Here is a 72,089-nt window from a genome sequence, read left to right on the forward strand (position 1 = left end):
ACTTATGGCCTGCCATAATCATTATGGCGCATTTAAATGATTTGCCTTTGATTTGACAATGCGAGGGATAAGTTTCACTTCATTTGATCATATTCCAACTATTGGGTACAATTCCATGATTGTTCCTAACAAGAACATTGGTTTAGAAATGGTCTAGCAAAGTTTTGACATTAATACATGCCATAAATTGGATCGTGTTCATACTTTCCTATTTTGGATGACTGAACTTTTTGAGTAGCCGAGCTATCCTTTAACACTTGAAGACTTTTGAGTATTACATTTAGTTTTTTTGGGGAGTATATGTAGGAAGTATGTCTTCTTTGCAGAATTTAATAAAATCATCATTGCATTGAGGGCCAACATGGTTTCTTTCGAAAATAGTGAAATGATATATATTGGGAATATCAATCTTTGGAACTAATAACTTGAGGATGCACATGTTTTCTTTTCTCCAGTGTAAATGTATGTGATGTTTATGTGTCATTTGCAATAACATCATTTCTGGAAGCTTTGTAAATGGGTGTACTATTTGGCTTCTAACATTGAATTATAAATTTGCATTAGATACCATTCTCTAATTAAAGTAGTGGCTACAAACAAATTACAGGCTAACAATCTGTGCAAATTGATTATCACATACCCCCACCAAAAGATATACATAAAATATTTTTTTAAAACATTGATAGAAAACCTATGTTCCTGGACTACGACTTCAAACCTAATGACTTACGCTTCTAAGAAAATGAGAGATAGATACCACCTAAGCAACACAGCTGGTTTTCCAAATGTTAGTTGTTATTGCGAATTGTTAGATTATTTAGTTGATATTGAACTTCTTTTTGACAAGTATAATTAACAAGGCACCTGTATACAACTAAAGAGAAGGAACAACATAAAAGGCTCCTGTACAAAATTTGCATCCTCAAGAGTCTCTACAAAATAAAACAAAAAATAGTTTAGTGAAGGGAACTAATTAATCCATAAAATGGCCTACAAAATACAAAATCATTGATATTGAAATTTTTGCTGCCAAACCTTTGGGAAGCTAAGACAGTAAGACTGCTTCAGAATAATCAATTGAACTGACTCATAATGTGAGTTATAGGATCTACTGTTTTCAAAGGTTCAAATGTGATTTTAATCACATTGCAATAAATTAGTGTTTGTTATGTCAATTAAATTCAAAGGGGCATCTAGCACTGCTTATCTATGTCCCAAGTTTTACATATAAATAAATAGATAGGGATTCTAAGATAGTAGGTTACTACTTTATGTTCTTTCATGCTGGCTTTCATGTTCAACAGGAATAATTTGTGTTGGAGTATTCCTAAAGGAAAACCTAAGGTATATTTCGAAAAAAAAAAAATTGGTATATGAAGTCTGTCCTTTTGAGCTAAGTTTTGTAATGCCTAAAATTAGTGAATTCATACAAACTTTTCTGCTCAAATTGATTTAGTGGATTTGTTTACATTTATGACATTAAATGTGCTTCCCATCTCTGTTTCACTTGTTCACAGTTTTTGTAAAATATAACTGATAGTTAAGTTGAGATATTATGGAATTCAAGCCACATTCTCATACAAATATTTCTTTCTTTTAAGTTATGTCATTGTTTTGAAATTTTTTTGTGTAGTTGTCAAGTATACATTTGCTTGGACTCTATTATTTTTAAACAATTTGTGCATGAATGCATATGTATTTCTTTATTCACTTCTTTAATCCTAATTGTGAGTTTACTTTCATGTTGTTTTATTTATTTGTTTGCCCGGATTGATCGGCACGCACCGTTATCACCCACAATAGCCTTAAATCTTTTCAAATTTCATTACTACAGGGTCAAGGTGATAACCTTTTGGATTCACCAAGTTGCATCCGTTTTCTGATTAAATTGTTGAAACCTGTCACCTATGATGTTAATAAAGACAAGACATCGACTATCGGTTCTAAGCTTCTAGCACTACGCAAGGATTTTGATATCTTACAAGATAACAGTACAGGAGTAGATTCCACCTCCACTGCAATTATGCTCAAAGTTCAGGAAATTCTTGTAAGTTGTAAGGAATTGAAGTCAAGCAATGCAAATGATAATGCAACGAAGAAGCCACAATTGAGCCCAAAGTGGCTAGCTTTGTTGACAATGGAGAAAGCTTGCTTATCTACCATTGCTCTTGAAGGTAGTTCTCCTGTGTCCTGTATATGAAGTAAATTTTTTATTTTGGTTGTCGTTTATTGATATTTTTATTATTATTGTCTTGAAGAATTGATCAAATTGTATATAGATAAGTACCATGGTTGTTAAAATCGCGATCCGGATCGTAGGATCGTACGATCCTACGATCTTACTTTGCCAAAACGATCCAGATCGTTGTAAGATCGATGTTATAACAGGATCGCAAGTAGGATCGCATGGGATCGTGTAGGATCGTATGGGATCGTATAGGATCGTAGGTAGGATCGCAAGTAGGATCGTAGATTTTATGAATTTTCACCTTATTTTTAGTATGTATCATTTTAATTTTAATTTTTATCTTTTTTTTAATAGAAAGTAGGATCTTACGATCCTCGATCCGATCCTACGATCCGATCCACCAGACCCTCTCACCGATCTTACTTAGGATCCCGATTTTAACAACCTTGATAAGTACTTTGGTCATGGATGCATTTTCATCATCTAATGGTGTAAAATTGAGAGAATTTTGATTGTCAAGCAAGACCACCTAGATCGCAACTTCAATATCTTTTCTTGCTTGTCAAAGTACAAGTCTTACCAACCAAAATTTTCCTACAAATTACACATGTTAAGAGTGTTTCTTTTCTTCTTTATGTTGTTTGACCATCCATTGTTCTCTTGTGGCATTTTGTGATTTCGGCAGGATACTTCCTCAATGGATATAATAATTGTGACATTGCAACTTGTTTTATATAATAATTGTGCTAGACCAACATATTAACTCCTTGTTTGATCCAATTAAATTTTTTTTATCTGGTCTATTCCAACCACTATATCTTGCATAAACTCGGCTCAACAAGAAAACCATAAGAGTTCAGCAGTTCAAGCAATCCAAATTACAGGAAATTCGTATTTATGAAACTAGAAAATCCTTTGTGTTTTGACTGAATTAATGTGGGTTGTTTATCTTTGATGATTCCTATATTGCCATTCCATCTTGTGTCCTTTTCTGATTGTGTTATGGTGTGGTCTTTCTTGTGGTTTGCATTTGTTCAGACACCTCTGGTACTGTAAGGAAGACAGGAGGCAACTTCAAGGAAAAGTTACGAGAGCTTGGAGGACTTGATGCAGTTTTTGAGGTCTCCCGGAATTGTCATTCTGTTATGGAGGTGGTAGCCTGTATGTTTATTGGATCTCATTTACTGTGCTTTAATGTCAGAATTGAAACAACTTAAATGAATGATTGGAACTTGGATATGATGAAACATTAACTTACAGAAAAGGTTGAATGATTTTCAATTTTTTCTCTAGTTAATATATGTTGAAAATTATGTTTTGGGACAAAAACAACAACCTTTCTATCAACGATTCTAATAATGCGGGGTGTTTTGGTAATTTGTTGGTCAGTGGGACTTCACGGGTTATAAGAAAAGGGATGAGACTTGGGCCATGTTTGTTTTCCAGGCTAAGTGGTAGGATTGTATTAGTATATGGTTCCCACGGATTGCATGTTTTGGTTGGCCAACACTGAACCGGATTGGTACTGTGGATTGTTCCCATGTATTACTGCTTTAAAGACTTTTTTGACCCTGTGAAATGTTACCCTCATCAATGCAGATGCTCTGCATTTTGTTTCTCCAAACCGAAAGTAGATTGACACAATATCCTCTGTGTTATTTAGTAGTAGCAACTAAATGAAAAAGATTAGATATAATGGAGGGGGGTTTTCTTTAGGTGGTTTCATAGATTTTATCCCAACAAATCAATACCACCACACTAGTGCACAAACAAACACAATTTATCATTCATCTTCAATCTAATACCACCACCCTAGTAATCCCATTACTCAATAGCACCGTACTCATAATCCCAATCAACTTAATCTGGCAATCTAACATGACCTTTATTGTATTAGTCCCATATTTAGGACCTCCAATTCAAAATCCCAAAATAATAAATGATAATTTGCTTATATTTTGAGTGATGAGATTGCCTAGCTAATGCTCCTTTCTATTAGTTATAATTTCCAGAACTCACCAAGGTGGTGCTAGTGTCACTGTATAACTGCGTGTAAACCTGCATCATGTGCTTAAGGCGTATGATTCCTAAATTATTTGTTTACTCTCATACAAACATCTGTTGTTTTGGTATCTAGAAGTTCATTCTTCAATAACTTACGAAAAGAGTTAGCTATGTAGCCTTTATGAGCCATAGTCTTATCTATAGTTGAATCTTGTTTCTGATATATGTTTTCCATGATTATGCATGAATCTACTAACAAACAAATACACCATGATTCAGATGCTGGCTTTATTAGATGGAATTTATACTTTTTTGGTTGTTGACTGGTTTTGCAGAGTTGGTTAGAACAAAGTTCCTTAATGCAGAAGTCAAATGACAATGGGGATCTAGAAAGTTTGGTGCTGCTTTTAAAATGTTTGAAAATTATGGAAAATGCCACATTCCTAAGTATGGACAATCAGGTAAACTGAATATGCTTCCCTCATAGCCCCCCCAAAACAAAAAAACAAAAAAAAAGAAGAAAGAAAACACACGCACATATAGAGATTAAGTCATGGTTAAGTAAACTTGCTGTTAATTTTTGCATTATCATTTGTTTTACTTTTGGCAATTATTTTTGTGCAGAGTCATTTGCTTGAAATGAAAGGGAACCTCAACCATCAAGGTTCTCCCCGGACTTTCACAAAACTCATTATAAGTGTCATCAACATACTCTCAGGTATCTAATAGTGCTGGATGTTAACTTTTTCAATTTGTTCTTGGGTTGGTCTCCTATGTCAGTAATGTCACATACATCAATTCATATTTTGTTTAATCTAGTTTACGTTCTGATGAATTGTGATATTGATGTCCAGGTCTTTCTTTATCTAGAAATTCTTCGGGCAATTTGGATAGTGAAAAGTTCTGTAATCTTCCTAATGGGACTGATCAAGCTTCTGAAATGCCTTTATTGGCAGGCCATAAAGGTACACTATGACATCTCAATGTACTCCCTCTCTTCGTGGCATTATTCTTTAAAGAATATGTAGTACAAACTACTTTAAAAAAAAGCAAAAATAATAAAATAATAATAAAAAAGGAAAGTATTATAACAATTGCAAGGAGATGATTTACAGCAACATTAGCTTTTCAGGATGCAGTCATGAACAGGCTTGGACAGGAAGGTCTGATGTAACTTGCAGGTTGCAGCACCATGTCATTGTAATTGATGTATCTTATCTGTAGTGGGTCGAGATAAATTTCAATGGAATAAAATGGCCATTACCTAAACAAATGAAAAAAAAGAAAAAGAAAAAAAAGGGATGCCTTGTTAAGTGCCGCAGAGGTCTCTAATCATGTAGCTGAAACCTTCATTTGTGGAAGGCCGTTGCATATTATGTAAACCATCTGTTGAAATTGAAATTCTAACTTGAAGTAGTTTATGTTTATTTGAACACAATTGTAGCTACCATTTAACAGAAAATGTCATGACTCGCTAATCTTGAATAGAATTGTATTGAGTTAGGTTTATGATTTTCTTTCTAAATCTTCAGTGGACAGTGATGGGATTATATCCATATGTTCTTCTATAAGGTGCTCTGGCACAGATTCTCAGAAGAGTTTCAGTATATCTCAGAATAGTCAATGGTTGTCTGCCGGCCGCTCAGGAATTTCTAAGTCAACTTCTAAAAGTACCACTGCATCTGCAGCTGATACTTGCTTGTTGAAAATGAGAGTCAATTCTTCTACTTTCGGTTCATGCAGTGGAACATCAAGGAGTTCATATAGTGGATCACCTATCAATAGTAATGTTTCAGCGATGGAATTTGGTCTAGGAAAAAGATGTAAGGTTGCTGAAGATCCAAGCTTTGAACTTCTTGAAGATAGTCAGGATCCTTTTGCTTTTCAAGATGATGAATTTGAACCCTCTAAGTGGGATTTACTGTCTGGGAGAAAGAAAGCTTCTGAAAGTCGAAGCAGCAGGACAATGCTTAGAAAACATGAAGATAGGTGTCAACCCCAATTGATGTTGAGCCAAGAAGAATCGAGTAATCCAGAAAATCATCATTCTGATGTCTCTTGTTCATCTGCTCTTGATGAAGAAAAATCCAACCTTCTAGCAGACTGCCTGCTTACAGCTGTCAAGGTATTTGACATAATTTAAAGTTTGTCATTGCAATATATTAATGTACTGTTTTCTTCTAAACTTGCAATCCGTCTAAAATTAGTTTGCAATGGAGTGCAGGTGGGGTTTGTCTAATCCCTTATCTTGTTGATACCCTAGTTTTTACTTTTGATTCATGTTTAGATGCTACCTACCAAACAGTAGCCAAAAGGTCCATTTCTTGCATTATTAGATTTCTAAGCTCCCTACTGTCCAAGTGGTGGTCTGGTAGACAAGTGTCTTATGAGGTTTCAGCTGTAATATAATTGTTTCGGTTCCCCAATTCCAGTGATTGTTTATTTGGTTTGTACGAGGGAAGTATGATATTACATAAACCATTAAGTTCTTTAATCTGGTGTCTGGTTTTCTCTCTGATCGAGGGTATATGTTTTATTGAGAATCTGTTTGACGCGGATGTGATGCATGTGATGATTGTCAACACTTATACTATCCTCCTTGTTGCAGGTCCTGATGAACTTAACAAATGACAACCCTGTGGGCTGTCAGCAAATTGCTGCCTGTGGAGGACTGGAAACCTTGTCGTCATTAATTGCTGGCCACTTTCCATCATTCAGTTCATCTTTGCCTCCCTTCAGTGGTGTAAGAAATGATACCATGTCATCCAAGTCTAGTCTTGAGGTTGACCATCAGAATGACGGCCTTCTCTCTGATCAAGAATTAGATTTTCTTGTTGCTATTTTGGGCTTGCTTGTAAACCTGGTAGAGAAAGATGGCCACAACAGGTAAAATTTTCTTTTCATTAAATTCACCAACTTACATTTTATCGTAAATTGAAGCTGTTAGTACAGAAATTAGTGATATGTTTATCTGATTTTATCTTGCATGCCCTTCAATTTTATGCTATAAAGCTATTTATCTATATAAAAACATGAGTTATTTGCCAATTTCATTGTTTGAATGACAGATTCTTGGATCATTTCACTACCACTTCAATTACTTGATTCCCATAAAATGTGGATGCTAATTTCTCCAGCATCTTTAGTTTTTGAAAAATTTCTTGAAAATTTGATTGTGAAGGTATGCAAGTTTAAACTCATCCTTATTTAAAAAAAAAAAAAAAAATATGAGTAGACATTTTTGAAGCTTCTCCTGTTCTGTTTGTCTGACCTGAGAGTAGACAAAGGCACAGCCCGCCATGGCTGCTTTGCCAACTCGACAGTGCCCCCCCAGCAATCTGTGTACATTAACTAATGCACCCGAAAAAGGGTTAATAGCAAGGTTTTAAAAAGCGGCCGCAACCGTTACGTAACGCCGTTTACGTAACGGTTTTGGCGGTTATCGCCACCCGTTACGGCCGCTTTTGCAATGTGATTGAGATTCACAGGTGTGTCGGCCGTAGCGGCTGCCATAGCGGGTCGTAACGGTGCCGTAACAGCCGTAACGGCCTGTTACGCACCGTTACGTAACGGTTCCAAACTGTTTCTTTCGAAAAAATACACAAAAAAAAAGAGCTGAAAATGGGGGAAGAGGGATAGAGAGAAGAGGGAAGATAAAGAAAGAAAATAGAGGGGCAAGAGATAGAGAGAAAGAGAGAAGAGGGAATATGAAGAACATGTTATTGATTTGTTGAAACTATAAGACCTATCCTATTCTATTCAGCTGCTATCACTAAACCATTTTGTTTGTCTGTGTCTATCTATATATTGTTTGAAAATAATAATAATAATAAGTGTGATCATTATCTATTTGGCTTGGTTAAAATATGTATATATATATATATATATATATTTAGGCTCTTATTTATTCTCTTACTTTTGTCATTATTTATCTTATATATAATAGTTAGTGATTATTTTTTTGTAAAATATAAAGTCATTAATTATTAAAATAAAATGTAAAAAACTTAGTTTATAGTGATTTAAAAATATGAAATATATTAGATCATACTTAAAAATTTACAAAAATTGATCAATATTTATTTTTAACCCAATAAATATGATCATGGAAAAAAAAATATGCGTATCGGTAAGTTTTTTTTAAAATTGTGCGAAAAATAAAAAAATTCACGGTTCCGGTTACCGCAACCGTTACACTACGGCCTTTACACCCCACAACCGCAACCGCGTCACCGCCACCGTTACGGTGACCGCAACCGCTTTTCAAAACCTTGGTTAATAGTATTCTGCAATGCTCTATAGCAACAGTAGTATAGTGCGGTATTAGGTGATTGACAAACTCTTATGTTTTCTTAACATAAAATGCTTGTTGGTAAGAATCATACCCCTTTTCACTCAGCAGTCAATGGTCAACATTGCTTTTGCTGCTGACCATGTATAAAAGGAAAACACGAAGCAACTTTAGCAGGCACCCTAGCATGCTAAATGCCTATGTAAGGAAAACTTGTAGTACCCTTGCTAGACAGCACCTTGTAGAATGACCTCACCTCAAACTTCTGGATGGCCCTCACCTCGGGGCATTGTGTCAAGGGTTGCCTTGCAAAGGCCAACTCCGTGATGTGGTGGTGTGGCCATTTGATTGCTCAAGAGTAGCCGTTGGAAGTGCCTCAACGTGGCCCAACATTGGCCCCAAGCAGTCCAAGGCATGCAGTCCACTAGCAGCCAGCAGTAGCAAGGCCACAGCCCATGCCAACAGCCAGTGCTAGCTGCCAGCAGCCAGCAGCCAGTGTGCCAGCAACAGCAGGCAGCAGCTGCAGCAGGCAGCCAGCAGCGGCAGCAGCCAGAAACAGCAGCCAACAGTGCAGATTTTGGTGCGTTGTTTGGGCATCCAAATGAAGGAGTTTCGAGTTGAATTTTTACTGGAAAGAGGTCTTGGGGGAAGTGTTTTCCCGACCAAGTTTCGTGATTTTTCTCGACTTGTGGAATTTATGAAAAATCATCATTACTCCTCGGACATATTGATGTTTCCTCTTGCCAGAGGACTAATGGCTTAACAAGTATATATAAGGGGGCAAGGCGTGCTAGCTACCTACCTCCCGGCCCAAACTGGGCTTCAAGTGAGCAACCTTGGGGCAACTCAAGGGTAGGCTCTAGGCATCCAGAGGTGTGTCTAGAGTCTCCACGTGGGTTTGGGAGCCCCGTGGACAGTGCAATAATGTAGGCCTTGCGCTTGCTTCCCGAGGGAGAGGTTCACCACGATGTTTCCATTAGGCCACGCAATATGGCATCTCTGGGACTCGTTTTGGACCGAATGGGCTATCGAGGCACCACGAAAGGCCTCGTGTGTCAACTCAAGTGCTTGGTTTGGATTCAACCTTGCACGAGGGGATCCCGTGCCTTAAGCTAGGTGGTTGGAAGGCAACACCGCATATGTGGGCTATTAAATGAAGGCATCAAGCTATGAATTGACTAAGTCCATTGAGGGACTATATTATGTTACAAGCGAGCTATGGATTGAGACGTTGCCTTACTCATGCTACACGTTGGTGCAACGCTAAGGTGCGCAATGGCTTTAGGTGGAATCTAACACACGTGTTGGCACGAGGATTACGCTGTGGGCAAGAGATTGACCCTCGGTGGCTTGTGGGCTTTGCATGACCGTTTGGCCATCCGATATGCATCGATTGAGGCATGCTAGACCCTATGGCACTTCGAGATGCTATCAAAGACCCAACATGCAATGTTGGCTTGTCTTCTAAGTTGAGGGCCTTCGTTAGTACATTGTTGCGTGTCTAGGCACCTTGATGACATGAACCTAAGTTGGGCGAGCACCTTGCTTGAGGTAAGCTTGGCTCTATGAAGCGACTTATGTCGTACTTGGTGTACTTGGGGCGTCAGGCCTACTTGTGGCATTCGGGTGAAGACGGAGCTTCCTTGTGAAGTTGTTTTGCTTGACAAAGCATTGGGCGCTAATGTTCAAACGGGTGAGATTATTAACACTTGATTTGTCAACGAGCTTATGGCGGGCTTAAACTTGGTGGAGTTTGAGCGCCACATGGGCGCAAAATTGATCCGTTGCGCCTCTAAAGGAGTCGGCCCGTGACACATTGGCACTCTTTGAAGTGATCTAAGAAGCACGGACACTTCTAAGAAGGTGATGTGTCCTTGTCAGACATCGACAATTCTGCACACGTGTCCGACACTTGTCAAAATGTGTCCTATTTTTTAATTTTTTTTAAAGACTTAGGCACTTGGAAGATACAAGCGTCTATCGCTTAAACATACATCTCTATTGATTAGACACGTGTCAAAATGATTATAAGTTTGAACAAAATAACTTGAGATACAATAATAAAAAAAAAAAACCAAATAAATTTATAAGAATTAGTGTCATATTGCATTTTTTATTATTTTTGAATGATATATTCACACATATATATATGATTGATAATAAATATATAAAATTATATATTTCATATGTCTCCTGCGTGTCGTGTCTTGTATTTTTGTGAAAATTAGTGTGTCGGTGTGTCCGTATCATGTCACGTGTTTGTGTCCATGCTTCTTAGGAAGTGATTAAACTACCCGTGAGGATAACACAACAAATCATTCACGGGAAAGTAATTTTAATCTTCCATCATTGCATCCTTGTCAACGACAATGTGAGACAAAGCTGACTTCAAAGCAGCTTCCCAACACCAATGTTCATGCCAAGAGCTCACCATCTAACCATTCCCAATCCAAAAACCATTAACTTCAAAAAATCCACCCATCCTTTTAGAATGCTATTCCACAACCCCATCCTTGAAAAGTCTTAACCTCGTTAGAGGGAAAGTGATGAAGATTGAAGTTCTTCTGGTTTTTGGGAATTTTATTTTCTTCTGCAATTAGAGTTTATTTATGATTCTATTTTTCAAATTTGATTTTGCTTGTATTTCTTAATTTTTATTTATAGGGCTGATGTAATCACCTTGATTAGGTCAAATTTAGAATGGGATTGATCACAAAGAATTTTTGCTACCTAGAGTCTCTCTTTGACAGTCCTTGCTTCTCTCTTGTTTTCTTCTCTCGTCTTTTCTTCCTCTTCTATGCCCCCCTCCCCCTCCCCCTCCCCCTCCCCCTCCCCCTTTTCTATTCTCTCTCTGTTATCCCCTTCTCGACAGATCATTACTATTATAGCATCCCCTATTTACTTCATCCACTATCCCTCTTTTTGGTGCTTCATTAAATTGAAAGTGATATGATTTGAGTGTTTCCTGTATGAAATCCCTGTGACAATGAATTTCAATATGCTTCTGCATGTTTGCAGTGAGAACTGTATGTACGGGAGAGGTGGTTGAGTCTTCTACACTGTAATGTTTTCACTCACCAAATTAATAAATAAATGAATGTTTGACACGTTTACTACACTGAAAATTTCTTAATGGGGTGTTACTACCCTTGTCCCACCCACCTCCAAATAAAAAAACAAAAAAACAAAAAGGGGGGATAAAAGAAAGGGAAAAAAGTGGGGGGGAAAGTGAATGGTGCTACTTTCGAACATGCCATATTGAAGATTTTGCATTAGTGGTGAGTGATACCAGCAATCTATCTATTTTATTCCTTGACATGCTTCTAAGCCAGATAATTTTGTTAGTTTTAACATTTCCACAAAAGTCTAAACTATTGGCATGGTTTGCTATAGATCTCGGCTTGCAGGAACGAGTGTTTCATTGCCTAGTGTGGAAGGTCTAGAAGTGGAGAGGAGCAGAGATGTGATTCCATTGCTATGTTCCATCTTTTTGGCCAACCAAGGGGCAGGCGAGGCAGCTGGAGAAGAAAAGGTCCTGACTTGGGTAAGTAAATCGATCTTCATGTAATAAAATTTCAGTGTGATTCAACTTTCTTTTCTTTTCTTTTTTTATTAAAAGATTTTGTTAAGGTAGCTCATAAGTTAAAGGAAAAGAAAATGTTGTGAAAATCTAGGGTCTATTTCGTATAGTTTTTATTTTTTGTGCTTCCGTTTTTTTATATTTTAAAAAATGGTGAGTTCAAAAAATTTGTCATTTTCATTTTCATTTTCATTTTCATTTTCATTTTCACCCGATCTGACAACCCTTCAACGAAGATAAGGAAGGAGGAAGGGTGATTCATATAGCGATGAAGGATAGGAGAGAGATACAATGAGAGGAGAGAGGGATAGAGGGAGAGATAGCCATCAACATTTGCCTCAATTTCCAAACCACTAGTGGTAATGTTTCTCGGGTTTGCATCATTTCGGTTTTGCTGCTACTTTCTCATTCTCTCCCTCTCCCTCTCTAAGTTGTTTTTGTATGTATGTGTGCACATATTGTTAAAGGATTAGAATGAAGTGGTGGGGTGGAGGTATTGGTGTACTCATTTAAACAGGTTTAGATGGGTACTCATGTTCAACTAATTTAAACCCAATTTTAATTAGGTTTGCAAGATGCAATCCATTTAAACCCGTTTATGGATTTGGACGAGTTTAATCAGGTTTCAATTGGGTGTAATTGGGCAGATTCACAGGTCCGGGTTGAGTTTGCCACATCTAAGAAGTACTTTTTGGTGAATGATCTTTGCTTGTAAAATTTCGTTATAGAGAAATTCAACTGTTGGATAGGTGCATTTGTCAATTGGGTTTATTTCTGGCTAGTAAACTTCTACGTGCGTCAATTTAGCATTTTTGGGTACTTACTGTTTGAGCTGATGGCAATCTACGGAAATAAAGGGAAAATTGAGGATGGTAGGTTAAACAGAAAATTGTAAACTATATTGATTTATGTAAAAATGAGAAAGCTGCATGCATTAGTAATTTGGTTATACCAAATGTTTCTGAAAATCCCAATTATCTTGCATTTTGCAGGAAGATGAGGCAGCTGTGTTGCAGGAAGCGAAAGAGGCTGAGAAGATGATTGTAGAAGCTTATGCAGCTCTTCTTCTTGCATTCCTTTCAACTGAAAGGTTTGTGCACTCATAAAAGGATTTTTATTGCCCTAGATAATTTCTCTGTATATTTTCGGAATAAAATTCTCGTTTGCATCTTTGCAGCAAGATCATACGGGATGCTATTGCCAAATGTCTCCCGGGTTACAAACTCGCAATTCTTGTACCTGTGTTGGAGAGATTTGTGGTATGTATTTCTGTTGTGATGAGGAGGATTATAGTAGGTAAAACATGAAGATAGCAAATAACAATTCCTGCCCTCCTGTAGTGCCCTCCGAGCATCATTCATGTAAAAGTTCAAATTGATCGAACAATAATAGTCACTTGATCGGATTACTTGTCTTCAAACAAATGAATGGCAAGTGTAATTTTGACAATAGACTGTCCAATTTTTGAAAATAAATGTGATATGATCATATGGTTACTGCCATTCGATCAGCTTAATTTTTTGCACGGATGATTTGCTTGGAAAGGCTCTATGGGATGAATGGTTCAAATCATAAAATTAGAATGGTTCCCAATCGTATGGAAAATGATTCTCATAATGGATTTGACCAACCAGATGAAACAAAACATGAACCAAATGAACTTCACAGTTAAGGATCAATGTAGGAGATGCCATTGTTTAAAGGGGTTGTGCATTCCAATTACCTCTTATTGAATGACTACATTGATGCTTGTGATATTATGATTTTTTTCCCCTCACAGGAATTTCATTTGTCGCTAAACATGATCTCGCCCGAGACCCATTCAACTGTGCTTGAAGTAATCGAATCATGTAGGATGCATTGAGAAGCCTAAGGGAGTGGAGAATTTGTACAGCTTCAACCTTCCCTCAGATCAACTATTTGTCGTTACATGATAATACCCATGGGAGATGGGATTGTTGCTGCACGAGCTGCAAAACTAACCGTAGGCCTGCCTTATATAGTCTGATTGACTTTTTTTGTTTGTAATTTTTGCCCTTTTTTTTTAACATTATTTTTGGCGGGTACCAATTCACCGTATTTGGTGGAGGCTGAGATGCTTGTATACAGAAGTTATAGCAAAATATAGTTTCTCTCCGTGCTTTGTTAAATGTAATTTGTATTTGTTTTATAGTAGTAGTTTGCCACTGTTGTTTTAAACTTGTCTTGTTGCCTCTTGTGATCAGAAATGAATCAACTGAGAGTTCCCATCAGATGGGGTGTTCAGTGTTCTTTAAGATTTAGGGATCAATCAATCAATCTTATCAATCTTCTCTGGTGAACTTTTGACAGACCTAGAAAAGTGTTTGGCTGAGGAGCAAATGTCATCCCTTGGCATGTTCTAGATTTATAGCTCAAGAACCAACTCCCTCTGGGAATCAAACAGGTAAAATGTACAAAAAGAGCAGCCTGAATATTGGCTTCTTGGCATTTCTTATGCATGGAAATGGTATCCGGATGTCAATTGAACATGAAGTACCCAATTCTTTCTTGACATCACATTTAGCTTTCGATCTTCAATTATGGAGGCAAAAAGAAAAGAAAAGAAAAGAAAGAAATTAATTAGGTAAAATCTTAGGTTGCGTTTGGTATGGTTTTTAAATATGATTTGAGAATTGAGTTGTATTTTAAATTTTTGAGTTTTGAAATTATGATTTGAGTGAGGAAAAGTTGTTTGGTGAATGAGTTTTGAATTGAGTGGGAAATTTTTGATGTGACATGATATTTAATACAAAAATTTACAACTCATAATTAAACACACAATTTAAAATTTTATTCAAATCTCATAAAAAAATATAAAAAATTTGGAAAATATTTTTTATTGAATATATAAAAATTAACATGTGTTAATTGCAAAAAAAAAAAAATCACTATTCCAGTTAACTGGCCGGATGATCGGTTGGACATTCGGTAGGGCATCCGGTGGGACGATCGGTTAGTTTAATTTTTTTTACCTTGGGCAGAGTTTTCAAAAGTGAGTGTGGAATTAATTTTTAAAACTCGTAAACAAACATCATATGTAAAATAAGCCTTGGAACTAATATTTCAGAGTTGTACCAAATAGAGCCTTATTTTTTAACCCTTTACAAATCCAAGCTTAGGCTTAGGCTTAGGGTGAGTTTGAAATATGGATTTGAGTAATAATTTTGAAGGGGGAAGAGAAAGGAAAAAGTTATATTTTATTTAAATTTCGCTCATTTTTTCTTCGTTACTTTTCAAATCCTTACCCACATTTATAATCTAAACACAATTTTGGAAGGTTAGGGAAAAGAGAAACATTTTTTCTTATGGAAAATGTTTGAGGGCCACAATTTTTGTGGTCACAATGGCTCAAAACTGCCAAAACGACGTCGTTTTGAGTGCAAAACATGTCAAAACGATGTCGTTTTGACAGTTTTGAGCCATTGTGGCCACAAAAATTATGGCCCTCTAGCATTGTTATTTTCTTATTCGACAATGCTACGTAGCTCAAATTTTGTGGCTCAAAAGTGGCTCAAATGGCCAAAACGACGTCGTTTTGAGTACAGAACAACATAAAAATGGCCAAAACGACGTCGTTTTGGCCATTTGAGCCACTTTTAAGTCACAAAATTTGAGCTACGAGACATTTTCCTTTCTTATTTCACTTTGAATTTTGGGATCCTTTTATTTTGCTGGGTTAACATGTCCTTTAGGTCGGTTTGTTTTCAAAGGTAGAATGGAGGAGATTCATAGTGAGAGGATTAATAACGAGGAGATTGACAGTGAGAGGATTAAATAAAATTGTAATTATTTTGATAATAGTTGTTGGTGTAGGAATTGTTAAATTATTTTTATATAAAATAATAAAACAAATAAAAAAATATAAAAACATTAAACATTAATGTTCAAAAAAAAAATGTCCAACATGTAAAAATAAAAAAATAAAAAATTTCAAGAAAAAAATAAAACAAATAAAACAATGATTTTTACTTAACAAAAAATATAAAAAATTAAACATTAATGTTCAAAAATAAAAAATAAAAAATGCCCAACATGTAAAAAATAAAAAAATAAATAAAACAAATAAAAATAATAATAATTCGATAGACTAATTTCTAATACAAAGTCTTACGAGCTTATCCTAATCCCTGTCCAAGGGAATTCGTAGTCAAGAGGGGATTATAAATCCCCTCTCCATCTCTCAAAACAAACATGATATTAATAAGTCCCACTACACTATGAATCCCAATCCCCTCCCTACAATCCAAAAGAAACAGACAATTTATTCTAGTGCAAAATAACTAAAATACCCTTTTCAAGAAAAAAAAAAGAAAGTTTGAATTGTACATATGTCAACACTCGAACACCCAGCAAAGCAAGTTTATACTACTTACCATCGCAAGCAAAATATTGATTGAATTTGGTATAAAAAGTGCCATTAATTAGAAGATACAAATATTGCAAGTCACACACAAAGTCGAGTTAATCATCAACGTAAAAAAATCTCCATGTGAATGCAACGGAGACTGGCCTTATATCTGACCTTCAAACACACTTCAAATTTAATGACAACGTATCTTTGTAAATCAACTATGGGTACTGAGAAAGGTGAGAATTAGGTGGTTCACTTGATCAGGAAATTGCTCCTGAACAAAATGTGATCCTTCGGGCAAGTAGATTGTCTCCAACTTAGGGATAAATGTCTTCACCTCTCCACTTCTTATGTAGTCCTCTAGTCCTGGAATTTTAAAGACATAGTCCTCCTCCCCCATGATCAGTAGTGTCGGAGCTTCGACTTCGATTTTCAGACCTGGTATGTTGACTGGTGGTTTGTGCATTGACCTGTCATTGGATAAATTTTACTTAATTTAGTGATATGTACCAAAACTACAGGTCAATTATCAAAATCTTAATACAAGTTTGAAGGTTCTGTGATTGTACTGAAAATTTGAAGTAGGCATATACTAATAGGATGCTTCACTTTATTGGATTGAGGAAAATCCATTTTACTCCTTGAAGTATGGCCTGACATCGGAGCAATTTACCCCGTCTTTTAAAAATAGCTAAATAAAAATATCATCACATGGTTTTTGACTAAAGTGCAATACCTGACTCTGTTAATGAAAAGATGAATTCACCATGTTACCACCCTCTTATTAAAAATGAGTTTTCAAAAATCAGTTATATTTTTAAACCAATTACTCAATGAGTCAACTCACTAAAAACGACAAGAGCACCTCATCTCACACAGCATCAAGGGAGGGGGAGGGTGGAGAGGAAGGTGGCAGGTGGCAGGTGGTGGAAGACGAGGCAGGTAGTGCCTGGAGGGGTGGGTGGGTTAGGATTTAGGTAGGTGGAAGATGAAGATAAGAGCAACTTATCTTTTTACATTAGAATTTGACTTTCACTAAAAAAATTTCATCCCAACTCTCAAAATAGGTAAGGGCTAAAATGGATTTTACCCTGGAGTCAAATAATGGTTGCAACTTGCAACTCTATGCTATGTTGTGGCAAGCCCTAAGAAAGTATAGGTTGGCTTCCAGCTCCATCTCAGCCGACATCCAGCTCTCAAGGGGGTGGGTACTTAGTCTTGACTTAGCTTTTACCCTAGCTCACCAGATACATGCCGGAGGAAGAAGTCTCTTACCATATTACTGACTTTATTAACCCAAACCCAACCTTTTTCTTTGCTTATGATCTTGGCGGAACCAATCCACCAAAACCTCAGTGGTTAGCTACTAGGCCTTCCATTGGCACATGCCCTGTGAGATGCAAACATAAAATGGGAAAACATAATATGGTAGGTGCCTAGTGGATCACTTGCTAGCTCATTTTCAAATGACAAAAATCCGCTTACCTATAAGGAACTTGCAATGCAGTTTGAAATCCCGATTTCTCATACAAAGCGCCATAGATTGCAAGATCTTCCTCTGTGAACCATGCGGGTAAAGGAGCAGATGGTTCCACCATATCCATAATTTCCTGGTTTTCCCGAGCTATTGGTATTTCATTTTTGGAGAAGAGGATGTAGATGTTCCGAACAACTGTTTTAGCATCAAAGCGACCAAAATCAGCTTCAGCTCGTCCAGGTTCCTATAATGAAGTTCATTAAAATAAATTTGCAAGAAGCAAAGATTGGTTCTTCAATTCTAAACAAGTAAACGAGAATAATTTCTACAAACCTTCCATCTTGAGCAGTAAAAGCCTTCGGGGAGGCTATTGTGCGTAGGACGTGGGGGCATGAATGGCATACCCAATGATACTATTCCTGAGACCCTCTTTGGGTGCAAAATGTCAATGAGGTAAGCAATTGGGGCTCCAAAGTCTTTACCAACAAGAAAAACCTGTATGCAAAACAACAGATCTATTTAAGTGTTTGATGATTCTGAGTCTTCAACATCAAAAACTAGTTAGAAATCAAAGACCCTTAAATTCCATTCAACTCTCATCTTACATGAATGTTTAGCAACCAAGTTCTTCAAATCTAGCATGTATTTCTACCAAGTGTTTGTTTGTTTGTTTTTTGTGATAACCGGGTTTCCGAACTAGCTTATGCACACTTCGGCTGATATCGGAGCCCTGAAGTTAACGGTTGGACAAACAAACCTTCAATGGCCCTAAGCATTGGGATGTTTGGCTTCCTTGGAATTTGACCTGCAATATCTTAGATGGTAAGCCCTTTGGTTACCTCTCCTCCCATTAAGCCAAACCCTTATGGGTTTATTCTCTAGACTTTTTTTTTTTTGGGTTATGCAGGGTATCCTGGGCCAACTTATGTGTCCCTACAGCCTGAACAAGCGTTCCAAAACAGGTTTCCTTACGGTCCATGGCCTCAAAGGTTTTATGTTGATTGGAGGAATCGAACCTGAGACCTAGAGGGGGTAGACTCCTAAGCCCCAAACCTTAAGCCACTATACCAACCGCTTTGAGGTTTCTCCAGACTTGTCTAATATAACTAGGGAACTTAGAAACTAAAGACTAAGGAGACTTTTCTTATTTATTTACTAACAATTGGCACACAATGCGTGCGCAATTCAAATAAATGATAAAGAATTTAAATGATATTACAATATGTTTATTGCTCAAGTGGTAAATATTTCTTTTCTAAACTCTAGATCAAGGAAATAAGGACACGTGGCATAAAAGCAAGTAAGTGAAGAGTTTAAAAAGAGAAATAAGAACACGTGCCCTATGTTACCTAGAACATCGATCGTTTCGGTACATGGAATGGGAACAAGAACGTGGTACGCCACATGCTCTAAAGTGTGGTACAATAGGAGTAGACTTATATATATTATACTTCAGAATTTAATATACTCTTCTAATAATATTATTATTATTATTTTCATATAGCAAATCATTTCTATGAAAAGCATTACCCATTTTTGATGTTTTTCACTTGTCAAAACTTAACTCACTTTAAATTTTAGTTTATATATTTTATTTTCGTCTCCTAAGGTAACATTTAAGGAAATATATTGAAAAAAACTATTGGAATCGCTTTCAGATAACTAAATTTACTGTTTTGCAACGAAAGTATACCATATTTCGGAACGTGCGTACCAATACGTTCTGGTAACACAGCCCGTGCCATAAGGAGAAACAAGTGAATGTATAGACTTTAACAAGTAAATGCTTGAATTTTAAAGACAAATGGCATGGGAAACACTATGGTGCACATTCTTTATATAATTAAAAAGAAAAATAGCATAGTTGACAAATTGGGATTCGAATCGTGAATCGCAATAGTATTGTACCGAATCGCGAATCGAATCGAATCGTGAATCGTAAAGATTCGGTCACCTTTTTTTAATTATATAGAAAATATATCTACACACTTAGATATTAAATATATCTAATAAATATGAAATATTTAAACACAAATCACCAAAAATATTGTTTTAAATGATGATCATGTGGTCTAAGTAAGAAATTTAAGAAGTTAACATTGATTCCAATGTTTACCACTTCACCTTTTTCCCTTTTAGATACTATTTATTATCAACCGTTCTTAATGAAGAAAGCAAACGAAGAAAAACTTTCCATTTCCAAGTCACAATAACTCAAAAACAGTGTTTTTAACTTTTTAAAAGGTTGAAAAACCAAAATCTTCAGACTTTTTCAAAAATCTCACTTGATGCCTTCAAAAAATTCATTTTGTAAATGCAAGTACTTAAATAAAATTGAATATGTAAGTCTAGGAATATTATAGAGAGAAAAAGTTCTTCTTCTTTTTCCCGCTAAAGTTTAAGTATTTGAGAGTAAATAGGGAGGAAAAGAAAGTCAAAAGATGACATATAGTAATCCTAGAGACCTTAAAAAGGTCGTATGAACCCTTTTCTAACAACAAAAACTCAAAAAAGAAAGCCAAATATCGATTTTAGCGAATTGAATTGATTCACGATTCATCGATTCGATTCACCGATTCACCGATTCGATTCACCGATTCAGCTACGATTCATAACTATTTGCGATTCACACAACCTGTTCGAATCGATTACCTACTGAATCGAATCGAATCGTACGATTCGAATCGCAAATCGTACAATTCTAATAACAGAGAAAAATAGCATAACTTTAATTTTTCGAATCATAACTAAAAAAAAAGAAAAAATGTCATAATTGAACACAACATGAGGCATAACTAAAAAATTCATAAGTCATAACTAAAATAGTGTCATAAATAAAGAAAAAAATTGATCATAAGTAAAGATAAAAATGACATAACTAAAATACATATGATACATCTTTTCTAAAAGGTTGTATATTAGAATTTCCCCACGTACCATAAAGAGAAGCAAGTAAATATTTAGACTTTAAAGGCATGTCAAAGACATAAGGACTGGTATAACACCAAAAATAATTGTAAAATTATGGAAAAATTTATATCTTTAATTATTAAAATTGATAAATTTTATAATAATTTACTTTGAAAAATAGCACTGATTACAATTATCTCAACACCAATTTCAGCATTCATTTTTAATATAATAATATAATTTTTTTCAGCTACATATAAGAGTCAGACCCTACCCTCATCCTTTACTTTGATGCCATGCAAAGGAATTAAAAGCCCCGCGATGAGACCATGTGGGGCTGAAGCATTTTTCTTAAACAGAGAAGAGGAGACCTAACCACATAGGTGACTTGTGGACTGGACTCAAAGCGCATATTTGATTTATAAGATTAATAGTGAAATATTAATAATTTTATTAAATTAGTGTAGTATTTATTATTCAATTGGATTAATATTTATTGAATTAATAATTCCACCCCTACCCCATTGCTAATAATGCTACAAATTTGTTGGATCAATTATCCATTGGATTAATAATCCCAAACCAAAAAGTTAAAACAAACATAGGATAATTGGACTCACGGATTAATAATCCCAATTCCATGCTCTAATCCATCCAATCAAACATGCGGTAAGGGTCTGTTTGTTTTGGTTCATAGGAGATGGAATTAGATTAGGATGAATGTTAGGCTATGCTTGTTCTCCTCTATCACAGTCCACTTTGGACTGTGAATGATGAACAGTGAAGATGCCTCATGTTCGTTTTGGTTTTAGAGCTTTGGATTCGTAGTCTCGCTTAGCCTGAGTGAGGAGGTGGCATTAGAAAATAGTCCATTCGGCTTAGGGTGTTACCGGTCGTCCGGCCAGTCAACCGGTCAACTGCAAATTATTATTATATATTTTTTTTTACATGTTGAGCATTTTTTTTAAACATTAATGTTTAATATGTTTGTTTTTTTTTGTTAAGTAAAAATCATATTTTAATTTGTCTTATTATTTTATATTTATTTAATTTAACAATTTTTACCCTAACAACTATCATTAAAACAAATATAATTTTACTAATTCTCTCACTATCAATTCCGTCTATTCCACCTTTGAAAACAAATGGACCCTTAGTTCTACTAATATTATGTTTGTTTGTAAAATGAGAAAGATGATCCACAATACATTAGGATTATAATATATCTCCATGGATGAGATTAGTAATCCCTTAGATTAGAGGAGATTTATTATTTTACCCTCTATTATCTTACTTAATTTACTGAAGCCTCGTTTGACAAGTAGTTTTTTTAGTTAAAAAGTCACTAAAAAAATAAAAAAGCCAACAATCCATACCAAAAAGTCAAAGATTCCCTTTTCTCTCTACTTTTTGCATATCTATGCGTAAAAAGCCAAAAAATCATTCCAAACATATTAGTTTTTTTTATATAATATTTTAGCCAAAAAGTCAAAAAGTTACTAAGGGGTGGTTTGGACTGTTCTAAATAAGTGCAATTTTTGAATTTTTATGAAATATGGGATGGATTGAGTTGGATTTGAAGTGATGTGACTTAAATAAAATGATGTGACTTAAATATGATAGTGACTTTTTGACTTTTTTAGTATATGATAAACAAGGCTTAAAGAAAAAAAATTAGGGGTGGACATGGTCCGGATTGGACCGGATTGGGATAAAACCAGGACCAATCCGTTATTTACAGTTTTTGAAAAATTGGAACCAATCCAATCTGTTTAAATCATGGAACCAATCTGAACCAATCCATTTAAACACGGATTGGATCGGTTTAGGATCACGGATTCACATAATTAAATAACAAATATATATATATATATATATAACACTTTAATTTCATAAAAATATAAACATAGCGCTATATTAGTTTCATAATAGCAACACGTCTTTCTATAATAGCGACATACTATTTTAGAATTTAAACAACCATAAGTATTTAGACCATTATAAATTAAAATTAAAAACTAACAAACAAAAGTAATAAAAGAAGATATTATGCGGATTTAAGTTTGTGTTATGTTTTATTTGAAATAAGAGAAGATACTACGAGGGAGGACGTATAATAAAAATATAGACTATTTGTATAAGGTCCGGATCGGTTCTAATCCGGAATCGTGGGGTTCAATCCGAAACCAATCCATGGACTACGGATTTTTAATTCTTCAATCCGGATCCGAACCACGGATTCAAAAAATCAATTCAAACTTATTGAATTGGACTGGACTGGATCGGATCGAATTACGAATTTCACGGATGCCTTACTCAGCCCTAAAAAAAACATATTTCCAAACGAGACCTTACTCTACTATTTTATATTAAAAAACAGTATACTATTGGAAAAATAAAGTAGTACCAAAAAAATATATAATTTTTAAATATTAATATATAATTTATAAAATATAATTTTTAATATTAAAATATATAATGCATTTATTAGTTAGTAAAGTCAAAATTTAATAATAATACAATAAGATAATTAATCCCACCCGGAACTATTGCTAGTCACTGATTATTAAACAAATATTTTCCGGACTAACCATTCCACCCAATCTACTTCTGAAAGAAAAGGAGCCTAAGGAGTTCAAGCCTTAGAAATATTTTTGATAGCGGTAACTCGCGGACTGACAGATAGGTGGGAATTTGAAGGACACTCCTCACATAATTGATCGAAAGGATTAGAGTATGGGATTAAAATTATTAATTTGTGGGTTCAATTATTCTATGTTTATTTTGACATTTTGTTTTAGTATTATTAATTCAATGAATAATTAATCTAATAAATTTGTAGGATTATTAGTAATGGAATAGATGTGGGATTGTGAATACCACACTAATTTGATTGGATTATTAATACCTCACTATTAGTTTTGTGAAATCAAACATGACCGGTCTTTTGGAGGTGGATTATAACCGGTTATAATCAATTTTTAATTCATTTTTAAACAAAAAAATTTGATTATAATCACCTCCTCACAATAACTCTCGATACAATTCGCTCAGAATTAAAAAATTCGTCCTACAAACCAAATGTACTATTATAGCCTCAGTGACTGACCCCAAGAGAATAGAGGAGTTTTATAGAGTACCTTGGAAATGTTGAGCACATCGAGAATCGCGACGACGTCAGTAACGAAGTCAATGAGCGAGGCCTTTTCGGGCTCGGGTGGTGGGTCGGACAGCCCGTACCCTCTGTAATCGGGTGTGATTGCCCGGTAACCGCAGCTTGCGACGGAGACCATCTGGTGGCGCCACGTGTACCATATCTCTGGAAAGCCGTGTAGGAACATCACCGCCGTTGCACCGCTTCCGATCTCGGCTACGTGAAGCTTCATCCCTTTCACTTCCACGAACTTGTGCTGTATTTTATCCATTAGAGAGAGAGAGAGAGAGAGAGAGAAAATCTTCTTCGATAGACAAAAAAATCCACCCTTTCTACCGACTAACTTTTTCTACACAAACTTCAATAATACTTGCTGGTCACGTTTGACTAATGAATATTAAAATCATCATTCTTTCATTATTTATCGGTTATCTTTTTCTTTCATTATTTATCAGTTATCTTTTTTAAAAAATAAATATAAATCAAAGATGTATATCTATGAACACATCATTCTTTCATTATTTATCGGTTATCTTTTTTTTAAAAATAAATATAAATCAAAGATATATATCTATGAACAATTTATCTATAAATCATATCTTCGGAAATGAAAATTTGTTTAAAGTTTTAAGAATTTTTTTTATATATTAATTAGTTCTATTAATTTTAGAAAGATAGATTTAATATAATATTTAAAAATTAGATTCATAGTAATATTTTTACTAGCATATTAATCCATGCTAAATAAATAATTAAAAATAATTTTAAAATTAAACAATAATATAAAATTTATTTAAAAAAGTATAAAAATAATAATTTATAATGAATTAAATTTTTACCATTTTATTAGAATATATATATGTATTACAGTTGTTATGTCATTAATTGTATATTCTAAGTTTACAATAAAAATAGATGTCATAATTTAATTAGTCATGATGAAAAAAATTGAATAAATTAAAAAAATTATATTTATGATAAAATAAAAATAAATTTCATTTTATAATTTTTTTAGTTTTAGTTTATTCTATATTAAAGTTTGTCATACAATTTAAACATACATTTTATAAATAAAACAATATATATATATTGGGGGGGAGTGCAACTTGTAGAGGCTGGACAGACATTGCCCTAAATAGATGAGGCTCCTCTACTATAGGCAAGGACAAAAGCTTGAAACGACAAAATACACTGGTCCGTTTCCCGTGACCAGAAGGGAGACGAATGGATAAGTCAGGTTGCAGAATGGATTCCACCGCATGGACGACTGGGTTACTATTGCAAAAGTAGAAGAAGGAGTTGAGGTTGCAGTGCCAAAATAGCCTGTTACTGGGGGTGAAAGCACCTTCTCTCTCGAGTGAGGGCAGCTCCATGAGGCCTAAGCCCTCCACAAGTAAGGCAGTATAATAACGGGCAAACTGCTAAAAACTTTGATGAAAATTTGTCTGAGGCGGAGGAGCATATGGGACACTCTGATCCATGCCAAACTATCTAAGGACCCTGGCCGGTCGATAGACGACGTTGGACATGCCGTTCTTGTTCCATACGGGTAGAAATCCCAAGCGTATCATAGCAGCAATAAGAAGGGAGTTGGCCTGGACACTGTCAAGAGAGAAATCAACATGACGAGCCTCTGAAAAATAAAATGGAACAACAGAGATGCTTAGAAGAAGCTGGGTAAAAGGACGAAAAACACACTCCTTCATGCGACCAATGTAATCCATGAAAGGTCTGTTGGTACCCACACCAGACCATCTAGAGATGCGAGGGAGGGAATGACGTACTTGTCTTGTGACGGGTGGTCCCTCCGTATCTAGGACATGACGACCCTTTGCATGAAGGACTTCGTCGGTGAAGAAGGGCTCATGTTCTTTAGGGGCAAGGCCCATAGTAGGGAACCGCTCGTAGAAGAAGGCGGTCAGGAACTAAGTGTGTACGAAGCTCCATACATCGTAGCGGCCTATGGATCTCTCCATGTCCGAGTGAATGAGGTCCAAACGGAAGGATAGATTCCCTAAGAAGAGGGGAACCAAAGGGATCTGACTGCCGTTGCAAAGTTTAACGGCAAAAGGGAAACCAGCGGATTGATACTTTCATCAGGGTTGCTGGGGCGGACAAAAAATGAGATGAAATAACTGACAAAGGTGGCCAGGTACAAGTTGTCGCGGTCACCCGAGCCAACTATGGAGTCGCGACTGTCCTCGGTAATGTCACCTATAATTGGTTGCATGTCCTTGAAAAAGTGTTTCAGCCTGGAGAGGGAGGTGGTCTTGTCTTTTTTAGGCCTCTCGTGAAATAATTTCCCAGTCCTGAGATCGTACCAAGAGCCATATTTTCGTGCCCCCCGAAAGGGATGTGAGATTAAAAGGATAGTCCCTATGGGTGCTCAGGTGAAGGAGAATAGCAATAACTTCAAGAGTAGGGGTTATCTCCTTCCAAGCCAGCACGAAGGGGTGAGTGTCGCTGCTCTAGCAGGAAACAACCGTATCAGTATTGGTTTGTACCTTGCGCACAGACAACTTCCTCGAAACCAAAATGGCGTTGAAGAGACAGATATCCTTCAAGCGCTGTTTAAAACCGTCATCTGCAATACTATCATCAACCCACAAGGACCAGTCTGCCAAAGGGCCTGAGTGAGTGCAGTAGTAGATGTATGAATGGGAAAAATCACCGCGTTTCACACGAAATCGCAACAAATAGACTGGGTTTACCATGTCAGCGTCATCCAAAGAGGCCTCACCAAAAGGGAGCAAAGGCTCTTCCAGAGAGGGGGCATTAGGAACAAAAGAGTTAACTGTCTTCCAAAACGGGTCGGCAAGCCCCCCAAATTATGGGGCCCTCCTTCACTCAGTACTGGGTAAGACAGCCATGTCGGGTAAAATCCTGGTGGTAGCCATGAAGAAGAATAAAGAAAGAAAAGAAAACTTTGGGAGGAAGTTCAAAGAGAGAAGAAGATATGGAGGCAAGAAAGTAAGTTGTGGCAGAAATGGGGGACCAGTAGACCCAAGAGGCACTATTTATAGAGAAAATAGCAAAAAGGTGCCAACACGCTTCTCTAGGCTCATTATGACCACCAGTCAAAGGCATCTTTTAAGAGTCATTATGACTCTGCAAAAAACTGGCGCAATTCCAAACCCAACCGATGCAACTTTTGACCCTACCGACGCAACCCCTGGGTCACTTGCTGAAGTCATGCATGCGTGGGAAACAAAGAGCGTGATGGGTCATTTTACACACCAAAATTAAACACCAAACTATACCAAATTCCTTAGAATAATGGTAAGTCCAGGTAAAGATCCACAGGGATAATTGTGAAATTAAACTAATTTAAATGCTAAATTCCTAAATTAATTTTGATAAAAAGATTGAGGGATTCATAAACTAATAATAATTAAATTAAACAAAGCAAATAAACTAGCAATTAGAAATAAAGATGAATTTACTGATTTGGGAAAAACCTAGGGCAATGAGTTCACCATTAATTACGTAAATAAGGTTTCAATTTGAAATCAATTATGCTACGGTTCGAACGGAATAATGCTTCGCAACTACAAGGTCGAAGCATTTATCAAGAAAATCATCACGTTCAATGTATGGGCATAAACCATCTCAAGTAGTACGAATCGTTTGCTCTAAACTATGATAGCGGCACGACTCGCCCCTTGTAGTATGCTTCGTTTTATACCTTGAATATGAAAGAATAGAAAACTATTGTATGGAAAGCATTTGACAATCACAGAAAGCTGAATACTTGAAGAAATAGTGGAATATATATATATATATATATGAAACTTCTAAAACACCATACAATTGTTCAAACCTTTACATAATTAAAAACCAAAAAGAAAACCTAATTACATCGCTAGGGTTTCATCAAAACCCTAGAAAAGAAGAGCTTAGCCACTCATGGAGGAATGAGAAGAGGTGGAAGAGATGGAACCCTCCATGGGAATTTTCTTTGAAGATTGAGAATCATTTTTTTTTCAAACCTTTGCCTCCTCTTTCTCCTTTAAAATTTCAGAACCCTATTCCCACCTATTTTTTGTCTTTTATACCTTGGTTCTCTTTCAAACAAGTTCAAAATAGAGGCATAAAATTCGAGGTACGGCCGCACGTGCGGGAGTGGTCACCGCAAGTGCGGGAAGCATCCTCTGCATGTGCAAGAAGCTAAGGCACTGTTTGGCTGCAAGGTAAAGGCAGCATGTGCGGGAAGGAATTTTTTTTGCTCATTTTATGCTCTAACTATGTACAAACCTGATTAGCATTAAACATGCATAAAATGTATAGTTTGTCAAGGAAGTAAAATTAAGAGATCCTAATTAACGGCCTCAATGTTGCATAGTTCGACCTTAATCACGTCCCCCAACTTAACTTGCTAGTCTTCAGGCAAGGAAAAACAAAGAAAGAAAAAATAAACTTTAAGAAAATCTAACTATCTCCTCTTTCGTAGGAAGAACGGTTGCATTTAGCATATGCAACAAGCCTTTAAACCACAAAGTTATCCCAAGTGGATGAGTAAAGTCTCATGAGGGTTTCCAGAAATGATACCCACAAACATTAACATATTTACATCTATCTAGCAACAATCAATCACACTACACCACTCAAGAATTAACTCACGTGCCACTATAGTGGAATATTAATACATGATGACTCATTAAAGACACAGTAGACAAATATGAAAGAATCTATTCCGCAATTCAGTATTGCATAAATCAAGTTCTATGTACTTGTGAATGTTGGTAGAACACATCATCAGTAACCTTGCCGTAACGTGCAATCTCCATAACTAGTTAACTGACCACTATAATAGCCCAGTGTAACTCATAATAACCCCCAACATATACAGACAAGATTAAACGTTTGTAATCAGGATTCTTAAAATGTTTTTTTTTTTTTTTTAAAAAAAAAAAACTGTACAATATCCTGATCCATTAAGCTTTCTAATCAACCCTTGTAGCAAGCATTGGGCCAATGACTCCCAAACCATATGGTTTTAGGGCACTAGGTGTAAAGACACCCCTACGGGTTTAATAACTCGAGTTGAAAAGGCTATGAATCCGAATAAGTCTTTTTCCTTATTTTCCTTAACTGTGCAATGTCTAGGTCCCTTAAGCTTTTTAATTAACCTATGTAGCAAGTATTGGGCCAATGACTCCCAAACCAGACGGTTTTAGGACACTAGGTGTGAAGACACCCTTACAGGCTTAATAACTCGAATTAAAGAGGCTACGAATCCAAACGAGTTAAGTGGTTTTGTTTTTTTGGATTTATTTTGAGAATCAAGGCTAGTCATTTATTCTTTCCTGCAACACTAGCAATTATTAATGATGTACACCAGAGATTATAATAGAGAGGTCACCATTATGATAGTGTGTTCATGTGAGTCATGGCATACTCACGATAAGTGTACTAATATCACATCCACAAACAACTATCTTAGTGCAAACATCACACGCGAGTGTTTACCTAATAAACCCTTTTCATACAAGTCTACTATACTTCCCAATTAACATATGCAAATATCATCACCCTAGTAGCAACAAATCAACATCAAGTGAAGTAGTGCAATCAAGTGAAGTAGGTATAAGCATGAATTATGAGCCAAATAGAAATGCACAAAATAAAATACCCTCATCCCCCAACTTGAATATGACATTGTCCTCAATGGAAGCAAATGCGAAGTAAATAGGCAAGAGAGAATATTACCAGAGAATATTACCCACATCCAGGTAGGCAAAGAGTATAACACACTTTTTTTTTTTTTTTTTATTTTTTATACTATTATTTATTTATTTTTATAGAAAGAGAAACAACTAAAAGTAAATACAGAAATAAAAGAGACAAAAAAAAATATGATAATCTAGTGCTATTGAGAATCCGATGGTGGCGGTAAGGGGAAATGTTGGGCAAACAAGGTGTTCATCAATGACCGCGTCTCGAATGCTTCGTCCTGAACCCTGGTGCCGAGATGGTCAAAACACTGCTAGCTCGACTCACGATATGTATAAAAGTTAGTTTGCAGTGATGCAACTGATTGCTGAATGTCGTCCTGCCTAGTGTTGAACTGGTCGAAAGCTGCTTGAGAATAATCCCTATGCGCCTGAAAATCCGTACGCAACCCCATGAGAATCTGGTGGTGATTGAGAAGAGTATTGTGGACCTGATCCATAGAGTACTGAAGCTGTAAGTACTCCTCGTAAGTCATGTATAGTGGGTCTCTTTGGGGAGGCACAGGGGAGGCAGAATGAGGTGGTTGGTCGTGGACGGGGTCCTGAGCCTCATCAACCAGGGCACCAACTTGCAGCGAGATGCAGGGTAAGCTATGTTGTCATTCCCGCTGCCCAAAAGTTGGATAAGCTGTGTCAATCTCCTCAGTTGGATCAATTGGGAGGCCATTCAACTCGAAGACAAGTGTGAGCAAGTTGGCAAATGGCAAGGGCCAAGTCAGGTTCTGCATAAATTGAGGCTGAATGGCCTCCTGCAGAAATTTGCGCATATGCATCTAGATGACGTGCGCAAGCCGGACTTGATAGCCATGCTGATAACCATGTAAGACCCGAACAAACTCCAAGTGGTGCTCAGCTTTATGCCCAAGTGGAAGGGCATTCTTATGTACCACGGAGTCAATGAATAACAGGCAGCCAGGCAACTTGTTTCGGCGTGGCCTCTGGGAAGTACTCTTAGATGAGGCTGTGTATGGGTTGTCGGCCCTCAACTTCTGGGAAGGGCTGGTGTTTTGTCTTGGAAAAGAACCCTAACATGTGACAATTATAGATTTTGTGATGCTGACAAGATGGCTATCAATAGTGGACAACAGTCCTACCTCAGTAAATGACTCATATATGTTCTGGTAGAAAATTCGTACCAGACGAGGATAAGTAGACGCCATAACCCTGCAAAGGCCTAACTGTTGCTGGAGGTGGAGCTGCTTAACGACCCAAGAAGTGACCAGGTCATGCTGAAAATATGTAATGTTGAACTGTGTGAGCTTGTGAAGCGGGCGTGAAGCCCACTCCGATCGTGGCAACTCAACCGATGGTGGTGGCAAGGATGATGGTGACGGTGGCAGTGGTGGTGCCGAGGAGGACGAACATTTGGCCTTTTTGGAGGCCCGAGTGGATAGCCGTCTACTCATATCCTGCACACACCAAAAGCAAATACACACATACCTGTGGAACCAGCACGAGAATAAGAATAAGATATTAAAGCACAAGTCTGCCCACTAATGTACCACATGCAATTCTCATTATTTTTCTTTTGCTTCTTTTTTTTTTTTGTAATAAATAAAACCTAAAATAAGATTAAATAAAAAAAAAGAGACACATTTACATTTTATTTAAAAACGACTAAACAAATAAAAATGAACTATACTAACAAGTAATGAATTAAATTAATAAATAATAATGAGATAATAAAATAAATAGAATAAATAATAATCAAAATAAAATAAAGTAAAATAAAATAATAAATAAATATATTTTTTTATTCTTTTAGTGTTTTTATTTTTTTAAATTTTTATTTTTTTTGTGTGTGTAATAAATGAAACCTAAAATAAAATGAAATAAAATAAAATAAACTAGACACATTAACATATTATGGAAATATTGAATGATTAAACAAATAAAAATGAACTACACTAACAAGTAATGAATTAAACTAACAAAGAATAATGAGATAATAAAAAATTTTAAAAAAAACAACTAAACTACTAAATAAATAAATAGACAACCTAGGAAATAAAATGAATTAGAAAAGCTAAGCATGGGAATTTTTTTTTTAAGTACGGATGAACAAGAGATCTCTATAAAACTATCGCTAAATCTCACTGCAAGGGAAGATTGAAAGAAGAAATATAAAGTTTAAACAAAAAGGAAGGATTTACCTGTAAATAGTGAAGAAAGAGAGGGAAAGAAAGGAGATTCACCAGAAAAAATGGTGGTCGCCAGAGATTTGACGAACGGAGAGGAAATAAGGCACCGGTGGTGGGGTGGTGGTGAGAAGAGTTTGGGTGAAGTTTGGTGATGGTGGGGAGAAGAATGAAGAAATTTGGTGTTGGTGGTGGGTTTGAGTGAACGAGAAAGGTTGGAAGAAGATGATAAGGTAGAGAGAGAGAGAAAGAGATAGAGAGAGAATAGGAGAGGTAGAGAGAGAGATAAAATTTGTGAGAGTGATTGTGAGAAAAGTGTGTTAGGTTTTGATGAAATCAATTTTTTTCTTTTTCTTTTTTTTTTTAAAGAAATAAAATAAAATAAATAAACAAATAAAAAGAAATAAAATAATAAAATTGCAGATTTTTTTTTTAAACGTCGTGCTGCACGTACGGGAGTCCACACCGCACGTGTGGCTATGTGCACGCACCAAGAACTGCACCTGCATATAAAGCAGGCTCGAAGAATTTTCCCAAGATTTTCTCACACATGCGTGACGGCGACTGTGCCGCACCTCCCCCGTGCACCTGCATTTAAAGCAGTAGCCAATCGTGGACTGAAAATTTTGCCACACGTGCGAGATTTTTTATTTTTTTTAAAAAGAAATAAAACCCTTTCTTAACTCGAGCACCAAAACATCTTAACCCATTTCTACTTTCATTTTACATCTGCAAGAAATATAGTATTTCAAAAATAACTAAATGCTCAACAAAGGTATAATCTTCACGTGAAAACCACGGGTACTACTTTTCCCTCTAACAATATTTGTAACTTTCCCTATTCTCCAACAGGGTGATTGACTAGGTTGATTCGGTATCCAGAATCGAGGCGCATAAAGCTAACTCAACCTATGGGGCTGCTATACAGAGTTCAAGCCGGGGTGATTTTGAAGCAATGTCCACACCCTTGGGTATTTAAATCAGACTTTAGTCTTAGAAATTCTAAACTTTTGCGTTCTAGGCTTTGCCATTTGAACTCTAGTTTCCACTATCTCAGTTAGTCTCCTAGGAACTCATTACAAACATAGTTAGGTGGCTATACCAGACCGTTAGATGCCGTTCGGGCACGACAAACACTGAAGGAATTACACCTTTAGAGGATTTAAAATCTCCTAGACTCAAAGCAAGTACTATGGAAGATCTATTGGGTCCGTCAAGTAGACGACCTCAATCATCTCCCCTTTCTCAATACCATCCACATAGTGTTTCAATCTTTGGCCATTGACCTTGAAGGTCGTACCATCTTGTGGATTTTTAATTTCAACCGCCCTATGTAGAAAGACTTCTATAACCTCATATGGGCCATCCCACCGAGATCGGAGTTTACCCAGGAACAACCGCAATTTAGCATTGAACAGCCACACTTTTTGATGAGGCTCAAAGGACTTGTGAGAAATGTGTTTATCATGAAATGCCTTAGTCCTAGCCTTGTAAATTTTTGAGCTCTCATACGCATCATTGCAGAGCTCCTTTAACTCATTAAGTTGGAGTTTCCGGTGGTCACTGGCTTTGGCTATATCAAAATTAAACTTCCTAATGGCCCATAAAGCCCGGTGTTCTAACTCAATAAGAGATGGCATGGTTTCCCGAACACAATCCTATATGGAGACATCCCGATGGGTGTCTTATATGTAGTGCGATAGGCCCAAAGTGCATCAACCAACCTAGTGGACCAATCTTTCTTATCGGGACTCACAGTTTTCTCAAGGATGTGTTTAACCTCCCTATTAGACACCTCTACTTGACCATTAGTCTGGGGATGGTAGGGAGTGCCAACTTTGTGAGTGATCATGTATTTGTGCACTAATGCCTCGAAGAATCGGTTACAAAAATGTTTGCCACCGTTACTAATTATAGCACATGGGAACCCAAAACGACAAAAAATGGTCTCCTGGAGGAATTTAACCACAACCTTATGGTCATTCATTCTGGTGGCCACTGCCTCCACCCACTTGGAGACATAGTCCATAGCCACCCAAATGTATTCAAATCCAAAAGATGGTGGAAAGGGACCCATAAAGTTGATACTCCAAACATCAAAAATCTCAACTATCAAAATAGGGGTCATCAGCATCATATCTCGCTGTGACATAGAGCCCATGCGTTGAGAACGCTCACAAGCTCTACAAAATTTCTGTGCATCTTTGAAGATTGAGGACCAATAGAACCCACATTGTAAAACCTTGGCAACCGTTTTCTACCCACTAAAATGGCCGCCACATGCATGAAATGACAAAATGAGAGAATGCTATGGGTTTCACTCTCAGGCGTACAACGTTGAATCACTTGATCCGGACAATACTTGAACAATTTCGGGTCTTCCCAGAAATAGTGCTTGACTTGTGAGAAAAATCGGTCTTTGTGTTGCTTAGACCAAGTTTTCAGAATTTGACCAACCGTCAAGTAATTCACTATGTGAGCAAACCACGGGAGGGTCATGTATGAAACCGCAAGAAGTTGCTCATCTAGAAAAGAGTCATGCAAGGCTAAGGGATCACTCGTGTGCTCAATAAAGATGCGAGATAGAAGATCCACAACTACATTCTCAGATCCCTTCTTGTCTCGAATTTCTAGGTCAAACTCCTGAAGGAGTAGAATCCACCTAATCAACCTAGGTTTAGTCTCTTTTTTGGACAATAAGTACCGCAAAGTGACATGGTCAGTGAACACAATGACTTTAGACCCTAGGAGGTAGGACCAGAACTTATTAAGTGCAAAGATAACAGCTAGTAACTCTTTTTCAGTGGTAGTGTAGTTTAATTGAGCATCAGAAAGAGTACGACTAGCATAGGATATAACATGGGGCACTTTATTCACCATTTGGCCCAAGACGGGGCCAAGGGCATAATCAGATGCATCGTACATGATTTGGAAAGGAAGGGACCACTCGGGAGATTGCATGATAAGGGCAGTAGAAAGGGCCGCTCGCAGTGTTTCAAAGGCTTGAAGACAAGCCTCATCAAAGACCAAAAGTGCGTCCTTAGCAAGTAAACTACACAAAGGACAGGATATTTTACTAAAATCTTTGATGAATCGATGGTAAAAACCTGTGTGCCCTAGGAAAGGCCTAACTTGACGCATAAAATTGGGTGGAGGAAGGCCTGCAATGAGGTCAACCTTAGCTCTGTCAACCTCTATACCTCGAGGGGACACAATGTGTCCCAACAATATACCTCGCGAACTATAAAATGGCTCTTCTCCTAACTCAAAACTAGGTTTGTCTCCACACATTGAGTAAGTACTTTAGTTAAGTTCTGGAGACACTCCTTAAAAGATGACCTAAACACGGATAAGTCATCCATGAAGACCTCTAAGAATTTCTCCACCATGTCAGAGAAGATAGCCATCATGCACCATTGAAAGGTCGTTGGTGCATTGCAAAGCCCAAAGGGCATTCGGTGATAGGCAAAATTTCCAAAAGGACATGTGAAGGTGGTCTTTTCTTGGTCATCCGGATACACAAGAACTTGATTGTAACCCCAATAGCCATCAAGGAAATAATAGTAGCTCTGCCCTACTAACCACTCTAAGATCTGATCAATAAAAGGTAAGGAAAAATGATCCTTCCTAGTCATAAAATTTAGTCTTCTATAATCAATACACACTCGCCACCCAGTAGTGGTTCGTGTAGGGACTAACTCTCCTCACTCATTCTCAACAACAGGGATGCCCGATTTCTTGGACACCACTTGTATAGGACTCACTCACTTGCTATCCGAGATGGGGTATATAATACCCGCATCCAACAATTTTAAAACCTCATTTTTCACTACCTCCTTCATGTTGGGATTAAGCCTTCGATGCATTTCACGAGAAGGTTTGGTGTCTTTCTCTAAATGTACATAATGCATGCACACAGAGGGATCTATCCCACGCAAATCAGCTACCGACCACCCTATAACACTCCGATGTGCCATGAGAACACTCATTAATTGACTCTTCTGCTTTGTAGTTAAGTCAGATGCAATGATCACAGGTAAAGTATCATTTGGCCCTAGAAATGTATACTTGAATGTGGCTGGGGGTGGCTTTAACTCAAGTGTAGGTGGTGTGACTAAGGATGGTATGGTGGGCTCTCGAGACAGAGAAGGAAGGGACTCAAACCGGGTTTTCCATGGAGAAAAATCCGATGTAGAAGAAGAATTAAGTAAGGCATTCACTTCCTCCATTGACCCGTTAATATCAAAATTTTCAAACAGCTGGAAGAGATGCTTCAGAAAGGGTTCATTCGTTCAAGTAACTCCCCGCGGGGAGCGTCTGCAATCTTTGTCTCCAAGAAAGATGGCACTCTCCGTATGTGTATAGATTACAGAGAGCTAAATAAGGTGACTATCAAGAACAAATATCCACTACCTAGAATTGATGACTTACTTGATCAGTTGAAGGGGCAGCCATGTTCTCTCAGTTTGATCTTAGAACGGGTTACCATCAGATGGGTGTGTCAGAGGAAAGTATACCGCTTACTACTTTTCAGACTGGGTATGGGTTGTACGAGTTTCCTGTAATGCCTTTTGGTTTGACAAATGCTCCTGCCTATTTCATAGACTTGATGAACAGAATTTTTCAACCGTATCTAGATAAGTTTGTGATAATCGTCATAGATGATATCCTGGTGTATTCTAAGAATAAGAAAGAGCACAGAGAACACTTGAAAGTCGTGTTGCAGACTTTGAGGGAGCAACAGTTATATGCTAAGTTTAGTAAGTGTCACTTTTGGGAGAATGAAGTTCGATTTTTGGGACATGTTGTATCTAATTAAGGGATAACGGTAGATCCTGAGAAAGTTGTTGCGGTCAAAGAATGGAAACAGCCCATGAACCCTTCAGAGGTGAGGAGTTTTCTAGGGCTAGTCGATTATTACAGGAGATTTATAGATAAGTTTTCCACTATTGCAGCACCTATGACCAAGTTGACCTGCAAGAATGTGAAATTCTTATGGACAAATGATTGTGAGAAAGCTTTCCAGAAGTTAAAGTAGCGGTTGACTATAGCTCCGTTGTTAACTATACTAGTACAAGGTGAAAAGTTAGTTGTGTTTACTGATGCGAGTGGAACTGGGTTGGGATGTGTGTTAATGCAGCATCAGAAGGTTATATATTATGCTTCTTGATAGTTGAAACCTCATGAAAGACGATACCCTACTCATGACTTAGAGTTGGTAGCAGTTGTGTTTGCATTAAAAGTATGGCGACACTACTTGTTTGAGAAGCGCTTTGAGTTATACACAAATCACAAGAGGCTCAAATATCTTTTTTCTCAAAAAGAGTTGAACATGAGGCAACAGAGGTGGGTTGAATTCGTCAGTAGTTATGATTTCGAGATCCTTTACCACCCAGGGAAAAGAAATGTGGTAGCAGATGCACTTAGTCGACAACATGGGATTATAGTTTCTTTGATGATTCAGAAATGGAAGTCCTTGGAGTTAATTTCGATGCATGATGTGCAACCAATAGAGAGTGCTGAGAGGTCATACATTGGTAGTTTGACCGTGCAACCGATGTTAGTTTGACCGTGCAACCGATGTTACTGGGTAAAGTTCGTCAGATGCAGAATTTAGATGGGTTTCTCGTGAGCAAACTCGATGACCTTCTAGTGGATTTGATCGATGATTATCCTACTGATTGGTCTGTGGACTCAGATGGGGGATTGTGATTCAAGAGTAGGTTGTGCGTACCAAACATTGTTGAATTGAGGAAAGAGATTATGGATGATGCCCATAGGTCCCGATATACCATTAACCCTAGCGGGACTAAGATGTATCATGACCTGAAGAGGATTGTAGACGCACTCCTGGGAACTCTCCGATATCCGCACGCACGATAGCGCAGATCTCGTTTTGTTCTGAGCTACTACAGTTCGAACTCAATGTCACGGTTCTGAATCTAATCTCACAATGTGCGATGTGAGACCGATAAATCACCAAGGAGTCCAAATCTGGCAAATCGTTTTGGAAAATTGATTTTTATAATGAAGTGCCAAACATGGACTGCTTTGCCAGATACAGAGTCGCCACCTAAATATTTTATTTTAGGGGAATTTAGGAAACCCTGACTCGTGCCTAAGGCCACATGTCTGTCATCACCAAAGTTGCCTCGGCTCGGGAACTTGGGTACGAGAGGGGACGGTCATGCAATGAGCACCCCCGCTCGCCCGATCAAAGTTTGGCTTGTATTAAGCATGATATTTTGTTTTTGAAAACACATGTGCTCTTATTCCAGATAATTAGCTAATCTTTACTACGTGATGCACACAGCAAACAAGTATAGACTAGATAGCCTAATTTGGAACAAAACATTGTATGTTTGTTTGTGAAAATGATTTGAAGTTTGCCACTCGCAAGTAGGCTAAATCCGGGATTCAATGAATTGTTCCAATTCAAGCAATCCAACCTTCACCCACAGGCATTCAGGCAGTATCACATAAGCAGTTAGCCTCATGGCAAGCATGCTTTCATGGCAACATTAACACACATGCAGTATGCTAAAGCGTAAACACTCACAGCGTACTCCGAGCCAAAACAAAGAACTAGTTAGAAATTATGCATGATCCTAGTTCATGTTAAGATGGCTAATGCAACACATGCGAGAATGCAATTAAAATAGCCTCGGCTATTTCTAAGATGGCATGTGAACATGCAGATTGATAACATGTATTCAACTAAATGTATTGAAACACAATGCAATTAGTATGATGCGCCGAGCCCGGTGCATGCAATACAGATGAATGGATGCACGCATGCGAGCATAAGGTATGCTAAATAAAACATGCCCTAAAACTAACCAACGTAAGCGGTTAATTAAAAAGGAGAAAGAAATGGGGGTTGGAAGACATGCATCACACACACGCACGCTTATTACAACAATATGCCCTCTCAACGGAGGGACCGAATAAAAAGCTAACTAGCTAACCTAAGCTAATTAAACTAATTATTACAAAATAAATTAATTAACTAATCCTAGTTAACTAATTATTACAAAACAAATTGAAATAGCTAACGCATTAACTATTAAAGGTACAAAGCAAAGCGTAAACTAGCTAAACACATTAGCTAAGTAAAGCAGTAAAAGTAGGAGCTTCAGAGGGAGAGGAATGCATGCATGCCCGGTCACCTCGTTTGGAAATCCAATGCGATGCCCCGACTTGCCTCTGTTTTCATTTGTTCTCAGAACACTGCACCAAGCTCCAGAAAGCTGAAACTTCACCTTGGGAGTCCTGTGGGAGGGTGGCCGACCACTTTTGGTCTCTTTAGCCACCTGCCGACCACTTTCTTTGTTGAAAGCTAGAAAAAGTGGTCGGCTAGCTAGTTTTTCTGGCTGGCCGACTAGTTGTTGCTGCTGAACTGCAATTCGCTGTAACAGAGAGCAAGAAAGGGCATGGCAATGTATTTGCAAGATATGTGTGCACAACCACTCTCCCTATCATGTAATGAACTCAAGGGAGTGTAGTTCTCGACCCTCGAGCCACCAATCGCGCATTTCTATGCATGATGGCCAAGAAGCGAAGTTGCATAATTCAATATGGAAATGAATGCACAAGTAAACACATAAGGCCTAGAACTCTATCATGTATGATCAAGAGCGTCGGCAACCGAGAATCGAGGCACGTTTCATCACTTTAAGTATGAAATGTCCCTCTTTTCTCGTGTTTGGACTAACACCTATTCCAAACACAATGCAACACAAACAACATGGCATACACAATGCGACTCAAGCATGCAACTCAATGCAATACAACTTAAGCATGGAAACATGCAAGGGACAAGTGTGCAAACATGCAATTAGCATACTAGCGTACACAATGCTATGAACTACATGGCATGTACAATGCTCATGACAACTATCATACGCAATGCAAATGGTAACTAGCATACACAATCCAATGAACATGGCATACGCAATGCTAAATTAACCTCATGGCATACTCAATGCAATGACTATCATGGCACACTCAACGCAATATGATCATGGCACATACAATGCGAATCAAGAGCATGGCATGCACCATGCAAACAATAACATAACATGCACGATGCGATGTAACATGGCATACACAATGCTCAATGGACTTAAAACAAAATGGACAGACCTCAGCCTTATCCAAATCAGTGGCCACAATGATGAAACAAAGGCACCAAAAACACATACAAGCATGGCATGCTAGGGTCCTTAAGCATTAAAGCTAGTAAAGAGGACTACAAAGGGGGCATGCAATACATGGCACAAATGCGTGAACCAACCATGGACAGAGCTGAAATAGGTCAAAACAAAGACCTAAATATGCTGAGATGAGGGCTCAAAGACCTAGGCATGCAAGCACACAAGCTAAACCATAAACTAAGCAACAATGCACAACACTCAAAGACACTTAAAGAGTGAATGAAGTGGGAACATGGCAATGATAAATGCTCTGAAATAACATGATAAATGATGCCAAATCATCTAAATAGCTCAAAGATAGCATGCATGAGCCAACAAGACACAAAGTTAACAAGGCCAATTACACTATAGCTATGCAAAGCATGAAGCATGTGACCAAGGCAACCCAAAATAGTCCTAGAACATGTCAAAATGAGTCTAAAACATGGATGGAAGGAAGCCAAAACAAACTAACATGAGGGGCATAAGGCATGATGCATATAATGCAAATAAGGTGGATTACACTACACCTATTAGGACCAAGCATGGGATGACTTAAGAAACAAAAATTAGAGTTATATCATGGCAAAATAACCCCAAATAAGCACTGAAATGATGGCTCGCAAGCTAAGGCATGAAGGCATACAAAATGGTTCATGTTAAGGCATAAATGGGGAAACCCTCTAATGCATTGAATGAATGATAAATGGAAGTGCATGACCATGAAACATGAATTGAAATCACATAATAAATGATGCCAAGTCATTCAAATAGTCCAAGTAAAGCATGCTAATGGACTTGATACACAAAGCTAACAAGCTAGAATGCACTATAGCCATACAAAGCAAGTCATGCATGGCCCAAACAACACAAATTAGAGCTAAAGCATGTTATAACATGGACAAAAGCTTCATGAAGTGAAAGCCAAAAGCATGCTAGAATGACATGTAAAAGCATGATGCATGTTAGGCTATTTCATGGAATTGCACTACAAGTGCAAGGAGCATGCAAGGGCCAACCAAACCAAACCAAACCAAAACAGAGTCATGACATGGCAAAACATCACCAAAAACATGCTGAAATGGAAACAAAACAACCTAGAATAACATGCTACTTCATGAAGCATACAAGACTAGTTTGTAAGATTTACACTACAAGTGTATTAGACATGCATGGAGTGACCAAAACAAGTAAAAACAGTGACATGCCTCAGCAAGATAAGCCTAAATACAAGCTAAGATATGGCCAACATAAACTTAACAAACATGCTCACACATGAGGCATTCAAGACAAGTATTGAAAATACAAGGAGAGGGGATGGCCCTCTACTATTTAGGACTCCAAAATCACCTTTCCACCACTGAAAATCCTCTAAATTTCAGTGGTAAAAAGTTCATGCAAAGGCTACAACAAGAGCCTAAAGGGATGGCTCAAAGCAAGGCCTAACAAGGCCTAAGAGGGGGTAGATCACCTCCAACGAAAAAGTAACCTTAAACAAAATTTTTAAGCATGCAAAAACAAAACTTTTTCCAGTTAAGATCTAAGCTTAAAACAGTATGCAAATAGGCTCAAAATCTTAAGCAAGAATAGGGGTTTTAAGGGTTAGAAACTCACCCTTGATGACCACCTTTACAACTGCAACTCCAGCAGGTTTTTTAAGCTCAAACCAACCCGAGAACACCAAAACTAGCTCCTAAGCACCTCTGTAGCAAAATGATGGTGTTTGAGTGTGTGTTTGTGTGTTAAAGTAAGACAAAATGACATTTTAAGGCACAAAAATGAAGAACAAAGGCAAGATAGATAAAAAGCTATATATATAACTCAAACCCTAATTTTCTGAACCTAGAGGAGGGAGGAGGAGCCTCCCTCTTATAGAGAACAAAAGGCAATGCTTCTCCAAGAAGCTAAGGGCCAAGGCAATCCCTCCATACATGTGTATGGAGAATGGTCTCAGTGTCCTCTAGCTGTGCCAGCTGGAGGAAAATATCTCCAAAAAGGTGACAAAAAGTAAGTGGTCGGCCAGCTACTTAAGTGGTCAACCGACCACTTTAAGTGGTCTCCCAGAATAACTGGTCAGCCATGGTAGGAGAGAGTCCAGAGGATAAAAACAAGCAAATGGTGTGGTGGCCAACCACTTTTGATGGTCCAAAGACCAGGGAGACCAGTTGTCAGACCAGAAAACTGGCTGGCAGGAGGAGAAGTGGTCTCCAAGGGAAAATATTGGTCTTCCACCCTTGTACCACCTTCCAAACAAGGAAAACAAGGTTTGTACCAAAAACAAACCAAAACGGATGCAAGACGAAAATTCGGGAGGCAAAGCGCGCAGCCGGGAGCCTCGAAAACTAGCTGACAAGCACCAAAAGTGGGCTCCCAAACCATAGTAGCCCTCCAGGCTAAGGAAACAAGGTGTGGTTCAAAAACCATGCCAAATGGAGAACGTTAAGTAGTTCCGAGACAAGGCGCGCGGCCGAAGGCTCTGAAAATCGAAAACTAGTCTCCAAACGGGAAAAGTGGTCTACGACCACTAAAGAGTGGTCTATAAGACCTCTCCCTCCCTCAGGCGAGGAAAACCAGACTTGGTCCGCATACTGAGCCAAAACACAAAGAGTTCAGAGGCCCGGAGGCAAGGCACTCAGCCAAAACTCTGAAACCTCGAAACGAGCACAACATGCACTATCACCGAGCGCTTAATCGATGACGTCTGAGTCTTAAGGTCGGTCAAAAATGGGGTGTCTACAAGGACGTTTTGGTGGGAAGATATAAAGAAAGACATAGGAGAGTATGTTTCTCGATGTTATGTGTGTCAATAGGTTAAGACAGAACACCAACGACTGTTTGGACTTTTGTAGCCTCTTGAGATTCCTACTTGGAAATGGGAGTATATCTCTATGGACTTCGTGGATGGATTGTAGCGGTCTAAATGAGGCAATGAATCTATTTGGGTGATAATGGATCGACTCACCAAGTTTGCTCATTTTATTCCTATCAGTGTTCACCGAACTGCGGATAAACTGGCTAGGCTGTATATTCGGGAGGTGGTGCGACTTCACGGTGCGCCAGTTTCTACAATTTCAAATCGTGATCCATTATTAGTGACAGTTTGGTATCAGAGCTCTAGGTTACCCTAGACTTGGGAGAGTTTAGGTGATCCTCGAATTGTGGAAACATAGGTTAGCTGGTTTGGTTAGCGTTTTGTTAGTTTTTTTTATCCCTTGTAATTTTTTTAAGGATAAAAATTTACTTAAACCTTATGGAGACAAGAACGTTTAGATTTTGTTTCACCCATAGGATTTGGATGATGGAATATTGATTGGGTTCAGTCCTGATTTATTATTTAATTGTCCAAATTTTGGGGCGTGACAATTTACAAGAATGGAGGGTAAGGCCTCCTCCACAATCCCATCCACAACATCCACAAATAAACACTCCTCTTTTTCATGGGGTTATTGGGATGCTTGGAAAATATTGAGTTTCACTTGCATATTTCCAAATGAAACATCCATAACCCCGGTATGACAATTTATGCATGTATTGGCCGTAGCCAAGAAAGGTCGACCTAAGATTACCGGGATTGGTTTCCTAGAGCTCGCTATCGGTTCCATATCTAAAACCACAAAATCAACAGGAAAATAAAACCTATCGACCTTTACTAGCACATCTTCAATCATGCCACGTGGCACTTTGAGGGACCGGTCAGCCAACTAGAAAGTAATAATAGTAGGCTTTAACTCGCCAAGCCCAAATTCCTCGTACACAGAGTACGACAATAAATTGACACTGGCCCCTAAATCTAATAAGGCCCTATCAATGAAATGGTTCCCTATAATGCATGCAATGGTTGGGGCACTTGGGTCTTTAAGCTTAGAGGGTGTGTCACTCAGTAAAATTGAGCTTACTTGCTCCGTGAGTATGACCTTTTGGGACACGTGTGTCATAGATTTACGCTTTTGCATACAAAGGTCCTTCAGAAATTTAGCATAGGAGGGTACTTGCTTAATCGCCTCCAACAGGGGGAGGTTGATTTTTATCTGTTTAAAGACCTCTATCATCGCTTCCATAGATGCTGCCTTCTTATTGAAAGGAGACGGTGTCTCAAGGCATTAGGGAAAGGGTGCCTTAGGCACATATGGTGCCTTAGGCTCATGTGAAGTGCTAGGGACTAAGTCATCCCTCTCAAGTGTCTCTCCTTCACCCTTGCTCTCTTTGGGTTGACCACCGTGATCACCCTTTCTAGCCTTAGTTGCATCAGATGCAACTAGCCGAGGCTCTAACTCCCTCTCACTTCTCAAGGTGATCACAGCTTGCACCTGCTTATGGTGCTTTCCATTTCCACCTGACTCCGCTGCCCCATATTGACCCTTAAGGTTGGCCACAGTCTGACTCGGTAATTTTCCCTTCTCTCTCTTATTCACGTTATTAGCCATTTGACCCAATTGGGCCTCTAGCTTGGCAATGGAGTGAGTATGGGAGTGAACTACTGGTGCTAACCCCTTAAGTTATGAGAGAAATTTTAACACCTGAGCTCAAAGGCCGAATTGCCTTGAGGAATATGCAGGGGTTGTGGTTACCGATAAGGTTGTGGGACTAGTAGGAAGATTGGTTGGCAAAATTATTAAAATTCTGCCTTGGTAGTGGAGGATTATAAGAAGTTCCTTGTGAAAGAGGTCTTCATGAAAAATTAGGATGATTTCTCCATCCTGAATTATATGTATTAGAATATGGGTCATTACCCGGATTGGAGAATCCTTGAGCCGCATTCACATGCTCTTGGACTAATTCCAAAAATTGTGATGCTGAAGGGCACTCACTCAAGTCATGAGCAGGGCTCACACAAATAGCACATGCCTCATGAAATTGAGGCTGGTCTTGCTGTGTAGGGCTATGTCCCGAAGCTAATAATTGGTCCATCTTGTGGGACAATGTCTCTACTTGTTGGGCTAACTCTAGGTTTTGCTCTACCTCATAAATGCCCCCTCTTTTCGGGGCTCTAACTACTGGTTGTCAGACTTGCCGAGTTGCGGAGGCATGGTGAAGGGAATTATCACTTAAGTTCTCAAATAATTGCCATGCCTCGGCATCATTTTTGGACATGAATGTCCTTCTATAAGAAGAATCCACCATTTGGCGGTGAGGCTCAGTTAAGCCATAGTAAAAGGTCTGCACAAGTTGCCAATCAGGCACTTGGTGGTGGGGACGCTGTTGAAGAAGGTCACGAAGTCTCTCCCATGTCTCATGAAATTTCTCGCCATCAATTTGAGCAAAATTGGTGATGGCTCGCTTGAGTTGGTTGGTCTTACCAATAGGAAAATACTTCTCCAAAAACTTCTGTTCTAATTGGTCCCAAGTTGTGATTGAATTAGCAGGTAAGGAGTTCAACCAGTGTTTGGCTTTGTCCTTTAATGAAAATGGAAACAAACGTAACATTAGTGCATCATTGGTAAAATTCTGGATCCTCACTATATAGCAAATTTCCAAAAATTCATTTAGTTGTTTGTAAGGGTCATCATGAGCTAGTCCATGGAATGATGGAAGCATTTAGATGGCGCTGGACTTAATCTCATAATGAGTAACAGTGGTGTCAGGTAACTGGATGCATGATGGTGATGTATATGCAGTAGGTGTGAAGTAATCCTTAAGGGTTCGGTTGGGCCCATTTAGGCCATTCGGGTCCATCTCTATTGGTTTGAAGTATGGATAAGGGTGTTCAAGCCTAGGAACATGGGAAAAGGCTCTAAGTTTCCTAAAAGAGTCCTTTCTAGTTCAAGGTCCAAATTCCATAATTCAGGGCGACAAGAACAACGCGCGTGTATACACTACTCACACACTAAGTTCCGACTCTGTGCACTAAGTTATGAAAGCAAAATACCAAAGAAGAGAATACTCACAGTGATTTAATGAAAATGTTTTACTCGTCTTGTAGGTGCTTGGCGTGTAGACGTTATCCCCAATTTTCACGCGAGTTCTCTAGGTGTAACACTTTGGTGCTTTGCTTGTGAGTATTTGCTTATGTTTTTTTTTTAGCACTTTGGTGCTGCGATTTGTTTTTAAGGCTCGGTTGCGCTCCGTTTTTACTTCGGTGATAGCTACACTTGCAAACACTCTGCACACTTAGCAACACAAAAATATAAAATTCTAGACTAAAAATTAAAATAGGAATGTAGCTTTAAATTACTCAATTTTCGCCAGAAGTCCCTGGCAACTACGCCAAAATTTGATAGGTCGTTTCACATGCCAAAATTAAACACCAAACTATACCAAATTCTTTAGAATAATGGTAAGTCCAGGTATCGATCCACAGGGACAATTGTGAAATTAAACTAATTTAAATGCTAAATTCCTAAATCAATTTTGATAAAAAGATTGAGGGGTTCATAAACTAATAATAATTAAATTAAACAAAGCAAATAAATAAGCAATTATAAATAAAGATGAATTTTCTGATTTGGGGGAAAACCTAGGGCAAGGAGTTTACCACTAGTTACGTAAATAAGGTTTCAATTTGAAATCAATTATGTTACGGTTCGAACAGAATAATGCTTCGCAACTACAAGTTCGAAACTGTAGACACCCCATTTTTAACCGCTCTTAAGACTTGGGCGCCACTGATTGATTGCTCAAAGATAAAAGTTGTGCTATGCAAATGTTCGATTTCTTCAACAAGAAGAGCTCTAAATCCCAACCTTACACCCCATTTTGGACTAAAACTATTTTGACCAAAACTTTTTATACCTTAAAACCCTTTCTTTCAAAATATTTTTGAAAATGTTTCTACGATGTTCCGAGGCTCACATTTCGTTAAAAATTGCACTTTTCGGTAAACCGAGCAAGGACAAAGTGGAGATAAATGAAAGAGAAGCGAACTCTTTGAAAAATCTTTTAAACATGTACCCACCACGGCTATCCCTGCGCTCGGTACCACAGTTAATGCTGCCACTGCTCAAGATCCACAAATCGAGGGTGTTCCGGTTCTCCTAGTCCAAGCAGAACCCATCCCAGCACAAACTTTCAGAGCCTCGGTGTATCAAACCGAGGCACCGTTTGAATTCGAGGTTGATCCAACTGCACTTAAAGTCAACAAGCTAGAAAAGCTATTTAAAAAGGCACAAAGGGTCAACTCTATTCCAGACATAGAGAATGGGCACATCGAATTGACAGTTACCTTACCGGAGTGGTTTGAGATACCGCATATTTACCGCTTCGAAGGCTCTGAAGATCTGATGGTGCATTTGCATCTGTTTTCTGATATCCTACAACTGATGGGTTTGACTCGAGTACAGAAGTTGTCACTATTCAGCCAAACCATGTCCAGAATAGCTGCCATTTGGTATGCTAAATTAGAGGACTTTGTGAAACAGAGCTGGCAGGAGTTGGTCGAACCTTTTGTTGTCCAATATTCCTACAACACGCAGATCGAGGTCACAACTCGTGATCTTAAGACAACGCGTCAAGAACTGAAGGAGGGCTTTTCAGAGTTTGTTATTCAATGGAAGGCAAAGGTGGCTATGATGGCAAGCAGGCCTCCAGCGAAAGATCAAGTCCGTATCATTGTTAGAAATCTGCATGAAAGGCTATTACAGAAAATGATAGTCCTCTTGCTATTCAACTTTAAGTACCTCCATGAAATTGGGGTTCAAATCGAGGATACCATCAGGCAAGGGATCATTGTGGAGGGTAATGAACCTATAAGGAGGAATGTTGTTCGCAATTCCAATGGTAGCACAACTGTGAAATGCTCAGAAGTAAATACTGTCACCATTAATCCCAAAACTGCCAACCCTTTTGCCAATACCAACCCACAAACAGCCGGCCTAACTCGAGCTCAAGGCAGAACTTTCACCCCCTCCATATGAGCCTGACCAACGCACTAAAAGTCCTGATGGAAAAGGGGTATCTCAAAGCCCTTGATCCCCAACCTCTTCCTGACCCACTCACTGCTAGATATAACCCCACTGAATACTGTGTGTATCATCAGCAGCGCGGTCATGGCATCGATCGTTGCTACCGCCTTCGTCATGAGGTTCAGAATCTCATCGACAATCAGATGATAGCTCCACCTCAAGACCCCAATGTTATCACCAACTCACTTCCCATTCATGACCAAGTATCTCCTCCCTACCTTAACCTCATCCATACACTACTTCCTACCTTCAACCCTAGCATATACATCACTCCGGCCCATTTACCCAAGCCTAAGGTGTTTATTCCAGAAAGTACTGATTTGTGCATAATGGATGCACCCAATCCGGTTCGGGTACACCAAGAGCGCCAAAAGGCCAAACCCATTACTTCTGAGCTAATGAGCATGATTGAAGATCTACAGAGAACAGTGGCAGATTTAACATTTGGGGTTTCGATCCCGTCAAGAAACTCCCCAATCTTGGGGCGAGCTGCAGTTAAAAAGGGCCAACCCGAAACTATCTCAAGTCTTGGGGATGACAAATTAGCAATAAATAGGCTTCGGTCAGATGTAGCAACCCATTCCTTTGGCAAAGTGGAGGCAAGGGGCAAGAACAAGGCCGGGGCAAGTATTGATCCTTATGGACAACTTCAATCGGCTATTAAGGCGTTGAAGGTCAAAGGGATGAACAAACAACAAGTGCTTGTAGTTATTGCAAAGACTATGGATGACACTTTTGTCGTTCAGGTTGGGGCCATTTCAAATCAAGAGGCAAACCATGAAAAGGGCTGCCGAACCGGAAACGCCCCTTTTAGCTCCAATCCTACACCTGTAAGAGATCATTAAACCCAGTTAACACCTGTCAAGCCCTCTGTCAAGCCTGGTAGGACTGGAAATTGTATCTTCAATCCCCTTTACACGAGCTTGTCCAAAGCTCTCTAAATCCTCATAGGACAAGGCCATCTCAAACCCCTTGGCCCTCGACCTCTTCCTAATCCCCTTCCATCCAAGTATAATGCTGCTAAGTACTGTGCCTTCCATCAACAAATCCGCCATGACACTGACAGTTGCTTTCGCCTTCGCCATGAAGTTCAAGATCTGATTGACAATGAGGTCATCGCCGCACCAGGCCTTACAAAGTCTATCAGCACTGGATCAATGAACTGGGGGGATAATGTGACTATGTCATCGGGGGATGAACCTGTGATAACCCTGTTCCATATTATGCTAATTAATCTTAATTACGAATGTGATTATGTGTTTGATATGATTTTGAGTGCCATCTATATGAATATATGTGGTTTTGAATTTCTATCTGTTCACTATAGGAAAATCTGTTTGATCATGTGCTTTAGAATTTAAATTGAAGGCCTTATCGGCCACAGAAACCGAAATTGACTACGCCATTGTGATTAGCGTAATTTTTAGAGCCTACGGTGAAATTTAATTAAAAATTTATTCGGATCAAAATAATTAGATTCAGAACAATTAATTAAGTGCTATTAATTAGCTATGATCAAATTTGATTAAAGAAGCCTATATAAAGAACCCAACTACACTTAAGCTCATTCTTTTGAGCTCAAAGAATTTGAATTTTCTCTCTAGAGAGAGAGAGAGAGAACCGAAATTAGAGAGAGAGAAGGGCCAATCTTGAAGATCTTGCTAAGGAGCTCAAGCTTTGAAGGGCTAGGCTCAAGTATTTGCTACTATTTGGAAGATTGAACCTCTAGGTGAGCATTTGAGCATGAATTCATGAGTATAAGTTTGTAAATTTGTGTATTCAAGCTAATTGGGTAATCAAGAACATGAATTGAAATGGAATTGAAGAATTTAAAGCTTATATGTGCATGCATGTAAGAATTTGCCATGAAGTTGTATAATTGAGCATGAAAAATATGATCCATGTAGAATTGTGGTTAAAATCCATGCTTTTGATCATCATTTGTATCATCTAAGTTAAAAATGGAAGTTGTAGTTCACATGCAATTGCAATTCATAGAAGCATGAGTGTTGGATGCATGAAATTGAAGTATTGATGATGGGTTTGATATGAATCGTGTATGTAAGTAATTCATGGAAATTAAGCTTCATAATGTTTTAATCTAGCATTTGTATCATGTTAGAAGGTTTGCATGTGAAGTATAGGTCGTGGCATGCAAATTATTTGAGTTTGAATACAGGTTTGAGCCTCAAGAACAGTTCTAGAAAACCCAGAATTCATAATGTCCGCTCGAGCGGGTGAACCGCCGCTCGAGCGTGAAATGCGAGCTCCCAGTATTTTTGCAGCGCTCGAGCAGGGAGCCATGTAGTGTGACCTTCAGCTCAAGCGTCCGAATTCACGCTCGAGCGTAAAAATGAGGCAACTAGTACTTTTGCAAACCAAAGGGGGTCCGCTCGAGCGGGGAACCCTGCGCTCGAGCAGGGAACCCTGTTTCTGAAATTTTGCAAAGTTGAATTGAGTTTCATTTTCCGTTCTCTTCTATCTCTAAGCACTCTTAGGCATGCATTAAGCATTGTAAATAAGTTAAAAGGATAAGAACAAAGCCTAAGAGAAATATATGAATTAAGAACGGAATGAATTATTTGTGACCCATTATGTTCATGAAATGTGTAGGGTCAAGCACGAGGGCAAATCCACCGGCAGACCACTGTCAGTAATATCTTAATAAAGATATATGAAGTATGTTATTTGTCCAATTGCTTACTTCTATATAAGGCTTATAAGTTTGTTACATTGAATTGGGGACAAATATTTGTATGACACGAATAAATGGGCCAGAGGCTGTATGACACGAATGAATGGGCCAAAGGTCGTATGACATGAATAAATGGGCCAAAAGTCGTATGACACGAATGAATGGGCCAGAGGCCATATGACATGAATGAATGATAGTCTGACACGAATGATAGTCTGACATATGAATGATTGGGCCAAAGGCCATCTAACATGAATGATAGTCTGACATATGAATGATTAGGCCAAAGGCCGTCTGACAAGAATGATAGTTTGGTATGAACAAGCGAGCCGAAGGCCGTCGGATATGAATGATTGGGCCAAAGGCCGTCGGATCTGAATGATTGGGCCAATGGCCGTCGGATATGAACAATTGGGCCAAAAGACCGTTAGACATAAATGGATGGGCCAAAGGCCGTCGGGTATGAGTTAATTGGGCCTGAGGCCATTCGATACGTCTAGAACTTTAGTCGATTGATACATTAAATAGAAACATGAATTGGGCCCAAGGCCGTCTGATATAACTGTTTCAAAGATTGTTCATGTATCTTCCTTATTTGATATTATTCACTGGGCTTTCGCTCACGCTCATTCATGTCTATATAGGTGAGCCAAGGGACGTCCAAACCCAGCCTCGGTGAAATATGTAAGAGACAGTCAAGGTTTTGAAGAGTCAGCTCATACGTCTCACGTACGAGACTTGTTTTCGCCCTTTTGCTATTTCATTACATTTTGTTACGTTGGCGAGAATGTTGGATTACCTTTGTATATAAGTTTTGGTTAGGCTGACTAAGACTTGAATGATCTTGTGTATGCACAGAACTTTGTGTTGTTATCCCTTTGATGTGAGTTATTAACAGGTGTATATATATGGATTGTTATGATGTGCCATGTAAGCACAGCTCTATGGACAAAAGTTTTAAATTTGCTTCCGTTTGGCCCCTTTACTCTGATAAGTTATGTCTTGTTTGGTTTGAGGCCGTAGGTAATCCCTTGATTACTGGCCGATTATGTCCTTAACCCAAAGAGGCGGGTTCGGGTCATGACAGAACCACCTGCTGATGGTGCTCATTTTATTCCAGATGTGGTGGATGACATACACTGTTTTGAGCAATTTGAAAATACTGTTTATTGTACTTTCTGACTTGGGTATTGAGTCAGTTCTGTTGTGTTGTATTGAGTCAGTCTTGTTGTTTTGAGTCAGTCTTGCTGTGTCGGAGGTTGGTGATTTCAGGCGTGTGAACTCGGGTATCACTTTCTTGTTTTGTGTTTGTCTTTTACACTCTTTCTTTTCACCTACTTTTCTGTGCCTTGAAATCATTGCATTGACCTAAGTTTTTCAAAACTTTTCTAACACTATAATGAAAACAAAGAGGAAGGAATTCCTTGGGATTTGTAAAAATTTAATTAACTAAGAGAAAGAGAGGCATGCTAAACCCTTAATGAATGGGATCATGTTTGTTAATGTGAGTACTGAGAAGGATCCTGGCTTGATCCAGATTGGTTCTGCATTGTCTTCAGAGGAGCCTGAGCCACTAGTCGCTTTATTAAAAGATTTCAAAAAATGTTTTGCGTGGTCCTACGAAGACATGCGTGGTCCTACAAATCGCTCCCGAGATTGTATAGCATAGGATCACTCTCGACCTCGAGACTCGACCCATTTGCTTTCAAACCTTGAACCTTGACTCAGAATGTTCAAACGATCAATCACAATATAAGGATTGCATGCCTGGATCGGAAGCAGCCCGGGGCAAGAATGTCATATCAAGAAGGTCAGATGTCATCAAAGGAAGCTTACAAAGCTAGATCAGAAGTAGCCCTTGAATTAGGGGCAAAAATGTCAAATGTGCTCAAAGATTCAAAAGATGGGTCATTCCGCAAACCAAGATCGGCAAGAAATCCAAATCCCAAAATAGAGAAAAGAAAAGTTTTACTGAAGGACAATCGAGTTCCTATCCACAACACTAGGGGCAAATTTAGGCCCCAATTAGATGGGCTCTTACATCATCAAGACTATTTAGTTAGCAACAGTAGCCATTCTCATGGATTCAGATGACTAGAGATCCTATGGCCATTCAATATGGACGAGCTAAACTTTTCTATCCTTGAGAGGCTCATTGGGTCGAAAACCCGGAAGGGCGATCCAGGCAAAAGTTAGAGCAAAGAAAAGAAAAAGAACAAAAAGGAAAAAAGGAAAAAAAGAAAGCACAGAAAGGAAAACAAAAAAAAAAAGAAATTAAATGAAAAGAAAAGAAAAATAGAGCTCGCAAGGTTGAAAACTCGGAAGGGCGGCCTTGGTAAAAGTTAGAGTGCAAAAGAAGAGTGTCAACACCCGAGTGAACCTCACCTCGGAACTACGCACGTCTTAATTTCCATCTTTGGGATACGTAGGCAACTTTATCCTGAAGTTCGGCCCCAACCATTTTCAGTTTGCTTGTCTCATCCATGTTGATTAACTGATCCTTGTTCAACTTGGCTATCTTATCCATGTGCAAATTGGCTCGTCTTCGTTCAAATTCGGTTGTCCTATTCCATTACAAGATTCAGCTACAAGACAAATTAAGTTCAGATCTGAGATTGTGCATCTCGACAATAGATTCCGTGTTAGTTGAGCAATAGCTATTTGCAAAAACAGTTTTGAAGATTTTTTGTGAGGTTGACTAGTTTTCTTGAAAATTATTCCATTTTTCCAAAACTGGACCATTTCTTGGACCCAAAAAAAAGAAGGAAAATTTTCAGTGCTCACAACTTGACTTACATGATTTCAAATTAGAAAGTCGGACAAGCATGTTAATCTAACTCTCATGGTGATCAAAATTGTTTTAACAGAAAGCCAAAAACAAAAAATGGTCAAAATAATGAACTAGAGACATAGTTGAGTCAGGTTTCCTGTCTTTTCCCCATTATCAATGCACTAGCCAGAAATGGCACAACTGAAGCTAACAGCAGAGGCTAAAAGACTCTCTTATCCTCTAAGCAGCGAGATACCATGCCAAGTGCAAAGCACGAACTGGAAATGGAGCAGGGTATTCCATTCCCTCATCTGGACAGGTCTGATCACGTCCAAACTGACCAAGGGCATTGTCAACAGATGTTAGTTGCAGATCTGCTGCACGTCCAGTTGCACCATAACCTCTTTGTGGGAAAGCTCACTAGTTATGAGCGGAAGAAAGAAAATCTAGCAGAATGCTAGGGACGAGAGCCCATAACTTTCAGCTTATCCACCGACCACACCTAGGAAGGGATAAAAAATAAGAGAGATTAAAGAATAGAGAGATGTGCGCTGAGAGAAAAGTAAGAAAATGGTTTTTTAGAGAAAAAGAGATTGAGTGCCAAAGTGATGTGAGAATCACAAATGAGAAAGGGTGAGAAACAATACCTGGAGAAGCAGTGGGATCCCTATGAACCGAGAGGTCCCCCACCAGCGGAAAACATCCAAGCGTTGTGTTTGTTGTTTTTGTTTGTCTCGATTCTTGTTTTGAGTCGTTTTGAGTGTAATAGATGCGTTTAGGTTGTTTTACCTTTGTTTTTCCTTTGTTGAGTCATGGTGTACTATGGTTAGTCGTAGGCTCAATACCCGGTTAAGAACTCATTTTTAATTTTAAAAATAAATCATTTTGTGCTCAGAGTGCTGCACCATTCTCAACATATGTGCAAAACAGGATTCTTTCCTTCATAAGCGGTAGGGTCCAACCCCAAACAAGAGGGAGCAATAGAACAAGGACCTATCTGAAGCTACATGGGTTCCAGACTGCAAAGCAAAAGAAAAGAGGGAAAATTTGGAGCATTTTAGTGCGATTCAACTTCAACAAATTCTGAGACTGCATTCCAAGTGCACCTTCTCAGGTCTCGCCATTACTTTGGAGAATGAGTGTACCTCGACCCCGAGTTCAAGCCTGCTTCAAGTCAAAATGGCGATCAAAATAGCATCTGTGGTTTTCGCATGCAGATATTACCCCTTGCCAATACGAACATGATGTATTCTTTTTGAGCATTTTGCAAAATCCTCCGAGAGGTAAATCGGAGGCACAAAGTACATATTTGATTCTCTTCTATTGCATAAAATGTGCACTTTCACGTATACTCATGTTGCAAGCGTGCCTTGCATCGTTTATGATTCATGTATAGAATATGCTTTCAATTTTGCATAGAATATACTTTCAATCATGCATAGAACATGCTTTCATAGCATATGCTCTTGATTCATGCATAGAACATGCTTTCAATTTCGCATAGAATATGCTTTCAATCTTGCATAGAACATGCTTTTAGTTAACATCATACATCGGTTGTCAATCTTGCATGGAACATGCGTTGTTCTTATATTGATTTGTAATCTTGTTCACTTGCCTATTCTGTGCATCTATCGCACAATAATCTCACTTCGTACATCTATTGCACAATTTCAATTCAATGTTATCTTGCGCATTGCACTATTTTGCGCATTTCACTTTGTATTGCACTGTTTTGTGCGCCTTACATCGCATTGTTTTGTGCACTTTGTATCACACTATCCTATTCACTTCGTATCGCATTGTATTGTGCACGTATATCGCACTATTTTGTGCATTCCCTCACTCGCACTATCTTGTGCACCCTGTATCGCATTATCTTGTGCACTTTTTATTGCATTATCTTGTGTACCTGCATCGCGCTATCCTGCGTATTCACCTTTGTATCGCATTATCATGTGCACCTGCATCGCGCTATCCTACGCATTAACCCATATAACACTGTCTTGTGCATTTTATCTTACATCACACTATCTTGTGCATTTCATCTTACATCGCACTATCTTGTGCATTTCATCTTACATCGCACTATTTTGTGCACTGCATAGTACTGTCTTGTGAATTTCACATTTCATCGCACTATGTTGTGCATTTCATCTTGCGTCGCACTATTTTGTGCATTGCATTTTGTATAGCACTATTTTGTGCATTCATTTACCCTCACTCGCACCATCTTCTATACCTTTTATTTTTGTATGACACGCACTGTCTTGTGCATTCATTCTCACTTGCACTATTTGTGCACTAGCATCGCACTGTCTTGTGCACTTTCCTGGTCTAGGAGACCTTAAATCCTCTAAAGGTGCAATTCCTTTGGTGTTTGTCGTGCCCGAATGACTTTCGGTGGTCTGGTATAGCCACCTGACTATGTTTGTAGTGAGTTCCTAGGAGATCAACTGAGACGGTGGAAACTAGAGTTCGAATGGCTGAGGCCTAGAACACAAAGGTTCGGGATTTCCGAGACTACAGTCTGGTTTAAATACCCAGAGGTGTATCCTCGGCTTGAAATCTGTATGGCAGTCCTATAGGTTGAGGTAGCTTGTATGCGCCTCAATTCTAGATACTGAACCAACCTAGTCTATCACCTTGTTGGAGAATAGGGAAAGTTGCGAACATAGTCAAGGAGAAAAGTAGTACCTGTGGTTTGGAAGTGCAAGATGCAGAAAAGGAAGATCCCCGGCAGCATAAGGTGAGTCGTCGTCGACTGCCCCTGTAAGGTACTTTCTAAAGAATCACTTTCTAACTACATCATCATATCCATTATAATCTATTACATCACCTCTATCGTATTGCATATAGCATCTATCGCATGCATCTACTGCATTATTCATCGCACTAATTACATCATTATCCATTTTCTCGCCTGCATCCTTTCCATGTTAAGCTTAGTTTGGCATGTGCTCATACCTTTCCTTCATTGAAACATAGCTCTGCATGTGTACGCGCCTATTCTACAAGAATCGTGGTCTGAGGGTTTTAGCACCTTTTTTGTGTTAGACATGGTTTGTTTTGTGTCCATGCCTTTTCTAGGTCAAATGTGGCTCGGCCTGTGCCTCTTATTCACTGCATCCGTTGCATTCATTGCATCGTACTTTGTTTTGTTGCATTCAGCATTTGGGATCATTATCTTTCCCCAGCAGATCACTCCTCAATTATATTATCCCACCTAATTACTCTTTCTCTTTCTACGAACCACATAGTTTTGCATGTGCTCGCACCCTTTCACGTTGAAACATGGTTCTGTTATGTGTAAGCATCCATGCTGTGCTGAGGTCAGTATTGAGGATGTAGGCACTTAGCTTGTGTTAGGCGTCGTTTGGTTGTGCCCACTTCTTTTCTATGTTAAACGTAGTTTGTTTTGCATCCCTATCCCTTTATGGTATTAGTGTGTTTTGCACTGCTTGTGGTTTGATGATTTCGTTACATTGTATGTCAATTGCATGATTTTGTTACATTGTATAACATTTACATTGATTCATTGCATTGTGTATCATTTTGCATTCTACCCCTGAACTATGCTGGTTTGATTCCTTGCAAAGGGATACGTAGGCAACCCTTGGGTTCAAGTAACTGTATCTGCATTTTGTTTGTTTGTTCAAGTCTTACGGCCTTGTTAAAATGGGTCGTCTTCGGGCTTTGACATTCACTCATGTCATTTCATGACTTCGAGCTCTATTAAAGAGGGGCAACTGTGGACACCCCATTTTTGACCGCCCTTAAGACTTAGGCGCCACTAATTGATCGCTCGATGATGAAAGTTGTGCTATACAAATGTCTGATTTCTTTAGCAAGAAGAGTTCTAAATCCTAACCTTACACCCCATTTTGGACCAAAACTATTTTGACCAAAACTTTTTTTATACCTTAAAACCCTCTCTTTCAAAATATTTTTAAAAATGTTTCTACGATGTTCCAAGGCTCGCATTTCATTAAAAATTACACTTTTCGATAAACCGAGCAAGGGCAAAGTGGAGATAAATGAAATAGAGGTGAACTCTTTGAAAAATCTTTTAAACATCTTATTTAGAGGTTTAGAGTTGAAGAAAATAGGAGGGGAGGGAAGAAAACTAGTTAGGGAAGTGGTTAAGCTTGAAACCGTTAAGGGAAAACCAGGCAGCCTCACTAAATCAGACCTATCCTTTTATACACTTGGACTTTAGTTGTGAGGCCACTACCATTGGAAACTGGACTTCCGGAGCTGCATTTTAGACCCAAGAATCTCCTAAAGCTGAGTCTGGATGAGGGAGATATGGGTGTTTGAAATTAGGCATCAATCCAATTAAGACAAAACTAAGCAATCTTCACTAAAATAGGAATATCTCTTTGCACACTTAGAATTTAGATGTGAGGCTTCTATCATTGAAAACTAGACTTCCGGGACTTCAATTTAGACTCAAGAATGACCTAAAACCAAGTCCAGACGAGGGAGATATGTCCATTTGAAGTCAAGCCTGAAGGCATGGCTGGCAGCCACCATTTGTGGTCGGCAAACCACCATTTTTCGCCTGCCAACCATCAGTGATGGCCGGCTGGCCACCACTACAAGCTTGTCGGCCATCAGTGTAAAAACCAAATATTTTCCTCCAACTGTCCATTTTTTAGATATTTCAACCAAAGCTCACATATTTCTATATATAGATGACCTCCCTCTCATCTTTGAAGGTTAGAAAACATTAGGAGTGAAGAAATATTTTGGAAAATATCCTCTCTCTATACAATTCTCTCTCTCTTTTGCAACTTGCATAGCCTATATCCAAACACTCTAAACCAAACCTAGAGAGCTTCTTGCTGAGGTGATTTGAGCTTGGATTTAAGCTCTTGAAGCACTTGAGAGTGTGAAATTAGTTGGTTGTGACTTAAGGGTTCATTCTTCTCCAAGAGATATACCTTCTCTTACTTTTGCACCATCTCTACACCACTTGTTTTCCATGTTTTATTGCTGTTTTTAAGCTCTTTCAAACCTGTTTTTATAGGCTGCAGCTTGTGGTTTAAGGCTATTAAAGATAGAGGGGTTAATCACCCTTCTTTGAACCTTGTTCTCTAAGCCTTTCCACTTATGCTTCCCATTCTTTTATCAACTTTTTTTGAGCTTTTCACCATTGATTTTCAGAGGTTTTCAGAGGCTAAAAAAGTGGTTTTGAAGTCCAAAAATGGAGGGGTTAACCACCCCGCCTTTGGCTTGTTTACTTGCTTGAATTGCTCCATGTTTTTGTCTTCATTCTAGCACATTTTTGTACTGTTTTTGGGCTGTTTTTAGACTGTAAAAACTTTGCATTTTTGGGCTGAAAGTTGGGTTTTAAGGCCATTAAAGGTTAAGGGGTGGTTTACCCTTCTTTGTACCTTATTTTGGAGGCCTTTACCCTTGTGTTTCCCATCTTTTTACTATCTGTTTTTAAGCTTTTAAACACTGAATTTTAGAGTTATTTCAGTGGTTAAAAACACTTTTTGAAGTCCAAAATTAGAGGGGTTAGCCTCCCCTTCTTGTGTTTTGTTTACTAGCTTAACATGCTCCATGTTTTAGCTTATTTTTCTAACTTTTGTTAGCTTAATTCCCGCATGTTTTAGGGATGTTTCAAACCTGTTTTCAGACTATTTTTTAAGTGTTTGTTGTGTTTGAGCTTTGTTTTGCATAGTTGTAGTGTAATTGTCCTCACAAGCTTGGTGTTTTAGGCCATAAGACATCACTTGTTTAAGTTGATCGCATGTTTTTAGTGCTTTTCACATTTATTTTCAGCACTAATCATCTCTGCAACCTCTCTCCTTTTTTGGCTTTTACTTTTGCTTTGAAAGTGGTTTCAAGTCACTTGCTTGCCTAAGTGTGAAATTAAGATTTCATACTTAATGATTTAATCCCTTAGGGGGTTCATTACCAACTGTATGATGCTTCTTTCATACCCAAAGCAACTTATGTTTTGAGCCTTCTTTCCATTAGAGGACTTTAATTCACCCAACGGACTTAATTGGATAAAGGAATGGTTGGTAAAGTTAAAATGAGTAATTAAAACTTGGAACTAAAAGTGAGCCAAGATAAGAATTTGGTTGTGTTTCCATGTGTTCAATCGGACGTTAATTGAACACATGGAACTTGGACCGTTTCATACTTGTTAGTGATGAAATGATCTAAGTCTCCAAGGTCAACTTTTTCCCTTGATCTTTCATGAAAATGAGGAGGTTTGTGTCTCATTTTGCATTTATTGAATTTGCACCTCTTGAATCACAAGCCATCATGCAATGAAATTGCTTGAGTTGGTGGTTTGTGGCTTAAGTTCACAACTCCTTGGATTTGTTCATGAAAAGGAGGGGTGAGTTGTGCAAACAATTTGTGGGAATACCCTCTTTTTGCTCTGTTTGTTTTCTATTGCAGCAAGTTGAACCAGTGCATCAGTGGCTGGCAAACCACTTTCCATGGCCGGCAGGTGGCCGACAGAGCACCATTGATGGCCGGCAGATGGTCGGCAGTCTTTACCAATGGCCGGCTGGCCACTGATGCAAACCTCAGCAGAATCTTAGTAAGGTGTAGCAAAATTGTTTTGGAAGTGTTCAATTGTGCAAACAAAGGCTTTCAAGAGCAAAACGCAGGTCTTTTCGGGCGGAAACCGAGCATGCGCATGCATATCTTTCATTTCCCGAAGCGGAGCAGCAAATTAGCTGAGTTTAGTTACTTAGTTTAATTACTAGTTACAATTTTTTTGTAATTATTTAATTAGTTAGTTAGGTAATTAGTTCATTTGTTGTTGTAATAATTAGTTAATTAGTTTAGCTAGTTATTTATTTCGGTTTGGAATAATTAGCTTAATTAGCTTAAGTAGCATATCTTGATTAGCTTAGCTTTTATTCATTCGGACTCTCCACTATGAGAGCGTAATGTAATAATGTGTATGTCTTCCAACCCCTATTCTTTCTTCTTTTTATTTACCCGCTTTTGGTGGTTAGATTAGGGACATGTTTCAATTAGCATACCTTATGCTTACATCCATTTATCTTGTTTTTCATGCACCAAGGCTCGGCGCATCATTCAAACTGCATTGTCATTTCAATACTTCTTTGAATACGTGCTTAAACCGCATGTTATCAAATTGCTTCATATGCCATATTAGTAGCCAAACCTATTTAATTGCATTATTGCATGTGTTGCATTAGGCATCTTGTGTTGTATTACTAGCCTAGGACTGATAGCATGCCCCAAAGTTCATTAACTTAGCGCTGATAGCAAGCCCCAAGACTAGGGGTGCAACTTGGGCGGGATCAACCCGAGCAACCTGAACCTAGCCCGAATTTTTTTAGGGCTTGGACAAAAATTCAGAAGCCCGAATTAAATTTGAACGGGCTTGGGCAAAGACATCAAACAACCCGAGCAACCCGAAACCCAAATTATTCATATATAGATATATAAAAATATTAAATATATATAAATTATTAGTCATTATATGATATTAAAATAATTTAGATTATTAAATTATATTAAATATATATTATATATACAAACAACATAAAATCTTACTTTTTTTTTTTTTAATTTTTACTCATAAATTGTAAAAACTACTATAGCGGCATCTCTCGTATATTATATAAATTATTTGTTTTGATGGTATTAATGATTTTCTATAAATAAATAAAAAATTTAAATAGAGTCAAATTTTATTAATTTAATAATGTAGCTACAAAAAAATGAAATTTATTTACAATTCGAGCAATTCGGGCAATTCGGGTTTAACTCGGGTCGAGCTTGGGCAGGCAACCTCGGGTTACAATTCGGGCCTGGGCTGGCCTGGGCAGATCTTAGCACAACATGGGCTGGGCTTGTACAACCTCCCAACCTAACCGAACCCGCCCGAGTTGCACCCCTACCCAAGACTTACTGGTTGGAGCTGATAGCAAGCTCAAAGATACTAGTTTACTGCAGCAATCCCGCGAAGATGGGAGCTGGGTAACCCGAGTATAAGGGACTCCCTTTCCATTACCCAGGTCATGAACCTGCCTTAGTCGCATATGCAAGACTAAGGAAGCTCCCTTGGGCTTGGTACTAAGACACAACATAGCTGATAGCAGACTTGGTATTGGCCTTCGTCCTGCGAAGCTAGGGAGCTTGTGGTTAGGTGGCTAATGGTGAAAGCTTTGCTAAGGTGAACGGGAACATAGCCGATAACAGGCTAATGGAGTCCTAAGAATGCATGTACTGGCTAAATAAAACTTAGGAGGCAAGTGCAGCAGCAAGGTTTACCGCTGCAAGTGCACTTACTGAGATTCGAGCTGAGAAGGCAAGTGTAGTGGCAAATACTTTCGCCGCAACTGCACTTGCTCAGGCTCAAAAGGGAGTTGCAGCGCAAAACACTCTCGTCGCAACTACACTTGCTGAGGCCCAAAAAGGTAGTTGCGGAGGCAAATAGATAGTATACAGTACATGCAAAGAGAGACGTGGCACCTTCAGCCTGGTGGCTCAAGGCAGAATATTCTGTGTGATCCTTAGGGACACATGTCTTCTTTCTATTTGGCCGCTTGGTGTCCTTTTGGTACCAATGAAAAGCCTATACATAAGACATATTTCCCAAAGTCCAAATAGAGGAATTTTGGGATTTAAGGAAGATGCTGCCCATTTGTGCATTGTCATTGTCTTCTTCTTGAGCTATCTGCTTCACCCTTACCCAGTTGCTCACTCCCCAACTTCTGAGACAGTTGCTGCTGCTCATTCTCCAGCCATTCCACCATTCTTGGACCATTAACATAGTTTTGCCTCTCTAATCACCTTCCTAACCACGAAGCCCCCTACACATTTCAAAAGGAATACAAAAAATACTTGAAATATAAGATTTTTCAAACATTTCAAAATGATATGGGATTTTTCAAACATTTCAAAAGAAGTATAACAATTCCTTAATAAGTTTTGGACAATTTTATAATTTCTAACTGTAACACTCCAAAAAAAACCCCTTAAGGTATGTTTGTTTGGACAGATTGGATAAGGGGGATTAGAATTCACCGGACTGTTAGTCTTGGGATACATTGTCCCCGGATTATTTGGTTGGATTAGATTTGTATCCCATATTTGTTTAGTCATGAGATTAGATATCAGGTAAAGACTATTTGGTTGGATAGGATATGACTCCTATATTTGTTTGGGATATTATGGAGAAGAATAAATGTTCAAATGACTATTTTACCCTTTTCAATTATTTACTAAGTAATAGTAATAGTAATATTAAATATATCTTTAATATTTTAATTATTTTTAACTGGATTAAATATAGATATATTTTATTTTATTTTTTACACAATTAAATAAATTTATTTTTTTAAATTAAATAAATAAAATATCAATAAAAATATATGTTATTTTTTTAATTAAAATTTTAAACAAATTTATTTTAAAAAATAATAATAATTAAATAATGAAATTAAATAAAACATCTATTAAAATTTAAATAATGAAATTAAATAAAATATAAACAAAATTTTAAAACAAAACATCAATAAAATATGTATAAAAAAAATATTTTAAAAAATTAAATAAATAAAACATCAATAAAAATTATTTCTTGTGATTTTTTCAAGTTTCATGCTAAATAAACTCGAGTTATAACTTTATTTTTATTTTTTTGGTTTTCATTTCTCCAACTTTCTATCATTTTTATCCTAACCAAACTTAGCCTAATATAGTCAAACTCGAGTTATAACTTTATTGATTGGAATGTTACATTTGGAGAAAAATACACTACGAATTTTTTTTGTGTGTTACATTGAAGTGTTACTGTTACGACCTAAATCCGCCCTTAAAAGTTTGACATTGTAACCAGCTAGTAATCCATGATTACCAGAGGCCTAACTGTATAACTCAAACAAACGGGGTTAGCAGAAGCTAAGATATAAGAAAGTAAAACGTCCAACGAGCTGTGAACTCACATGAGACAAAATGCATTACTATATATATATATATATAGCATATGTATATCAAGGTAGCACAAGTTTATCAAAATTCAGCTAAAAGAGGGAAGACAATCCCATCAACCACGGATATAATACCAGCGGCAACCGACCATAACACGTGAGTGATTTCAAAAGGGTGCTCACTGGGCCACCTACGTACTTTAACAGATAAGAACCTCGCCGTGAGGCACAAAAGGTAGCTTGACCAAAACGGAGGCGAGATCGCTAACACTACGTCCCCTCCTGAACTGGATCACCTACATATATATATATATATATATGAAAACTTGAGCTAAAACCCAGTGAATAACAATTGTGTAAAGGGTTTTGAATGATGATCACGATGTAAAACAAATCACAAACTAATCAGATTCTTATCTTATACAGAAAGCATAAAAGTGCACTTGGTACATCCCATCGCAAGCTAATACAGACGGTCTAGAAGATCGAACAGGCAGTCATGAAGACTGGTAATCAGATATGATGGCCATCAACGATAAACAGGAGTTCCAAGAATTGGAACTGTCAGAGATCTCTATATTTATGTAAACAGGTGCTAAGGATGCCATGATATATAGTGTAAGAAAAATAGGTTCATCATTCATAAACATAAGAAAAAGCATGTCAGAACAGAGTATAATATAAAGCAGGAAAGAGATACGTTAAATTAAACATATCTTTACAACATTGTTACTCACAGTTGGCTTTGAGACACACGTGACTGGGACGTGGCGTTTGACCTACATAGGCAGATATAAGCGTAGCACACTTAATTCGCTATATAATCAACTAATTATTTTCATTATTCAGGAATTGGTCTTTTACTCTCTTTTAATGCCCATGCAATGCAAATGTACGCCAAATATGGATGCAAATCATGCTAACAGAGGCCTGGGACTGGGGTAAATGAAGCAGAAAAATGAAATCGAGGCTGCCAAACAACCGCACGTGTAAAGCCCCTTGGTCGCATGTGCGGGACTTTCAACGCACGTGCGCCACACGGGCGCTAGCAAGTGCAATTTATGCAGAATGCTCAAAATATTTCCCATGTTCTCCGCACGTGTGCCAATGCCTCCTGCACGTGTAGTCACCCCTGCTGCACGTACGATTCTGGGTGTCCAAAACCGAAAATCCTGCTATGTTTTTGTGAGCTCTCCCTCTTCAAAACTCAAACCCAATTTGACCAAATCAAAGCCCAAAAGTTATCAAACATGGTGTAAAAACAAATACCAAGTTCAAACCAAGAATATAACTTTAAATTTAAACCCAAGTCCCACAATCACATGAACAACTTTAAAGTTAAGAAGAAAACAAAACCTATGCATATGGGAAGTCTATGTTTCAACAAAACCATGGAAATCTAACTTACAATCTTGCAAGACCAAGTACGTGAGCTTTATTCATGCCAAGATTTGGAGAATTCCTCTTGTTAGGGTTTGTAACACAACTTACAGTACCCAATCCCTCATTCTCTTCTTAAATTCCATGAGTTCAAGATGAAAATTATTCTCATGCAAGAAATTAGGAAGAATTCTTACCTCAATGAGTAAATTTAGTGAAATTGCTTCAAGTTCTCTTCTTCTCCCTTTCTTGCTCTTCTTCTCTCCATGTTCTCTAGAATACTCTCTCTCTCCCTCTCAGATTATATCCCTCTCTCTCTTATTTGAGTTCATCATAGATATAAAAATTATCTAATTTTACTTAACATGAATTAATAAAATTAGAACCACATCACTTGAATTAATTATCTAATTAATTAAATTACTTCTTACTGGCACCTAAGTTAGCTAAACCCTACTTTAAGGGGAATTAGGCTCTACCCACCTAGTCCATTAGTTAATTGGCAACCTTACAATTTAACGAATCAGACAGGTCTTTTTCACAAATTAACGTATCTGTCAAACAAAACATGGTGCACATAACATATAAATAAACAGAAAATGCACGTATAAATACATAATTAAGATTAACCATAAAATCAACGGCTAATTAAGGGGCGGGAATGCTACATAATTGGAGTGCTACATTATTATTCGTAATGTGGAATTTGTTTCAAAACAAGGGAAAATTTGAAACCTCTATAGTGTGGATTACCCAAATATGTAATTTCACATTTAGCAAAAACCCACTTTTATTCTTAAAAAATTAAACCCTAACAAGTAAGTGACTATCTTTTTGTGTAAATTCTACTTTAATTAGACATTTGGGTTTATAAAAAAAATTTTAAAAAAAAAAAGAGAAAAAACTAAACAATTTTCAAGATTACATTTTAAAATTTATTAGTATTTCACTCTATATCTATTGATATTTGATAATCTTAATGTGAAACACCTCCGCAACTTAGGCGTTGCAAGTACTACCTTTGCAACTTAGTTACTTCGATTTTCTCCTTCCCTTAGCAACTCCAGATGGCTACGGTACCGAAAATACTTAGAATGACGACGTTACCGACAATACTTGAAATGGCGGTGCTGAGATAAAATGCCTTTGCAACTTGGCCGTTGCAAGTGCTGTCGTCGCAACCTAGTTGCTTTGATTTTCTCTTTCCCTCAATTACTTCAAAAGGCGGCGGAGCCGACAATATTGTGAATGGCGGTGCTAAGGCAAAGTGCCTCTGCAACTTGGCCGCTACAAGTGTTGCTTCTGCAACTTGACTTAGGCATTTTCCTTCATGGAGTCCATTTGAACCCTTAGCGGGTTAGACTTGCTTCGGCCCACTTCCCTTGGGCTTTTAGCCCATGCTCCTTTTTTATTCCTAGTCGTCTCAGAAAGGCGACCTTAGCACTTAGGTCCATACTTAATTTGGTGATTAATTTTTGACCCTCTACATTTGCCCCCTGCGCACGTGGGGAACACGTTCCTTATTTCCCGCACGTGCATGACATCAGCAAGTAACCCAGGGGTTGTGTCAGTTGGGTCAGAAGTTTCATCGATTTTCTGCAGAGTCATAATGACTCTTAAAAGGTGCCTCTTTGACTGATGGTTATAACGGGCCTAGGGAAACGTATTGGCCCCCATTTGTTGTTTTCTTTATAAATAGTGCCTCTTGGGTCCACTGGTCCCCCACTTCTGCCACAACACACTTTCTTGTCTCCTTCTCTCTCTGGCCCCTACCTTTCAAATTTTTATTCTCTTTCTTTTATCTTCTTCATGGCTGCACCAGGTTTTTACCCAATAGGGTTGTTCTACCCTGTACTGAGTGGAAGAGGGCCCCATACTTTAGGGGGCTTGCTGACCCATTCTAGAAGGTTGTTGATTCCTTTATTCCTGACGTCCCTCCTCTAGAAGGGCCTCTACTCCCTTTTGGTGAGGCCTCTATGAATGACGCCGACATGGTGAACCCAGTCTCTATGTTGTAGTTTCGTGTAGAGCACGGTGATTTTCCCCACTCGTACATCTATTACCGCACTCACTCGGGCCCTTTAGCGAACTGGTCTTATTGAGTTGATGATATCATTGTGGATAATGGTTTTGAGTAGGCCATTTTTATTTCAAGGAAGCTATCCGTGCTCAAGGTTCAGACCAATACTGACACGATTGTTTCCCGCTGGAGCCATGACACTCACACCTTCATCCTAGCTTGGAGGGAGATAACCCCAACCCTTGAAGATGTTGTTGTTCTCCTCTGCCTAAGCACCCGTGGGAACTACCTTTTTGATCCCGCGTCCCTGACTGCTGCGGAACAGACTATTGTCACTGCTCTCCAGGTGCCTTTCGAGAGACACGAAAGTATGGCTCTTAGCACAATCTTAGGATTGGGGAATTGCTTTAAGAAAGGGCCAAGAGGGACAAGACCACCTACCTCTCCTGGCTGAAACATTTTTTCAAGGACATGCAACCGGTTGTGGGTGACATTATCGAAGGCAGTCACGAGTCCATAGTTGGGCTGGGCTACCACGGCAACTTGTACTTGGCCGCCTTTGTTAGTTATTTCATCTCCTTTTTGGTTCTTCCCAGCAACCTTGCTAAGAGCATCAATCCCTTGTTGTTCCCCCTCACTGTCAAACTTTGCAGCGACAGTCAGATCCCTTTGGCTCCCCTTTTCTTGGGGAATTTATACTTCTGTCTGGACCTCATTCATTCGGACATGGAGAGATCTATGGGCCGCTACGACGTATGGAGCTTTGTTCATACCCAATTCCTGACCGCCTTCTTCTACGAGAGATTTCCTGCCATGGGCCTCGTCCCTAAAGAGCATGAGCCCTTTTTTACTAACGAAGTCCTTGATGTAAAGGGTCGTCCTATCCTAGATACAGAGGGACAGCCGGTCACAAGACAAGTGCACCACTCCATCCCTCACATCTCCAGGTGGTCTAGTGTTGGCACCAACAGACCTTTCGTGGACTACATTGACTGCATGGAGGAATGCGTGTTCCGTCCTTTTACCCAGCCTCTTCCAGGTATCTCTGTTGTTTCGTTCTATTTTTCTAAGGCTCGTCATGTTAATTTTTCTCTTAACAACGTCTAGGCCAACTCTTCTTATTGTTGCTATGATACGCCCCGGGTTTCCGCCCATATGGAACGAGGAGGGCATGTCCAGCGTCGTCTATCGACCGGACAGGGTCCTTAGATAGTTTGGTATGGATCAGGGTGTCCCACAAGCCCCTCCTCCTCAGATAGATTTTCACCAGTGCTTCCAGTGGTTTGCTCGTGATTACACCGCTTTACTTGTGGAAGGTTTAGGCCTCATAGAGCTGCCCTTGCTTGGAAGAGAAGACGTCTTCAACCCTAGTAATAGGCTATTCTGGCACCGCAACCTCAACTTCTTTTTCAATTTTTGCAATAGTGACCTAGTCGTCCCTGCGGTGGAATCCATTCTACAACCGGACTTATCCCTTCGTCTCCCCTCTGGTCGCGGGAAGCAGACCAGTGTATTTTTCCGTTTCAATCTTTTGTCCTTGCCTACAGTAGAGGAGCCTCATCCGTTTGGGGCAATGTCTGTCCAACCTCTACAAGTTGCTCTCCCCCTAATCGTTACAACAGTGTGCATGACCCGCTCCCACTTAAGGGCAGTCCAAGAGGCAGCGACATCAGTTGTTGAGACCCATGCCTCACCACGTAGGAAGAGACTCTAGAAGGTATCCATACTTGGAAAATATTATATATTTTTCATACTTCTTTGGGCTTCTTATCTTTACTTTAGGGGTTGTTTGGAGTGTCTTAAATAAGTGCATTTTTTGTCTTTTTAGATTAAAAAGTTGAGAGAAAAAATATGGATGTTTGGGTTAACTTTTTGACTTTTTATGGAAAAATGTGTATTAAAAAATTGTATAAATTAGTGTGTAGGGAAAAATTAGGATTGGGAGTTGGTAGCCGTAATTTTTGACTTTTGGTGAATAGTGATAACTTTTTAACTTTTTGAGTAACTTTTTAACTTTTTTTACACTACCCAAACTTGGCCTTAGTAATCACATGATCTTTTTCCTTTTCAGGGCCCATCGGCTATACCACCTTCAGACCTCGGAGGTTCTTTTACTGCCATTGGAATTTCCTCAAATTCGGACGACGACGACCTTCCCATTGCTTCAAGGGTCACAAGACTCAGAACCCGCAGAATGGTACTTCCAGACATTGAAGAAGAACCAAGTGCTGAGGCCGAACCAACTACTGAGGCTGAGCCAGTTGTTGAGGCTGAGCAAGTTTTTGAGGCTACAGACATGGAAGGGGGTCATGATACCCCCCTTGCTAAAAACAAACAAGTCCTCCCTATTGTGGAAATTGCAGCAGGTGGTGTAGTTGTTGAGGGTGCAGAGCCCCCAAACCCTACTGATTCTGTTCATTCTGACCGTTCCTCCGTCAACGGGGATGATTTTGTTCTAAAGACTCTGAGAAAGGACGTTAAAGAGCCATTGGAAGTTGCACCACCCCCTTTGGGAGCTGTACTTGGGGTTCTTCCCAGTCTACAAAGTCTCCACTGGTTCCACAGACCCCACTTCCCAATATTCAAGTTGTTGAGGGAGTTACAGATGTAGCGGTTGTTTCTGCTATGGGCCCCTCAAATTTGGCCCAACTCGCAGAGGTAGCTATCAATTTGGCCACTCATGGTACCACTGCTGTTATTGATGCTTCTGACCTAGTTACCTCAGCAACTTTTAAGCAGCTTGTTGATCTATACCCCATTCACTTCCCTAAGGTGCCAGCTAATCTTGGGGGATCATGAGACTTTATGCGGCATAGACACCACTGTTGTGCTAGATCTGAATATTGAGGACTACTATATAGACGACCTCTTTTCGAAGCGACATGATGGTACAGGCTGCTTTGGCCTTTCTCGCGAGGTTAGTTCGCCCGGTCGCCTCCCAGCATCTACTCATTCCAATGCTGTTAAACAGTCATCTTTAGAGGAGGTGCGTCACCTTCAGACCTTTGGTTGCTCTTCCAGTCTCCCTCCAGTAATTGAAGCTGGCGGCGATGTAAGAGAGTCCCCTCAATCCTCAGGGAAAGTTTCTTTTCTAAGTTATTGGGTCTCTTCTGAAGTTGCTTCCACTCTTGCTGACATCCAGACGATGCACCTTGGCACCTTTATTACTTTCAACATTCCGAGCTCAATGGTGCAGATAGCGTTGTTGGAGTCATTTGCTAGTTTCATTCGCGACGTTGCTACGAAGAAGATTCTGACAACTCCCAGCAAGTTCGTAAAGAGTGCTGAGGCCAATCTGAGCGGTTTTAAGAGGAATGGTTTGGACCTATCATGGATGAAGGATAGGCTTCAGGCAGTCGATGCTTCCTTGAGCACGCAGACAATATGGTGATGATTACATCCTTGGAGGAGACTATCAAGGAATGTGAGGGTGCCTTGGAGCAGCATCGACAGAAGCTGGCTCAGTTCAAGAAAAAGGACTCCGCGCTTGCTGCTCGGTTGCCTCGGGATATGACCCTGATGGACTCCCTCATAAAGGGTTTGATTTGATGTATTGGGGCTTTGTTGCTGCTCTTTTTCTTTGTACTATTGTTATCTTCTTTTTCTTTATCTTTTTTTTTTCCCTTCTTCTTTTCCCTTTGAACACTGTAATCATGCTATGGAAAACTTTGATGTTTATGAAAAGCAAAGATATTGAGCCTTACTTTACTGCCTTCCTTTCATTGTCTTTTATATAACTTCTAAAGACAACTAAAACTTTTGCCATGAATAAAACTTCATCATGACGAAGCTTTTTTACATGAACAAAATTTCACTAAGTATGGAAAACTTTTTTCACACTAAGTGTTTACAATAGTAACGGGTTTACTAATTGTGTGACATTTTCTTACACTTTGTTTTTGGAAGTATAAAACAAAGAAACTCATAACTCTTTTTCTAAACAAAAGGAAATTAAGGAAAATACTCATTTACATACTTAGCGTTGATAGGGCCAGTTCTGAACCCATCATCTACTCTTGTCAACTTGTAATACCCGCTATTGCTTGCCTCAGCAACTTTGTAAGGGCTTTCCCATCTTGGAGAGAACTTGGGGATTAGTGCCCCCGCATGATTGCGTCCACTGTTTTCCATACCAAGTCCCGCTTATTGAACTCTCTATGTTAAACAAATTGATTGTAGGCGTGAGCTATGGACTGATGATACTTTTTCATTGCCCGCGAGGCCCGATCTCTTCTTTCTTTGACTGCCTCTATGTCATTCTTCTTGCTATCTGGAACTAAGTGTGCTGACATAGCCATTATTGCTAAGGGTACTGCTAACTCAACTAGTAACACAGCTTCAGACCCATACACTACGGAAAATGGGGTTGCCTGAGTTGGCTTCCTCTTTGACGTTCTATATGTCCAGAGTGCTACGGGGAGTTGTTTGGACCATGTGCCTCCTGCTTAATCCATTATTTTATTCAGTATTCGGATGAAGGTTTTGTTGGTTGCCTTAGCTTATCCGTTCCCTTGAGGATAGTATGGAGTAGACTTGTGGTGCTTGATCTGGTAGGTGTACAACAACTTTTCCACATAGCGGTTCACAAAGAGGGTCCCATTATCAAACAACATCACCTTAGGTATGCCAAATCTATAGATTATGTTTTCCTTGATGAAGTTGGCCACTCCTGCCCCATCTACTTTCCTCATTGGTTTAGCCTCTACCTACTTGGTACCAACTTCAATCGCTACAAGTATCCATCTGTGGCCCTTGGATTGCTACGCTATAGGACCTACTAGGTCAAATGCCCAAGTATGAAACAGGTAAGGAGTCTTGATGTTGTATAGTTCAACCGCTGGTGCATGTGTCAAGTTCCCAAACTTCTGGCAGGATTGGCATCTCCTTACAAAGTTTTTGGCATCCTCCTCCATTGTTGGCCAGTAGTAGCTGAGGTGGATAAGGTGTCCGTATAGTCGCTGCGCTCCTTGATGCTCTGCCTTGTTGGCTTCCCTAAGCACTTCGTTTATCTCATCTTTTAATAAACAGGCCAAAGGTTCCCTTGCAAAGCTTCTGTGGTACAGCTTGCCTTAGTCAAGGAAAAAGCAGATTGCCCACATCTTCACTCTAATTGCATCGGCTTTGTTCTCGGGCATTGTGTCGTTTCCAAGATAGTCAATATACGACTGCCTCCATTCCTCACTACTTAAGAAATGGGCTTCTTCTTCTTTAGGATAGGACTGACATTTTGCACATTGCCTCTGCAACTCAGTACTTTCATTTTTCATCTCTGGCCAATAATACCCTTGTCTCTGCATTTGTCGGTATACATTGATATCTCCATCTCCACAGGACTTAGCATGGA

The 72,089-nt window shown here is 38.6% G+C and overlaps 4 protein-coding genes across 4 annotated transcripts in view; 1 reads left to right on the forward strand and 3 right to left on the reverse strand.

Moving 5' to 3' along the window:
* Positions 1 to 14,262, forward strand: part of LOC114277228 (wings apart-like protein 2) — a 16,290-nt gene extending 2,028 nt beyond the window's left edge. Inside the window, exons 3-13 of the mRNA XM_028219104.2 lie at positions 1,835 to 2,174; positions 3,227 to 3,339; positions 4,528 to 4,653; positions 4,817 to 4,910; positions 5,047 to 5,157; positions 5,725 to 6,317; positions 6,801 to 7,078; positions 11,877 to 12,027; positions 13,056 to 13,153; positions 13,241 to 13,322; positions 13,844 to 14,262. Of these exons, the coding sequence (XP_028074905.2) occupies positions 1,835 to 2,174; positions 3,227 to 3,339; positions 4,528 to 4,653; positions 4,817 to 4,910; positions 5,047 to 5,157; positions 5,725 to 6,317; positions 6,801 to 7,078; positions 11,877 to 12,027; positions 13,056 to 13,153; positions 13,241 to 13,322; positions 13,844 to 13,927 (2,070 nt within the window). The 3' untranslated portion in view covers positions 13,928 to 14,262. The remainder of the gene's footprint in view (positions 1 to 1,834; positions 2,175 to 3,226; positions 3,340 to 4,527; positions 4,654 to 4,816; positions 4,911 to 5,046; positions 5,158 to 5,724; positions 6,318 to 6,800; positions 7,079 to 11,876; positions 12,028 to 13,055; positions 13,154 to 13,240; positions 13,323 to 13,843) is intronic.
* Positions 14,263 to 16,443: 2,181 nt separating this feature from the next.
* Positions 16,444 to 24,341, reverse strand: LOC114276951 (epoxide hydrolase 2). The gene is made up of 4 exons (XM_028218783.2): positions 23,963 to 24,341; positions 18,246 to 18,407; positions 17,921 to 18,156; positions 16,444 to 16,905 (listed from the first exon to the last, which is right to left on the reverse strand). Exons 1-4 carry the CDS (start codon positions 24,245 to 24,247, stop codon positions 16,650 to 16,652), a joined length of 939 nt encoding a protein of 312 aa, XP_028074584.2. The 5' UTR covers positions 24,248 to 24,341; the 3' UTR covers positions 16,444 to 16,649.
* Positions 24,342 to 33,036: 8,695 nt separating this feature from the next.
* On the reverse strand, positions 33,037 to 33,486 carry LOC145799395 (uncharacterized). The gene has a single exon (XM_082888963.1). It carries the CDS (start codon positions 33,484 to 33,486, stop codon positions 33,037 to 33,039), a length of 450 nt encoding a protein of 149 aa, XP_082745089.1.
* A 493-nt stretch (positions 33,487 to 33,979) lies between these two features.
* On the reverse strand, positions 33,980 to 36,075 carry LOC145799396 (uncharacterized). The gene is made up of 2 exons (XM_082888964.1): positions 35,615 to 36,075; positions 33,980 to 34,898 (listed from the first exon to the last, which is right to left on the reverse strand). Exons 1-2 carry the CDS (start codon positions 36,073 to 36,075, stop codon positions 33,980 to 33,982), a joined length of 1,380 nt encoding a protein of 459 aa, XP_082745090.1.
* Positions 36,076 to 72,089: the final 36,014 nt, after the last annotated feature.

Source organism: Camellia sinensis, chromosome 9 (assembly GCF_055761805.1).
Source record: "Camellia sinensis isolate YWXY chromosome 9, ASM5576180v1, whole genome shotgun sequence".
Taxonomy (NCBI): domain Eukaryota; kingdom Viridiplantae; phylum Streptophyta; class Magnoliopsida; order Ericales; family Theaceae; genus Camellia; species Camellia sinensis.

Bases quoted from the DNA above. Each gene is read 5' to 3' on its own strand.
- LOC114276951 (XM_028218783.2), bottom strand. From the start codon at position 24,247: ATGGATAAAATACAGCACAAGTTCGTGGAAGTGAAAGGGATGAAGCTT. The intron at 18,408-23,962 runs GTACTCTATAAA...TTTTGCATACAG, and splicing joins ATGTGCTCAACATTTCCAAG to GTTTTTCTTGTTGGTAAAGA. The intron at 18,157-18,245 runs GTTTGTAGAAAT...ACTTCATTATAG, and splicing joins TTTACTGCTCAAGATGGAAG to GAACCTGGACGAGCTGAAGC.
- LOC145799395 (XM_082888963.1), bottom strand. From the start codon at position 33,486: ATGCCATCTCTTATTGAGTTAGAACACCGGGCTTTATGGGCCATTAGG.
- LOC145799396 (XM_082888964.1), bottom strand. From the start codon at position 36,075: ATGGAGGAAGTGAATGCCTTACTTAATTCTTCTTCTACATCGGATTTT. The intron at 34,899-35,614 runs GTGAGTGAGTCC...TCCTTTGTGTAG, and splicing joins TACCCCATCTCGGATAGCAA to TTTACTTGCTAAGGACGCAC.